Raw genomic sequence first — 62,124 nt, forward strand, 5'->3', positions numbered from 1 at the left:
GGGGAACACTGCCAGTTATCCATCTGGAATTAGTTTGCTGTGGATCTGGAAATCCCACTGAAAGGGTGGCTTTCAGTGAAAAGGAGGCTTTCCACTGAAAGGGTGGCTAAGCATTGAAACAAGTTGCCCAGGGAGGTGGTGGTGTCACCATCCCTGGAGGTGTTCAAGAAGTGACTTGATGTAGCACTTAGGGCTATGGTTGAGCTGAAAAGGTGGTGTTGGTCAAAAGCTGGACTCAGTGACCTCAGAAGTCTTTTCCAGCCTTAATGATTCTTTGATTCTAGGATTAAAATAATGATAGTGGATACACTTTGTTCAGTTTTCCTCTGTTCTAGGAATATTCTGGTTTTTCTCTTAGAACTGGCTAAATTGGAGGACTAGCCAAGGAGGCTCCTAGAAGGAGGTCCACCTTTCTGCTATAAATATATGCACACAGCTCCAAAATTGTACCCTAAAGCAGCTGCAGGTTCCTAAACCAATGTATCAATGCTGTTAGCTAATATCTTACTGCACCATCAAATTCAAAAGGCTATTCTGTGACAAACAGAAATCAATTTAAAAACTCCCCTTTACTAGGAGTTTTTTACCAGCATAATTGCAGAAAAAAAATCTAAATATTCTAAAATATGAATTAAATTTTCTTCCCAGACATTCCTGCCTCTCATTTAGTTACAATAATCAACTATTTATGCATTAAGGCACATGGGGTTTACAAGGGATGGAAGATACTATAACCCATGGAGGAAAAGCCTTAGGTACTCTCAGGGAAATTATAGGGAATTTAGTGGATCTCAGGAGGAACAGCTTTGCCCAAATATACCATCATTTTATCCAATTGCACTGATTGGTGTGGTTGTTACTACAGGAAATTTTCTCCAGAATTTCTTCTTACTCAGTGCATCACTGGTTTTGGTCCCTATTTCCATATTGTTTTAGGGGGCACAGCCTGTAAAAAAAATTACAGGAAATGCACAAGATTATGAAACAAAATAATTGCAGTCCTGGACAGAGATGCATAATTTAGAAGAATCCAGATCTCTGGAGTTAAAGTTCAGAAAGATCTGAGCATAAATCCTAATTGTCATGGACTTGTTTCCTTGAGTGCTAAATGTAGGAGTTTTTTCCTTTGAATTTTGTGAATTAATTTGGCTTTCCTCATAATTCTTCCAGCATATGTACTAGAAGATAAATGTTTCACATGAGCTGATTTACCTGCAAACTAAAATTTCTTCTGTTGGCAGATGAAAGCCATAATGTATAGCAGACTAACATCTGTAACACCAGAACTAGAATTTTCTCTATAAAGTTTACAATGCAAGATAGTAAAGCTATTTCTATGTGTGTTACATTTTTAGAATAGATTTAAATATTAGAAATATGTGTCTTTATGTGATTATCTGTGAGGATTAACTAAAACCAAAATCTAAATTGACTTAGACACCCATGAGAGGCCATTCAAAGAGCATGTAACTAAAGAGATGGGACACCAGTCAATCAAAGACTGACAACACTTTTTGACAGCAAAAATTTTCATTAAATTCTTTTCCAAGGCCTTCCCAGTTATTATCAAAAGCCTACAATACATACTACATTATTAAAAAGTGCCATTTTAACAAGAGAGACAGTAATTAGGTTAATGCTTTACATAGAAACTTCTCCACATCAATTGTCCAGAAATGTGCAAACCACAGTAAAGTACATGTAAAGAGACCTCAAGTTCAAGAAGATTATTAATTTGTCATAAATAAAGCTTTTTTTTCCCTTGAAAATTAAAAATCTCTAACTAATCTCTATGTCACTGTATTTAAGGTAACAATGTGAAATGTTCTCTGTTAAGCCCAAGGATGTGCCTCAGACTGTATTGCACAAATTTTGGCAGAGACCTCCTTAATTCAGGTTTTGAACTGCAAACAAAGTTGTAATCATTGAAACTGCAGTTGCCCATTTTTTGAGTGTGAAAAGATGCTATTTAATGTTTATTTTAAATAAATTCTGCAATAAATTCCCCATTTCCTGGCAAACTTTAGAAGATACCGAGTTTGGCAAAATTTAAAACAAAAAATTCAATCCAAACAAAGCACTTCACAAAGTATTGACTCAGCAAACTATAACTCATTCAACCTTAAATTACCCAGATTTAAAGAAATTAGGAGTAGAAAAGGAGAGAGAAAAAGAAAGGAAAACATGATACAGCTACCACCTTGGATCCTATCAGCTGCCATAAAATTCAAGGGCCATAGGGATACCTGCAGCTCTTGTGCAATGATTTTATCTTCTCTACATTTATGGCTGTACCTGAAAAGATGAGTTCTATAGCCTGGAGTGTGTGTGTGCAACACAGTATTTTGTTATTGTGAATAATAATCTACCTTTAGTCTTTCATATTCTGGGGGAAAACAAGAACATTTCTTATATTTGTGATATACAAATTATGTACACCTTAAAACACATGCAGTTCTAAAACACCTGATACAAAATTCCTATAAAAATTCTGCGCAGGTTCATATTTGCATAGGGGATCCTGCATCATACTGTATTGGTGATATTGTGTAAGAAAGCAATTTATGAGCAGAAACAACTACATTCTGGTAGATTAGTATTTGCTGGCAGATTATTAAGAAAAGAATTATTTTACCTATATATATATATATATGTATATATATATATATATATACACATATGTGGAGATTGCTAATATTTATTTGTCCATGGAGAGGTTCCAAACACTGCAGCACTTTAATAAAACAGGAACAAACTGGCAGTGGGAGCTTTTAATTATCAGAGAAAGCAGCAGTTTAAGAAGCATTCCAAAACCTGCAGAGCTCCATGTTCTTAAATCTAATTTATGTACACATTTAAGTATATACCTTTTTATGTACCCTTGGAGCTCTTAACTGCTTAAAGCACTTTGAACAGGCTGGAGCAGCATTTTGCCAAATATTTTAGCAGTAACTAGTGCTATGTATTTGGACTTCAGCTATTTGAATAAATGAACTAAATAACACTAGAAAGGCAGAAACTGAAACAGGACCTGTGTGTTTTTGCAGACTGTGCTGTTGAGTGCCAGCATGGTAGTGTTCATATTTCTGTTTTCCCTCAATGACAGCAGCAAGAGATATATTGTTAGGAGCAGCTTTTAAAATGTCACCAACAAAAGAATCACCAGTGGCTTTTCTCCTATGTAACAACGCTTTCCTTGAAAAGGAAGTTCAGGGTATATTTAAAACCCATTTAAAACATCCCTCTGAATCTGTCTTGTAGTCCCCTTTAGATGCTGGAAGGTGCTATAATATATCCTGGGAGCTTCCTATCCCTGCATATTAAGTGTACAGATCTCACTGAAAGACCTCTTACATTAAAATCTACCACATTGTGACAAAAAATCTGAGTTTTACTTTACCTTGCTCCTGTAAATTGACTTTGACTCACATTTTACCTGTTATTTACACTCATTTACTTTTTTGAGATGTCTGCAGTGTGCAATTAAAATGAGTGAAAGAGGAATTCTAAAGTACCTGTGATTTATTCACTAATAGATTAAAACATTTAATGCAATATTTAGTCCATTATTTAGAGTATTAGCCAGACTTAACACCTGGAACTAAAATTCTTGGATCAAAATCTACTAGAAATACCATGTGGTTTTATTTTTTTTCCACACCTAATTCAAGAACACTAGTAAAAGGCACCCTCTATTTACTAGATCATTATTTTATCCATTATTATCCAGCAACCATTATTTTATCCTTTAAGAGTGAAAACCATTAATTCTCAACATGAGCTGCAAAGAGGACCAAGGGTGGGGAACCCCAAAAATAGTGAAATTAAAGGGAGCCAGTCAACACAAGTGTAAATCTGTAATTCAGATGACATTTCCTTGCATGGACTTTCCTGTGACAGTTTCTGCAGAGCCAAGGAAAATTCCATGCCAGAGCCTCTGTCAGCCACAAAAGGCAGTGTTCCTCCTCTGGGTTCCAATTGAACCTTGGCTCCATCAAGCTGGTGTGAGCATCAGAACTAATAATCACTTTGGAAATTAAAAGGGGACAGAGCTGAGCAGTGGAAACCCAAATCTGGGTGAAATTCAGATCAGAAAGCATGATTATCCCCATTTATGATTCTTTAGAAAACTCATCTGAGTAGCCCCAGCTGAAATAGGGGAAGGCTGAAGGCTTCATTTCAGAGACAATAAATTGTGGTTTGTAATCCCTAGAGGGATTATGATGATAAGAGAAAAGATGGCAACAAATGCATGTGATAGATGTGAAAAATACGGGATGGTACTCGTGGAAAAATAGAAATCTAGACCAGGATGAGGGCAAGGGCTGACTTTAACCATGTGACAGTGAGGCTGAAAGTGGAAGAGCACTAAATGGAAATTTTTGAGGTTTTCTGTAAAGGGATTCAAATAGCTAACACAAACACTAGCTTTCACTAAGGGTTTCAACACCTTCAAAAGAAGAAGAAAAGATTCAAACCCCCAAACATCAAGCTGGTTTTGAAGTCATTTCACTTCCCTTCTGTGCAGAGTTTTCTTCAAAAATCCATATTTCATACAGAGGTACTGCAGTATTTTCTGTATCCCAGAGGACACAACACAGTGCCCTAGATCAGTAATGTTCTCAGTGTCTGAAAAATAACACATCTCTCTAAAAAGATTAACCTGAGTTGAACCAAGCATGCAGAAACTATGAGGTTTTTTCTCCCACACAATGATTTCTTTCTTCCTCAGGACAGAGTTTTGCTAACTAAATGGAAGTATGTCTCCCAAAGAGCGAGGCTACATTGTTTTCTTGTTTAAATTTTCTTTGTTTTTCATTGAAGATTAAAATAGTACCTCCTTTATAATTTCTTCAAATATTTGTTTCTTCTGCAAAACCCCTGATATATTTTACTGTTTAAAAAAATACATAAGAGTATAATAATTTCATGATTGAAAGCTGTTTTCACATAACAATCCACATTTCATAGCCTAGCAGAATTGGCAGGGTGAATATTATCAAGTGTGATCCACCCCAGTTAACTCAACATAATATGAAATTCCATTAGGGGAGGATGCAGCCTAAAGAGAAGACACCTAAAACATACTCAGAGTCTCCAAGATAAGACTCATTTATGACATTCTGGCTTAGCAAAGGCTCTTTTCAGCACCTGTGAAAAGACTGGAGTTTTTTGTAGGATTTTTTTGAATCAAAGGAACAGATTTAAAGTTTTCAAGACAGGAGGGAAAAGTTGGTAGGTTTTGTAAAGAGCTTTCTGACAGCCAGTTTGCCAATGTAACTGGATTTTCTCTTAATTTTTTTCTTTCATTTTATTTTATTTGAAGCTCCTGAAGGAAGAAGTGCTTATCTTGAGGGGGTCATATACACACTTCTAGAAATCTCTCTCACAGGTAATTATTCTTTCCAAGTGCTATATATTTGTAGAAATACATTAACTTCCCCTATTCTTTTTGCGCTGCAACTTGGACTTGCTTAATAAAAAATCCCTTCTGCTGGGTTTTAACACTTAAAAAACTTCATTTCCACAAACAGTCATCAGCTGATAATTCCTTAGAAAATTTTATAAGTGTAGACTTGCAAACTGCACTGAAGAACAGGAGCTCTACAGAGTCCTTAATCCTCAGTTTCTAAAAATTTAAGGGATCTTCCATTCATCCATACTACGATACTCTAACTGGGCAAGAATGCAGGGAGATTGCAGATGGAGTGTTTGCCTTACAAACACCTTTGGAGGATTCCCACTGACTAAACCACCAGTGCTATTCCTGCTGCACAGCAATGGCAAGTTCAGATAACCCAATATTAATTACAACCCTATTAAAGAAGAAGGCATGGGTAATTTCAGAAGGTTTTGGCATACCAAATAATACATCTTATATGCAGCATACATATTTACATACAGTGCTTCTGTCTGCTTTTCTCTAGGAATGGACTAGACACGCACAGGAATTCAAATTTCAGCACCATTCTTCCTTCAAGACATCCTACCTATTTTTGCATCCACAGGTACACACAAACTACATGCTTTTCTTCTTCTCCAGCAACACTGCTATGGCATCTTTATGTAACAAGAATTTTCTCTCACCTATAGCCCTTTAGAAGGGCTATGGACCAAAGGTTAAAAAGTAGGGTTTTTCCCTTGGAATTCAGAAGCATTGCAGAGTTGCCCCATATAACAAGAACCCTTGAGTCAAAGCATATATCTTATCACCTTTTTGGTGACCAGGGAAATAAAGATAACAAAAATTACCTCACGAGAACAACCCTCAGCAATACTTCACTATGTATGACACATAATTACTTTAAGCAGTCATCTGTACAGAAAAGTAGCTGTCAGTGACTTATAATAAGATTTTTCTTATGTTGGTAAAAGTGTATCAGAGAAGTTTCTGTTAAAGGCTCTTATTTCAACCGAGTCAAACATAGGATCTTCATATACTTTGACAAACACTGAAGCACAAGTATCTGTGCATTGGGTATCAATTTATGACCAGATAAAGGTTGTTTTGCATTTTTGATGTGAAAATTCGATCTTCTCTCTGTGCCACTGTGGCAGATCCTTGCAATAGCCCATGCAAGGGGTGCAGTGGATTTTTTGAGAGCAGCAGTGCTAACTCCTTTCTCTCTCTCTGGTTTGCAGGTACAGACTCTGCTCCCAAAATAGGGTACTTGCCTGACTTTATATGGTGTTGGCAGCTGGGGCTCTTCAGCCTGGAGAGGATGAGGCTCCAGGAAAACCATTTATCAGCCTTTCAATACATGAGAGAGCTCTTAACAAGGCCTGTAGTGACAGGGTAACCACAAACTTTTAAACGGAAAGAGGGTAGATTGAGACTGGCTATGAGGAGGGTATATTTGAGCCAGGTGGGACACAGGTGGAACATGCTGCCAGAGAATCTGTCGATGCCCTATGATTGCAAGTGCTCAAGGGTAGCTGAATGGGGTTTTGAGCAACCTGATGTGGGGATGTGGAGAGGGTTAGAATAGACAGTCTTTGAGGATTCCTTCACCTACCCTGACTCTTCTCAAACAGCTTTGTGATTCTGTGATGCATCCCCACTCTAATGACAGCTGTTATATGAGAAGTGCAATGGTGACATTTTTCCAAAAGCCAGTTAAATCAAAGACTCGATTTTTCCTTTTGGCTGTTGGCTGTGTGCTCTGCTAGTTTATTCTACAGATACTTACAGATTCCTAAAAACATTATTAGTGCAATTAATGAGAACTGGGACATAGAAAAACACTCCTATTATTCAGTTTTGATTGTTGTGGGGTTTCTTTGCCACCATTTAGAAATATGTGCTAAACAAAGCTTGACTTGCATTCAATAGCTTGCTGTACAGTTTCCTGTCAAAAAGATATTTATTACTGCTGATCTCTGATCGATTGGTGGACCTGAGTAGCAAGCCTGTTAACAGAAGCAAAGTTCTGCTAATCTGGGTGGCTTTTAACCTGGATATGTATGTCATCACTTTCTGGTCATTAAATCATCCTTCAAGTAAAAGGTGCTTTTCTACTGGTAAGGGACAAGGCTTTAATTAAAACATTCAGACAGTTACTCTGCACTTTCCTTGTGCTAGAAAGTACTTTAACAAATTAACTCAGGCCACTTAGTCACAACAACACTTCCCCCCCCCCCTCCAGGCTTCCTATTGTTTTTTGCTTTCAAAATCTGTTTTAATAATTTTTCCTGTGTACTTTCTGTTGCTTACTCAAAGGCAGCATCATTTTGATGACTGAAACAGGCCATTTTCTCTTTCTGGCTCTCTGACAATTCAGAGCTGAGTACTCATTCCCACAGTTAGTTTTTTCTCTTTGGAAAGCGATAACATTTAAAGAAAAGACAAACTGTACATTTAACATTATTAAGCAAACATAAACAAAATAAATTAAAGCAAATTACAAACAGCAGATATCTTTCAAGCTTGACTTTTTACCACTGCTGCAAAACAACATACAGAACCCCATCCAACCTGGCCCTGAACACTTCCAGGGATGGGAAGGAAACAGACTAAGTCACCTTGACTAATTTTTCTTTTCTTCTTACCAGCAGGAAACCATACCCAACAAAACCTTTTTCATCTTCAGTGATATTTATGTGCAAGACACAAAAATTAATTATGAGAAGAAATGAAGGAAATAAGGAAGGAAATAAGGAAGGAAGGAAGGAAGGAAGGAAGGAAGGAAGGAAGGAAGGAAGGAAGGAAGGAAGGAATGCAAGCCATTCCTATAGATAAAAATCAGCCAGGGCTTGGTAGCCTGGCTCAGAGGACAGGTAAGGAAATTGTGGGAGATGCAGCTTAGCTGAATCTTCACCCTGTGACGCAACACTTAGTTTCCCAAACTAACCTCAGTTACTGTGTGGTATTGAACATTTATCACTGATCAACAGGTCAAGATTTTCTTTAAACTGAAAATGAAAACCCCTAAGCTCATAACAGCAGTTTTGGTGTGTTCCAAATAGCCAGTGACTATTGTATTGTTGAGTGGAATCCTTATTCTTTATTCCCAGGAGTGCAACTGTAGGGTAGTTGTAACTGAATAAGTATTTTAACAGCTAAGGGTAATGTACATCAGATGATGGCTGGAGGAAAGTCAACTGGAAAGCAACACAAACTACTTGGACCTTAAACCCCAAAATACCTAACTGAACCCTGGAGCTGGTGTATAAGGGATCCTGTTGGAAGATTGTTCAATTTTTCTAGTGTTTACTTAAGGTGCTTTCTGCTGCTTGGAATTATTGTGCTTTTAGAATATGATGGTACACTTCATACAGAGAAGTAAAAACTATGCTTTGTTAAAATATTTGTGTACCAAATTTATCATTTTGAAGATCTGGATAAATTTCAGTCTTTAAATAAATCTTTGCCGAAAAAGTATATGACATTTACATATTTGCCTGCCCAGGTAGTAAATCATCACAACTTGTAAGCACTATCAATTATTCACAGTGGCTGTGGTACAACCATGGATGCATGAAGTTATGAATCTGTGGCATAAATTCACCCAGCTAAGAAGCCTTGAAAGAACAATAAACTCCTGTGTGTTTTGTTGGGACATTGCAGTGGGAGCTTTGAATATCTATTTACTGTCATCTGGATTTCTGAAAAAACACCATCCTTACGAGCTTACAGTCAAACTCAGATCTCTTTGAGAACAGAGTAATCTGCTAAAAATAAGCATTTTCTTGCATCAGACGAGTAATTAAATCACACCAGGTATGTATAAATCAGCTGTCCAATCCTTTCTGCCCTGCTTTGTGGCAAATTCTGACTGCACAGACTCTGATTCACAAGGTACAGACATACATACAGCTTTGATCACCAAAATGGGCTATGGCAGGAACCTTTTGGCCTTCACAATTTAGGCTCTGTATAGGCTCTGAAGATTTTGTTATTCAACAAAAATTCATTGTAGATTCATATAATTATTCAGTTTGGAGAAGACCTCAAAGTTAATGGAGCCCAATATCAAAAGCATCATAGAGAATTAAGCAAAACAGCTGAGAAAACTCCACTAATAAATGACAAACCAACGATTTTTAAACCACTGTACTAAGTACAGCATCCTGTTTGCGCCTTCTCACATATGCCAGCATGCTAAAATTTTAATATCAAAACTTGAATAGCTTTTTGGCTAGTGCTGTACAAAAGAGACAATTGGCATAGTTCTTCATTTTTAACTCCTTTCCAGGAGTATCTCCAGCACAACAAGACAACAGTACAGAGAACCTGTCTAACCAGACTCATTGCTCAGATTTACAGTCATTTATCCCAAAAGGAACATTGCATTTATTTGGTTGTTCCCATTAGAGAGAGGAGTGCACAGCCATGCTAAAGACCTCAAGTGTGACATATTTTTGATGTGTTACTGACTACCAAAGAAATGAGAAATATCTTGATGAGAAAAACCCAGTTTTTCTTTTCCTTCATATGAAAATTTAGATGTTTTGCTAATTGTCTTAAAAAATATCTCCTGATACTTAAAATTAATTTGTGGTGTTGTACTGTTAATCAGTTTTAGTTTATATACTTTATTAATCTTTAACTCTAAAAGTTATTTCGCAGTCAGCATTTTTAAGCATTTCCTATAACCATAGATTTTTCTTTATCCAGAATATTTGATTAATATTTAAATTCTGCATACAGTTTGAAAAAAAAGAATTTACTATGTTTCAGAGTACATAATCCCTAATATGACTTGGAATGCTGTTAATTCATATTGAAGCAAAGTAGAATATATTTAAACAAACATATTTAAATAAATATATTTTGTCTATTAGCTTAAAGGGCAATTCATTTATTAGTTAATTAAAAAGTGTATTGTATAACTCTAAATCTTGAGTTAAGCAGCATTGGTAATGTTGCTTTTCTATGGACTTTACATCACCACTTCCTCACAAAACAGTTTTCATTATAAATTTGGCCCACTTTGGATCCAGTTGCAAGGGAAGGTCCTTATTAATTCCCTAATTTATCTTCATGGAATTGATTATAACCATACAACAAAAGAGAGTGGCATTAATTATGTTTGAAAGTGAAAAAAGGATAAGATCATAAATGCCACTTTTGAAGATATTATCTGTGCAGTCAATGCAATCCTTTGATCTAGGGAAATTTTTGTCTTTGGTTCAAAACACACAGAAAAACTGAACTCTTTTATTTATTATATTCAAAGCAAATGCTGTGTCTCACATGAGCAGGTTGCATGGTCTAGCCTCAAGCACCCAAGCCATCTAAACAAGAATAAAATCACATTTTATAAACATTCCAGAAATGTATTAATTGAAAGACAAGCAATGGAATATCCACATAATTTTTAACATTTAAAAATGCCATGCAGAACCTAGAAGCTCAGAATTGGAACCAGCTCCTTCAAACCCTTATAAACACAACCACAGGCCAGATTATCACAGCCTAAACTTGCAAAAAGTGTTTTGTATATTCTATTGAACATTTCCAGCCTGTAGCATTAATTCAATATGGCTACATTAGGTGATGCTTTAACCTAATTCATTTGCCTCTCTGCTTAGATGTGAGAAGAAATAACAATGGCATTTTAAGAATCATCCCAATGTTATGGATAGATTTACAGTATTGTTTTTTAGTACCTGGTCAATGGAAGGTCCAGCAAGCCATTATTTTCAAGATGACCAAAATGGCACAAGATAGTGCAGTTGTTAAAAAAATACCAGCACAAGGTAGGACATCCTAAGAGTGAAGGAAAGAAAAAAAACTGAGAACTATCATCTTTGAAAAGAAACCTTAAGCTAAATGTGACAGTTCTATTCTTGTTATTGGTGTATTTAATAAAAGAATACCCTGGGAAGCAGAACAGTAGCTTACACAGACTAGGTAGAGACACTGTCAGAGAAAAGCCTGGAGATGAACTTCTCTTGAAGTACCATCAGTCAAAAAAATTGTTTACCTCATGGATAAATGAAAATGTTAAAAATTCCCATCCTTTTTGAGCAATGTTGTTAAATAAGGATGTTTCCTGTTTTCAGCTGTATTTGCTCAAAGCCAAAAGAGATGGCAAACACATTTATAGCCAAATGTCCTGGGTAACACAAAATGATTTTTTATTCCATATCTGTGCCCAAAATTGCTACTGTCTCTCAAAGACCTCTCAGCCAGAAATGGAACCAGGAATGGTTCTGGTCCCTTTTGAGGCCAAAGCTGCTTCAGGCTGAAGCTCTCTTGCTTCCCTTTCATTCTTGCAGGGAACAATGAAGCAGCACAAGACAGAAGCTCCTCTTTATTTTCTTTTGTTTTTTTTTTTCCCCCCGAGGGGATTTTTCAGGCAGGTCTCCCAAGAAGCTTCATCTTACAATCCTAAAACTGCTTCAAGGCACATTCTGCAAATACCTGTGTGCATGGAACAGCCTGACTCCATAGGGTTGCCTGTAACAAAGAACAAGAAAAATCCTTAGATTAGGAGAAATGGCTGTGTTTGACAGCAGTTTAATGTCCTGCTGTGAGTGCCTTTAAATTATTTATAATTATTTTCAGAAAGAGTTTTTGTAATGTTCAACTTAGGGCTCCGTTGTACTGCTGGGAGAGGAACAGATCCACAGCTCCCCTGAGAAAACTGGGAATGGCACAGCTCCTCCCAGGCATCCAAATAGGTGCCAGAAGTAAGCAAATGATGCACCAACTCCTCCCCAGCATCCCTGGTGTTTGCTCTCATGGCTCACAGAGCACATCTCTCCACTGTCCTTGCAACAATATGCTAGCAAAAGGAGGGATGAGAGAAGTAGCTGTACCTTCCACTGGAACTTTTTCCTCGCGCAAGAAAGAATGACTCTCTTTGTCCTTCCAGATCTTTCTACCATGGAAAGACCATGCTGCAGTTTATGTTCATTGCTCACCATCAGGTCAGCTGCTGCTGCTGTCTGGGACTCAGCAGCAACCAGCCAAGGCTGACTTTGCAATGACTTCTGCTTTAGCATCGTCGTCAAGCCCACAGGATGTGTTCAAGAAGCTGAACAGTGCCTTCTGTTTTCACTAGACATGTCCTTAATTTCGTGGGGAAAATACTTCTAAGACACAGCCACACAAAGTCTGTCAGAGATTCTCAACTCTGCAAGCACATCCCCAAGAAAAACAGGGTGTGGGGTGAGACACCCTAGAGCTCCTCAGCAGAACTCCTGTGAGGAGATTCCCTGCCTCACAGGAATGAAAATAAACCGTAAAGAAATTTCTGGTGTGAAAATACTGGGAGCTCATTTCAGTCAAGAAGCTGAACCCTGCAGATTATAAAACCAGCTAGAAACTCTTCTGAAGACCACCAGCAAAGGGGGAAAATACAAAATGAGTCATGAAAGCATCCCTTGGCCTAAACCATTTTCTTGGATACTGTTAGAAGACATTGTGAGGTCTGTGAGGCTGTAAGGCCTGCAGGTGCAAAAATAATTCAAAGTCATTCATTTTTATAAACAAAATATTTCATATCACCTTCGGTTTTTATACTTGCAAGCAATGGAATTGTATATATTTTTTTAATTTCATAAAGGTTTTTTGTTTTATTTTTACTTGAAAATTCTACTGCTCTTTCTGAAATGTCAAAATGGAGCAGTCTAATTTTTTTAATGAAGTTTCTCTTCAGATTGTCACATTCCCACAAATTATTTCATTTTAAACGAATCAGCATTTTCGAACCAAGACACATTCCCTCAGAAAGATTCTGTCCAGCTCTACTCAAAGCAATAAAATCCTTTAACTATTTAACAGGGTTTGCCATGAAGTCAAATCCTGGTGGTGCACTCCATCCAGCAGTTCTGCAGCTGAGCCCACTCACTGTCTGCCTTCCACTCTTCTGCCTTTTCACCAACATTCCCTCCCTTTGCCCAAAAAAAAGGCACTGGAAGAGTCTTGAGATGAAGAGCACCAACCTGAGACAGAGGAGGGCTTGGCAGGGAGAAGCATCTCTGTAAAGATTCAGCACCACTGAAAAGCTTTCCCTGGAATGGGACTTGCCTGCTGGGATGTTGGCTGTCCTGACAACTGAGCTGTCAAGTGTGGAGGAACATTCCACATGGAGCACTATGAAAAAGCAAACAGAAATCAGAAACAACTGCAAGCTGTTGAAATATCAGGTAAAAATATCTAAGAAAGACTAAAGCAACAGCCAGAACAGATACCAAATGGCATGCTGTGATGTCCAAGAAGAGAATATAATCCTGCAGGTTCCAAGCAGAGGTAAGTAGAAGAAAGAAGTCTTTTAAATTTCAAACTTGTTAAATCTTAGGACTACATTTAAATCTGTTTTAAAAGAATATAAATGCATTGATTTAGCCTGATGGTGGCTTTTAATCTCTGCTCTTCCAAGAAGTTGTTAGCCACAAAATTTCCATGAAAAGGAGCTGAGCATTTGCAAACTCATGCTGAGTGCAGGGATTACATCATGACCATATAAGAATGCCCTCAGATCTCAGCAACAACACATTCATTTGCAGTTCTTATTTTAAATTCTTACTTTACACACTGCAAAGAGAACCTTAATTCAGGTTTCACAAATTTATGTTATATTTTGCTTTCTCTGCCTGCGCTACACACTGCAGTGGAGTAAAATACAAAAGGCTTTTAGATGAAATGCAGAATTCAGTGTTCTTAAGACCTAGACTGTTGTCTTCTTCAACCACTTCTCAGGAAAAAACTTTGAAGAACTTAAAACCAGAAGCCCAAAGTCTGTTTTATATCCAAGTACATTTAAGTTAAAAATCACTTAAAATCCTCATTAGGAGCCTGTGCTAACCTAATCTTATGACATATTTTCCCCTTTTTATTACAACCAATCACACAACAACTCAGCAGTCCAGTCTCAATGTGTGATGTATTGTTGACTCACTGGTTTTCATGTTTCTTACAAACTCAGGTACTTTACCCCCCTTAACACAAAATCTTAGAGCAGGGAAGTTTTCATCTTTCTTATATAACCATTCAGGCAATAAAGGACAATTTCTCCAAATCCTTTTTATCTATTTCTCTCCTTTGCTTTGTAATGAAATCTTTCAAATTTTCTGCCTGGGGAAATGGGAGTGAACAAACCCCTCCCTCCCAAAGCCCAACATCCTACCAGTGACCTGAGGTAAGAAACCTTCAGCAGAATCTGAGTCCCAGTTCACAGATGGATCTCTGCCTGCCTAATTAATCTGTGGGCAGCAAACTCTAGGCTATAACTCAGCTCCTCACAGAGCAGCAATTCATCATTTTGCCCTGCAGCTCATGTTAGCAAGACAGGCTTTTGTCATATGGTACGTGCCAGATTTTGTTTTGATAGGTGACTTTTAATTGAACCATAGTGCCATTGCTGACAGAGTTTGGGGGGGTGGAAATTATAAATCATAAATCCATATCTATAGCCCTTATGTTCTTAGAAGTGTGGGAATGTTTAAGCAACCTGATGCTATTTGGTTTTCCAATAAAAATGAGCTACTGTGAAATATGGCATAAAGACACAATAATTATTTATGTAGATTTGTAAAAGTAGAATATATGTAACAGGTGGTGAGATAAGCCTGATGAGCAAGTTATGATGAACCCAATTGGACTAGCTATAACTTCTTTAAACTATTTGAGTTTATATCCTTGCAATCTCATAAATTTAGAAATGCCTCAGTGATTTCAAACAACTGACTATAATGACAGGCAATTTGCACTTAGTAAGAGCTTTTTATGGCTACTGCAATTAGTAAGTGAGACCAAGCAGAAGTCTTGAATAATAGCTCAACTCTTAGATATAAAAAACTGTACAATTAGGGAATATATATAACATTGCTAAAGAAAGGAGTGATGGCACAAAAAGCCATGAAAATCCTGCGTTTAAGAATACAGAAACTTTCCTAGTCCTCATATTACAGTGATGCAGAATAGTATTACACTTAAGGCCCCATCCTACCATAAGCATGGATATCCATGGCCAAATTCCTACAAATGGATAGAAGCTGAGCAAGAGGAGAAAGGTTCCTCTCCTCTACTGCACAAAAGATCCCTATTTTCTTTTCTTAATTCATCTGTTTTCACTGTTAATAAGCAATTTTGCATACAGCCATACTCTTTTCTTCTTTTTTAATACGACACAGGTATGTTAATTGTGAGAGTGCAGTCACTTCCTAATTTTTGTGTGATCATAACCTTATTTTCAGTTTCATGGCATCTTTCACTTGAATAATTTCTGTAGGTATTGTACAGTTACTTTAGTTCTAACAAAGTCCTTAACACACCCAATATGAAGCCACAGTATCCTTCTGCATCTTAGGTTAGACCTCTACAGCCTATCCCTCTCTGTACTGCAAACCTGTTTCTTTATACAGTCACAGAAATTAAACTCCAATTATTCCAGCTAAACATTATGGAAATACTTTGTGTTCAGCAGTCACTGTACAAAACAGTAGTTTCATTGTGTCACTTTTAAATTTGATTGAATGACATGCATTAAAAGTGACAAGGCTTTGGCTTTAAAGATCATTTCTACTTTGAAAAATTTCAGTGAAGAATTGGTTAAAAATCTGAAATTAGCATCAATCAAAGTATCTGTCACATAATTACTAGTTTTTTGTATGCTTTCTTATTTAAAGAAGGTAGCATCTAAAACTATTCTGCATTTCAGTTTTGCAGGTTTCAGGTCACAAAGCCATCCTGCACACAGTTTATTCTGCAATACGATAGCCAATGGAGTATTGCTCTGGTTTTAATCTTCCTGAAACTGCAGTTTTGAAATTAGAGAGATTTATCACTCCATTTAACCAGCTACAAAGACATGAAAAACTGTTCAGACAGTACTAGCAGAACTCAATCACACCACCATGACAAGTTCTTTCCAAGCACCAGCAGACAGCTCACCAGCTCTGTCACCCAGCGCAGCCCAACGCGATTGACACAATGACAAATCTTCTCCCCAGGAGTTTGAGTCACATCAAATTAGTCACACGGCGATGTTGGTAGCATGTAACCTGCAAAGATGTAATGTCTTTCTGATTTTATACTGCCCGTGTTGTTATTCCGTCGCTGCCGCGCAGATACAGATAGAATGTCTTTTTGAATGATTTCAAACTACTCCTGCTACCACTCGTGCAAGGCTTGATGAGTAGTTTTAAGCTTGGGCAAAGAATTCACACAACATCTGAAGTTGAAGATATCAAAATGTACCTTGCAAAAACTGATTTACACAAATAATACACTATTTATTATACATCAAATTCATTATACACAGAATTTTCTCTAGCTTCAATCTACAAGCTCAGACCTCAAAGGCAGGATTTTTGCAAGATATTTTCCAGATGGACTATTATATCCAGATTGCATGAGGATCTTAGTCAAACCTGGCCTTGCAGAGCTACATGGAGCTCTTTGTTGAACTGATAATTTGACTTACGGTACAAGTGGCTTTGCTGCCAAACAAATTCATAAACCAACAAAAGAAAGCATAAAACCCACACTGTGATCCATTTGCCCCAGTTAAAGCACAGTGTCAGTCTCAATGGCATTGCAGCTTACTGGGGAATAAGTGTTTCTGGCTCTGCTGTATGGCCAGGCTTTGATTTTGACATGAAGATACCCACTTAAGGACTGAAAAGAACATTTTTTGTCAGAAGAAAAGGAAGGAGTCTTCCTGAGGTTTGCCATTACTCAAAATGAATGGCCTCAGTTTCAAGTACACAGGCAGTCACCATCAAACAGAAGGAAATGCTAGAATAGGCTAAGAATCAAAACCGCAAATTTAGATTATTGTTCATTGCAATTATGATATCAAAAATGACAAAAGTATTTTTAATTAACTCGCAGACATGCCTGTCATTCTTACAGCACTGCTTTCATTATTTCAGAGCCCTTGCAAATGTTTGTACAATGCGGAACAACCAAAGTTCTTATTTATTCTTTTCAAATACAAGTCCCACCTTTGCTACAGTGTTCAGTTTTAAGAATCCCAAGTATTGCTGTGCAGTATCTTTAGGACAGAGAGCACTTCAGATCCTCAGTGATGCCAAGCACCAGGCTAGAGGTCTGGAATCAACCCTTCATAACATCTCCTACACACCAACCTATGTGACCTTAGTGATTTTGTAGAGTTTTTTGGCAAATTCATACTTCTTTTATGGGACAATAATAATGATTTTTGCTGTAGTCTGTCTCCCTCAGTTGCTCCCATACCTCAGTCATGCACTTTGGAGCAGAGCACCAGAAAATAGCATTACCTTCAGGTTTCAGTGACCGAATTTAAGCTCTGAATTATCATACATATTCCCTTTCTCTGTGAAGTGCAGAGAATATATTCCTGAATATATCACTGCACTTGCTGTCTGGAGAACCAACACTTCACATGGAAAAAAAAAAACAAGTTTATCTTGCAGGCTTTTCCAGACTGTGGACCCTCATTTCTATGTACCTATCATTTCTCATGGAAATTTAAGGAATTGCACATCTTTGAGATCTCTAACTCACTGTTGGCTTTGGCTGAAGACGACAGAGCAAGGAAAAAATAAAGAAGAGGTTCCCACATGCCAGCTGACAAGGAAGGGGCTTTAATCTCACTATTTTGGAAATAAAGGTCTGCCACCAAGTTCTATGCAGGAGGAATATGAAACTTGTTACTGAAATATTCACAACATTTTCTTACTGCTTTTTAATTAGTAAGAAGCTTTAAATGTGACCCACAAGTTGTTTTTTTTCTCTTGAGGTATAAGAATCCAGAAGACCTGGTTATTTTTTCTCAATTGGCCATTGACCTGCACTTACTTCAGAGAGATATCTAAACTTCCCCTTACTCTACCTATGAAGTATTGGATTTTAAAAAACTTTACTTACAGCATTGATTTATTTTCCATTGAGGTTTTCTCGATCCTCCAAGTAGTTTGCTAAACCTTGATGTCAGTTCTTGGACTCTTTAATGCCTCTAAGCTCTGCAGACAATCATAGCTGAACTTTGAGGCTTTACCAAATCCCCCCAAGTTTAAAGCTGAATATATTGCTGCCAATTCAAATTATTTATCTGCTCCTGTAATTCAAACTACAAATCGCTACATGTCAATATCAACAATTACTGTTATTTGTTCACCAAAATGGGTGCCTCCAAAGTTAATCTGTATTTGTACACAAATATGATTTCTATTTGTATGTGGACTTTTGGATAATGCTCTTGATACTCTGCTTTTAAATTATGTATTAACTGTTTAGACAAGTAGTCTCAGTTTATAGATAGAGAGGTGAGACCAGGGATGAAAATAATGAATTTGCCAATAACTTGTATTTGTATTGGCTTAAATGAAAGTGCATTTTATCATTTAGGCTTCCATATGGCATTGTGGATTTGCATAACAATGGATGATGGCTGTTATAAAAAGGACACTCTGTCATCTTAAAGAAATGAAGCCAATTGTTAAAACAGATGTAAACAACTTCAGCAGCACTGAAAACAACTTCTACTGCTTTATGTTTTTATATACCTCAATTTAACAGGTAAATTCCCAAATTAAGTTAAAGTGAGGTTGAAAAACATGCTAGGGGTTTTAATTCATAATACTTACTTTATATTTAAATGTAAGTTCAAAATCCTTTTAACTGTCCACAAAACAATAATGTATACTTGGAACAAAAGAGAATGATTGTTTTTTCTCTTTTTTTTTCCACTTCATAATTTATGCAAGCAGCCTAATTCAAATATTTTGAATCAGATTTCCTTGTGCAACATTTAGTTATCTCACTTTTTCCTCCCCTATATCAGTGAAGATAGCTTGGACTTGCACAGCTGCCCCAAATAAGGGTCTCTGCTTCCCAAATTTCTAATTACTAGTTTCTAATGCTGCACTTGTCCACTCTTAACGTGCCTAAAGAGATTGAAAAAAATTCCTGGGCAATCCAAGCTGATAGCAGCTGCCCATGCTGGAGCTACCGTCCCCGGCTAGCACCAACTCCCTGTGCACACACATACCTCTGACTTTTAACACTGACTTGGGCTTCTCTTCTCCTGTGCTTTTATTCACATTTCATTCCCTTCTTATTTTTTAAATACAGCTAAAAACATAACAGGGTATTTTCAACACAACAACATACCACATTAGAGATCACATGATGATGACTATTCTCCTGGAGAAGCAAATTATTTGCCATTATTGCTGTCCTGTGTCTAAAAGCTCGCCAGTGCCTGCAGGTTGAGCCATGTGCTGTATTCCAGTCACACATTATTTACACAAATTGTTCTTGTTAATTATAAGTGTAGTCTTCCCACTTCTTCTGTTCATCTTCCCATCCATCCAGCCCTCTGTGACGATGCTAATTGTCCTTGTCAGTCCCTTTGGCTGCGTCAGCCTCTTCTTAAACCCTTGCTGTGACTTTGAATACATTTGTCCTTATCCCATCTTATTGCCACAACAATAATAACCCTTTTAGTGGCAAGGTGTAGGGGAATAAAAATGCCATAAAGAAGAAAACAAGGCTAATAATTTGAGAAATAATGCTAAGTTGATCCTCAAGAGCTGCTTTGTCTCTTAGTAACTTAACAGGAATTAAGACAACAGAGCAAATCACTAGGAGCATAATAATATCAATGACAATGAAAGGTTTGTATAATCCCTCGGAAAAAAAAAGTTACCAAAACAAGGCCTTTTTTTTTTCCCAACAATTCTTTTTTTTATTCTGCACATTCTGGTTGCAAACTGCTTCGAGGGGAAAAAAACCCCAAATTTTAGTTCCAAATTTTCAGACACTTACTGAAGAAAGAGAAGCTACGGAAGAAGGAAATCCATTTCAAAATAAAGTCTAAGCCATATTTGTCTGTGTCTAAATAAACATTAAGAGAGAACATTCTATAGAGAAAAAACGCCAAAACCAAAGTTTTAAAAGAAAACAAGAAAATAACATAATGCTTTGAATTTTTATCATATTACTTTACAATCAGTCAGGAAAAGACCCACATTCTTGCAATTTTGTTAATGCGTAGCTTTCATTGCTGCAATGGATTGAACATCACAAAGAACCAGAAGGTTTTTCAATAACAATGAAATTCTGTGTGTATTGTATGTCATGCCACAAGACAGAAATACAACATGACATACTACATTAATCTGCCAAGATACCAGAACTATTATTATGTGTTTCAAATTCTGATTTAAAAACCATGAAGAGTTAACAATTCAAATCCTAACCAGATCAAAAATTACTTTTATATCAGCATTATCTCTAGGGAAATGCTTATAATTGAAATGCTTGGGTTTTGAACACTTTGACATTATTACTCAATGAAATGAGCATGAGAAATTGTTCATCAAAAGCAGAGAGAAAAGAAAAGAAGGATTAGCATTTTAAACCCATCCCAAGAGCTTGACTTAGAATTGAGGTAATTTCATAGCCAGCTAGAATTTAACTCCTTGCAGATTCTAAATGGCAATACTCATACTGCTCACAGAAGAAGAATATTATTTCTGCATTATATTATATTATATTATATTAGTTTCCCTTATTAATATGAAATAATATTTATTCTCTAATGACCTTAACTTCAAATGGAAAGGCTGCTACTCTGATAAAGCTATAAAATTTTTCTTCTGATATTTTCTTGATGCAAGAAGTGGTTCTGACAAGGTTTTACAACTACATTGCCATGCTAGTACAGTTTCTTCTGCTCTTGCTGTCCTTACAGATTCTTTTCTCCCCTCCTAGCTTCCTTTATTTCCTTTCTTATTGCCTGATTTTCTCTCCCTTAGCTCTTTTCCATATTTTTATAACTACAAGTAAATTCTTATAAAACTTAAGAAACCTTCAGATAGATCATTACTAATATAATCACAGTATGGAGAGCATAGTGATGTTTGAATGTAAATTAGAGCGAGGTTTTTACAGTTCATTAGAAAAGATTCGGGGATTGAATTTAGTTTAATCAAAGCTTGAGTGCTCCCAATATACACAGCACATACCCAGTGAAAAAAAACCTTTATACAGACTCAGAGATTAAAGATTAATGTCGTGCTTTGCATCCATTTAAAGGAGTCCACCCAGGGTGCATCACAGATTCTCATACCTAACAGCCTAATGGAGCTGAATTTAAAATAATTGCATGCAATTCAGAAATTTCCAAATTCATATACATCCCACCATTTTTCTTCCTTCCTTCTGCAGTTTTTCTGCAGAATAACTTCTTCCCATGGACAAACATGTACTGATGGAGACACATGCTGGTTGAACACATCTCTCACCTGCTCATTGGAAAAGCACAAATATATATATATATATCACATATATATATACATATGTGATATATATATATATATCCTCAAGATAATCAACCAAAACACTGAGTTCCATTCCTCCTAGAAAACACTGCTGTGGAAATTTCTCTGTGATCTCCCCCTGGCTGCTGGTATCCTGCTTAGATTTGGTTTGCAATATCTAAAAATGTTCAAGGTTCGCTTTTGTCACAGTAGTATTCTCAAATTATCTTCAGATGTAGGAAAAAAAAGAGACAGGTAGAGCCAGAGAAGAGGCCACAGAACATGCAGGAGCTCAGCATATGTTCCTCATTAGCCTCTCTCATGGGACTTTACACATGAAGTTTTGCAAAGATTGGGTAAGTGTGAGTGCCAGAAAAAGAAACCACCAAGAATACATTGAAAGTACCAGGCTTAATTGAATTGTGATTTGTTGGTCTTGTAAGCACTCTCCAGAAAGGAACGCCATGTTAATAAAAAGCTGGCCAACTTCACCTTCTTTTTTTTTTAGCAGGCAAACTTTAAATGAGACAGTTGAGGATTTTGATTTCTGAGGAGTGTTGGATCACATTCACCCACAGGGCATTTAAATATAAAAACCTATTTATATGCAAATTCTTTAGCATTCATGTAAAGTGGATTTTAGAAACTGACCATTCTATCCTTGTTTTTGTGTTGCTAAAACCTCTTCAGTAATGGCAAAATGAAGGAACAAACATAATCAGCACAGTTTGGTTAGGAAGATCTGGGAGTTTTCATGGCATTCCTGTGAGATCTTGAAAGTGGAGGTAAAAGTTATAAAAATCATCTTTCATAGAAGGACCCACGGAGAAAAGAAAAGTTCTCAGAAAAGGCTCTTTTGACTACTCTTGCTTTAATTGGAGAGATAACTAATACTGGGGAAAGTTCAGGATATGTTACTAAAAAGCCAGAGGAAATGAGAACATGGTTTTGCTGTAGAATCAAATCCCTCAATCTCTTTTTCTTGCTTTTTTTTTTTTTTTCCTAGAAAACTCGGGCAAAATACCTAAAATCCAAATGTTACTTTGTCCAGCTTTGCAATACAATAACCTTTAGACATTTTTAAGAAAAATGCTTCATTATCAGAGTACATCTGGCAGCAATGAGGAAACACTTGCTCTCACAAGGTATCCTTTTTGATAGCAGTTTCAATGCAAACATCTAATTTGGGATAGGGTCCATTTCTTTCACTCATCCACTGTGAAATGCATTAGACAAACTAAATATATCTTTGTGCTGTGTCTCAGAGTTTTGCTGGCAGAGTTTGAGCACCAGCACAGAATGCCACCATTCACAGCCATGAACAGTCCCAAACACAGAGCTCCTCACCTCCAGGAACGAATGGCAGCACCTTAACTCTCCTTGCAGCCATCCACTTTTAAGGATTACTGCACAGAATAACTGGAATCCACCCCTAGCCTTCTCCCTGGATTTCAGAACACACCAATTCCACTGAAAGACTGACTGGACCTCTTTGTTTAACATCCCTCGAGTTTTGAAGGTGGCAGAACATCTATCCCAGTTCTGCCTGCTGGAGCTTTGCAATAATCTAAGTGGCCAAGAGGATGAAACTGGTGTAATATGATTGGCAAAATGATGGAGAGCAGCTGAGGTGATTAAGAGACAGAGTTTGGTGATCACAGGTCGCACACTCATCCCCAGAAGATTACAGACGTGACAGGGGATGGCTTTGAAAATGCTTGGAATGTTTGTTTCTTTAAACAAGTTACCTGTACTGGAGCAATTCCTCCTTTTCCCAGACACAAGTTAGTGTTTCTTTCCATCAATAATCCCTCCAAGGCTGAAATCACCTTCTAGCAATAAAGAAGTATTGCAGACAGTGCTGGATTTGGAGCAATACACAGAAGTGACCATTTCATACACCATTTATCTTGTAAGCACATGTTATTACTGAAAATGACATCATTTATCTGAGCACTAGTAGCCTTTCTGGTAGTAATACTGCATGGAAAATCAGGTATTAATTCAAGCATATTTGTGTCACAAACATTCAAAATTTTCTTCCAGATTTACCTAATCCTTTTAAGAGGTTAGAGAGAACAGACAGGTGACTTCACAAGTTTAAGCTCATTGGACAAAAGAGACATTTTTAGTATTTGTTCTGGAATTCAACTGACAAAATGAACAATAAAACTTGTCTTTGCTAAATCTCAATATTGCATGATCATGTGAGATTTAAATTTGCAGTATTTTTAGCATTTAAACTTGGCCATAGTAGCTTCACAACTGACTGCAACATTCTATGCCCTTGTTGCCTCCAAATTGTTCTTACAGTTCACCTCTCACTTTCATTTTGAGATTGCCCTCTAATACATTAAAATAAAATAGATTTTTCAACAGGCATGTATTATCACTGATTGGACTGGTAGGAACTGTGTTTACATTTCAGTGAAGATTAATAATCTTTGGTATCTTTTCCCTTTGGGTTGTACATATCAGTATCAACCAAATCTGCTGCATTATTACTGCTAAGTCAAACAAGGTGATGTGTGGAAACATATTCAATGCAGTTTGTTAAAATTATGAACTCATGTCAGTATTTATAATTTCTGTATATCTGTATTGTATTCATGGATTCCTTCATTTCTTGTAATAATACCCATTCTGTGGAAAAAACCTGCCAAATCATTTGTTTGATGAATGCAATCATTTGGTATCATCTCGTTTTCTACAAATGGTACACAGCTTTTATGAATTAGTTCACAATTCCCAATCATTTACTACTCTGAATAAAGGCATTCCATCCTATCATTTTCTCTTCATCTTTAATGTTATTTTTCCACAATCCTAATTCATTTGATCACTAAAGCAGGAGGGCACTTTGTCCCCTGATAAGCTAACATTTATAGCTTTTAATATAAATACATATTCCAACATTGTTACTGATTTAAGTTTTAATGCAGAAGTTCCTTCCAGCACTCCAGGAAAAAGGAAGATGCCACTTTACCAGACAAAATACATCCCTAATCAATTCTAACCTTATGAAGTAAGTTTACCTCCAAATATTAAAATCAATAAGCAATAGAGGAAGGGCTGAAGCGAAATTGAAACTCAAGATAATTTTTATGATATGTCTCCAACAGACTGAAGATCTGCTAAAATTCTTAAACGATCTGCTCACCAGTTTCATGAGAAGTTCAATCAAATTTCACTCAGTTTCCAATTTAAATTTATGTTCCTTTATCTACAAGAGTAGTCATACTATAATACAGAAAACATACTTGTAAATAACTTCTCATGTGGAACAGCAGAATTTCAAAATTTAAATAAAGTCACTGTTTTCTCTAAAGTTTCATCAGGCAATATCTATTAAAATCATGGTGGAAATGGAATTGGGGAAAAAGGGAATCCCTTTTCCAATGTGTGAAATGGGAACATGCTTTGAAATCAAACAGATTTTCAGAGGTTTGTTATACCAGAAGTAGAAAAAAACCCATTTACAGTCAAAGCCAAAATCAAAACACATACAAGCTCTTAAAAATCTGTAGTTTCCTACCAAACAGTATTCCAACTGCATAAAAGCAGATAAAACCCCCAAAGACCTAGTGCCATCACCCACGTTTTGAAATTCCTTCCTTCTCGTCTTTAACTAAAGAAGGTTGTCATTTGGAATAATTTTCACAAAGGTGTACTGAGACATGACCCATCATTTACAGGTTTAGAAACATTTCCATCTTATTTCCTAGTTTCCACTTCAGATTAATTTTTTTATAATATTTTTTAAAATGCAGAAGAGAGAAGATTCTGATGTCAACTCTACCTGTTTGTCTCTGGAGTGATTTATGGAAGCAAATTGTTACTGTGGACCTTTCCTAAAGGAGCTGGAGTAGAAGGTATCCAAATCTTCACTTTCAGTAGACACTAAGATTTAGGAATTATCATTAGTGAATTACCCATTTGCATCCTTTTAATAATCAGCCTTAATGAGGATAAAAGCTTATCTCCTATCCTCAGATGTAATTACAACATGCCGCTGATCTTTGCTAAGTCTACAAACAGAATACTTTTTAATACTTGACCCTTGGGATCAAAACCAAGTCAAAGATTAAATGAAGTCAAAAATTTTTCATCAGCTCACTATAATACAAAATAAAATACAGGGAGCATCCACAATAATTTTGTATTCAGACTTTGCTTTGTATTGTGTTTAAACACTAATCCTTCCATGCACTATAAAAGATTAATGCAAAAAAGGGTAACTAATTGTAAAAAGGTGCAATAAGGTTCAGGTTAATGCCCTTTTGTATTAGACAAAAATAATATGTTTGAGATGGAGAAATTAAATTTCCTGAAAGAGGTCAGCACAGGAATCAAATAAATCCTTCTGATTCATGCAGAGTCAGGCATTAACCACTTGAGATTTGGGTGGAAAAGACTTAAAGCTTTTTTTCTTCCTGTACAGATAATTTCCTTTAATAACTAAGACACTGTTTTGTCTTCAGAATATCAACTTTACAGATTAGTTGAGTTTTGAAGGTCCTCCAGAGCACAACATCTATGATTAAACACTTTCTAAAGTTCATTGTGCTAGCAAAAGAGGAAATTCCATTATTTTAGCAAGAGCAGGCATGTCAAATTTATCAACGCATGATAGGACTGAGGATGCAATAGACGTAAGGATTCTAAGTTTATAACATATTCATAGGGTGCAGAAGTTATTATAAACCTCATTAATGTGTGATACAGCAATCGAAGGGAAAGTACAGCTATTGTGACTCCGGTGAAGTCTAAATTAACCAATTACCTTCCAAAGCTTTAGAAGATAGCTATATGGAAGCAGCAGAATTCTGCAAGCATGATTCCTGTGGCTTGAGTTACTCAGAAGAAAAGCCTGTGTTTATAATTTAGCCTCCTAAGGATGTCCACGCAGGTGGGAATATATAAAATCCATGTGCAGTGTTGCAGCCTCAGGAGATGCCCCCCTAATGCTTACTCTAGAGAGACCTGGGCAGAAGCACCTGCAGGAGCATCCCAGAGAACCCTCAAATGACTCCTTGAGCCAGGAGGTAATGCTATGGAGAGAATTACCTGATTTTTAACAAATCTTTAACAGTGTAAAACCGTTTCCAGAGGCTAACCAAAAGCTTTATGCCTAGCTGTTCAAATAGCTGAGCAACTGTGGTTAATTCACTCACTCTTTACATCATTCTTAAGCTTTGCTTTTCAAGGAATTAAAAACAAACGTTGCTCTTGTATTTTTAAATGGATATTTTTGTTCTTCAAAAGGTCCTAAAAATAGAAATCTCTTTATAGCTTTGATCAGTAATAAAGGACAAACATGGCCAAGGTGAGTATATAAAAATAGAATAAAATAATTCTACAACATTTTCAAAGTGTTTTAATTATCCAACTGCCTCATAATTTTGGGCCCAATTAAATTCACTAATAGGAAAGCAGTTGAATACCAAAATGTTTCAGATTACTAGTACAATAATATTGTCATTCTCACGCTAATACATGGTGACAGCTCCTGCCTAGAATATATTACTTTAGATCTGAAAGTTTTGATCATAAAAACACCTTTTCCAACAAATAAAACAATAGCACAGTAAGAGAATGAGTAAAGGTCTAAATGCTAATATTGCAGAAGAAGTGAAAATATTTCTCAGTTAATTTAAACATTTGTGTCTTTGTATCTTTGACATTTGGAGCCAGAGGAAGGGGTGTTCAGAAGTAATTGCATTCACTGCCTCCCAGATATCTTTTATTTGCTCTCAAGTGGATCTGAACCCAAGAAATGGCTCTGCATGTTTGTGTGAATGGGAAAATTATTTCATTTGACATTTTGTTCTCTGGTAGCATTTTTATGCTTTTGCACGTACAAATAAAGTCTTTGAAACACAAACTCTTTCAGTACACACATTAATGAAAAGAGGGCAACAATGCAGCACTTCTATTTTCTGTTTATAGCACAAAACATGCCAGCTAAGGGTCTTTGACATATCTGACCTTTTTAAAAGATGCCTTTTTTTAACCAATGAAAATTTTGTATTTGGATCATTGCTGTGAAAAATTAAGCTAATCTCAAAAATCACTGAATAAAGCAGAAGTAGTGTGAGCCATAATGGAGCAACCATTATAATATAAGGGCAGAAACCCCTATAACCATTATAAAGATGGAGTTATGAATGGAAACCAGACTTTTCCAAACTTGCATCCCCTAATGCAATTTTCAAAGGTGCAGAGTATAACATGGTTTTAGTTGTTTGGTTTCAAAAACACAGCTGTGTTGATTAAAATGGATTTAAAAGTACATTGATTAAAAAGTTCCACTCATTTGCAAAAGAAACACTAATGAGCACATGGTGTGGAGGGAAGCTTGGGTGCTCAAATATAGGTGTTTTCTGCCCTTTCCCCAAATGCTGCCTCAGGAAGATAAGCATGTTCTGTCAGGTCTGTCTTTTATCTGCCAGCTCCTAGTAGATGTCTGGGATGCTAGAGGCCATTAAGAAAAAGCTTAAAATATTTAGGTACCTAAATCACCCCAAGGTTTTCTGAAATTGAAAAAAAAACCCAAACCAAACCATCAAACCAAACCAAACCAAGGAAAAAAAAAACTCAAAAAACAAAAGCCAAAACCAACCAACAAAAAAAAAAAAAATACCAAAAAAACCAAACGAAAACAAAACCACAAAAAACAAAAGGAAAAAAAAAGAAAAAAAGTATTCTTTCAACATTGTGAAGACTGGGTTATTCCTCTAAAAGAAAGTCTATACATTTCAGGTTCCAACTTAACTTGCCTTTTAAGTTAGTTTTATAGTCCTTCATCATGATTACTAGCTAAAAGGAGAAAGTGGATTTCCTAAGACAAAATAAGGAATGCACTGGGTGACTTTCCTCTCAACAGCTATTTGCAGTAGTTCCCCAGATGTCAGCATAATTTCTGTACCCTTCATAGACAGGATTAACTCTGGAAAAGATGCTATTTTGTCTTCTTCATGAATTAAATCCATGTGATTGCAATTACTCTGCAAGATTTTGCATCTTAGTTTCATATTCACTGAACACAGTACCTCAAGAAAACCCTTTAAAATTGTCCAAGTGAACAAGGTGACAGAAGCTCCCATGTGAGCATGGCAGTTATGTGACAGCAGAAATCACAAAGGGTCACTTTCTCAGAAAAAAATTGTGCAAGAGCTGCAATGACCTAAATGGGGATGGGAACTGCATGACTTCACCCTGATTGTTCACAGGTTGGGTGCTGCAGTGCACAGTATTTAAAAGGCTGTTGGATTATCTAAATGCTCCAAATTTCTAAGTAATTTCTAAATTTCTTTGATATCAGTAACTACAAATGTTCTTAGGCATATCCCCCGTGATTTTTGTTGATTTTTATGTACCAAAGTGCCTTTTCAAACATGTAATAAAAATCTCCAATTTATCTGTAAAGCAAACTCAAAATACATTAGAGAAAATGGAAATATAGGATGAAAATTAATTATGTTTCAAAAGAAGAAGTAGCCAAATAAGTATGAAGATAGCAGCAGGAAAAAATTACTGAGTCTAATAATCAGTAATTGAATTCTCTTATGAGAAATGTCTCATAAATAAAGTAAATGTGACCAATATCCCAACATCTTTTGTTAAAAAATTTTGCTTGTGCTGTATTTAGTATTCTAGATAAAAAATTATTCCCTCCTTTAAGTCCTAGTCACGATTAAAAAAATTTGGTTGGTCGTCTTCCCTTCTAGTGCAAATACATAAGAGCCAGCATGACATGCCTGGATATTGTTGTATTATCCTGTAAAACAGCAGATGGGAATGGAACACCTTGGCTCCTTCTCCACTGAAGCCACTTTCATTATGTTTGCAAAAGGCAAATACAGACACATCAGTGTACTTTATTATAATGTCATATCCCTGACAGTCTAGTTAGTAAAAGTTGATTTGGTGTTTCCATTAGAAATCTCATTTTCAGAGGCTTATGACTCATCCATCTAAGTTTTTTTCAGGATGAAAAGTCTACTTACAATTCCTCCTCTAAAAATTGGTCAGTATTGGTTATCTGCACGTTTGAAATCCCAAGAACACAAAAAATTGTTTTCTTCATGCTATTGCCTTTTTTTGTTTGTTTGTTTTATGTTCTCAAGTATTTGTGTCCTTCTTTAAGAATAATAAAGCAATTTAATACATATAAAAAATTAAACTAAAATTTCCCTCCTTCCACATGTGTCACATTCTCTTGTGCGTTTTTTCTGTGTTTTGGCCAGAAGGTTGAGAACCCACTTGAGAAAAAGAGTAAAAATCCTTTGAGAATAAAATAGGTGCCAAAAAAATTTTTGTCAGGGATTTCCAAATCACCCTAACAAATAAAAAAAATATCTCTGTTTAATATATAAATATATTGAACACTATCTCTAATTTTTAATTAATGCCATCACATTTCATTCTCTACTCCATTTTTGGGGTGACTGTCACACACACTGTTGTTATTCAGCTGTTCTCTTTCGCATTGTCAAGAGGTTCTCATCTTTTTTGCTGCCTCAAGCTTCACAGCTCTGAAGCTCAGAATGAATTTTAGCAATTCTTAAGCCTATACAAGCAAATTCACTAATGACATAGTTTCTTGTATTGACTATAAAACATCATTTATCTAAGTCTTGGGTTGTATTTTCCTGGTTATGTGTTTTTAGCCCAAAGTTTAACAAATCCTTGCACTAATAGTTTCACAGGGTTGTAATAAAAAACCTAGAACTGATTATTCTCTTTTAAGTGCCTTTGGGTTTTTATCTGAGCTATACAGAAAGACTGCTAGGAATGTCAAAAAAAAAATTCAGCTATTAAATATATTAAGAATATTTGTTTCCAAATCTGACTTAGACATAAAACACTGGATCTTGCAACATATAGATTTCAAGCATCCAGGCCCAGAGTGGAAAACAGAATCCCAGACACTGGGTTATACCTGAATCATAACCTTTCAAGCAAACAGAAAGGCACCTGCATAAAGTGTGGATACTCAGCAAGGAAAACTTGAAAGGCAAGCAGTAGGGGAACTTTGAAAACTTAAATTCCACTTCTTTTTTTTTTAACTTAAAAAGCTACTAGAAATATCTGCTCTTGCTATTCAAAAGGTTAGACACTTAACAGAGTAAGGCCCCTCTAAATGTTATAATTCACTGCACTTAGCAGTCATCAGAATAAAGATAATAATGGTTAATTTTTCATCTTCTGTAGGAGTGCTGTGACAGTCTACACTACTAGAGACAGGAAAGAGTTGAAGCTTTTCCAGTTTTCTAGAAGTTACTTAATAATTCATAATTTTACTTGGCTGTGAGATTTTAACTCTGAGAACTGAACTGTTTTACCACAATTCTGTCCTTGAGCTTTGGTACCACAATCACTGCAACCACTGAAAATCAATCAGCCTTGACCAGCCTGCCTTCTATAATGAAATTATGAAGTCAGTGGATTTCAGCAAAGGTTTCAAGAAAACCTCCCTAAACCTCTTTGCAGAGTCTCTTTGCAGGGACTCTGTGGTATAGGTGGAAAACTAGACAGTAAAAACATATTTTACTGTCAGACAGAGGGTAGTAGGAGATAAAGGTTTTCTATAGCCATCATTTGCAATTGGATCAAAACGAGTCTCCTAGCTGTGGACTACTGAAAAGATCAATAATACATGTTTGTTTTTAGCCTTCACCATAAAGGCATAATCCATACTGATTCCCAGGGTGTATGATCCATTTTAACTGGATAGAGAGTGGTGTAGGAGGGAAGAAACAATGGTGAAAAGAGTATCCCACCAAGATTTCATCTATTTTCTATGCAGCTGGTTCTATGTACCATAACATAACATAACATAACATAACATAACATAAAACATAACATAACATAGCATAGCACAGCAGAGCATAGCATAGCATAGCATAACATACATCTCTTCAGAAAATGAGGTGTTTAAGCATGATCCACATGCCTTCCTATCACAAGGGCATTGCCAGTTTCACTTATTTGATTCAATATCAGACAGCAGGTAAATGAGGTAAGGTAAAATTAGAAAAAGCTCCTCAATTTAGTACAGCCACTCTGTCACAGATTGCCCCATGGTCCAATAATGAAAGTTTTAACATCTTTAACTTGTTAACACAAGATATAAATAAAACAGTGCAGAGCCATTCACTCTCTTGATAAGATGTTGCAGGTAGGACACCATTCAGAAATTAATTAGAAAATGCTTGAAGTGCAAAGGAAGCAACAAACAAGAAATCACAGCTTCGAGACAACTCTCTGCTTCAAGTTAGCAACACCAACACCAACGTGCCTTAAAGAATGGTGAGCAAGTTGAGGTTTTTTATCTTGCCATGTCTGTCTATCCTGTGCTAACAGATTGTCTCTCTTGTGTTAACAGAAACATTGAAATATCACACACCACAATGACTGTTCCCATTGCCCCAGTTTTCCAGTTTTCCTGCTGTATTTGATCTGCTATAGATGGAGGGACACCTCCAAGTGTCATGTCTTCTACTGTGCTGTGTTTTCATTGTTTAAAAAAAAAAAATCAAAACAAAACAAAAACTGAACCTCCCCAGTGATATATTTTCTTAACTCCTGCAAGCATCCAGCTAGCTCCAGTGCTCAGGCTGTTTAGAAGTGTCAGTCAAGGAAATGAAAAGGAAATTATAAAACTGGTTTGCAAATCACTTTTTAGTATGTAATTTCTTTTCACATGGTGCAACTGACGACAGTAGCAAAATCACATTGCAGAGAGTGCAATGAAAGTTTTTGTATTCTTTCTTTCACTTATTAATCTTGGGGATTTATCAAAGGCTTAAACATCTTAACCTAGAAAAATAGTAGGGAAGCAGTGGCTTGTGCTTCTCCTAGTCAGAGATGAATGGCATTCTGCATTTACATTACTTAATTCTGCTCTTTCTTGAGAGACTGACAAAAGCTTAGCCTTACTGGTTAGCAACACACTGCATAAAGCCCCCAAATTAATTGTGATCCTACCTATGCTCAACATTAGAAAATAAAAATAGGCAAGCTATGCATCAGTACAAGGCTGTGCTAAAACTAATTCTAAAAACTCAGGTATGGAATTAGAAACAAATCTTTCTTATTGTCATGAAGCTATTTTTACTGACCACAGGATCAGGTCTTAATAATTTAGGTATTCTTAAACATTATTAGGATTTTATTGCTCAAGAGAGAAACCATGGCAGAGATGGTTTTCTTATCAAAATGCAGTCTTGACAAATGCTTTTGATTCCCTTGTATTTGAAATGGAAATGGTATTGAGTCACAAAGCGTCAGTTAACTGAGCGATTTTACTTATTTATGTATTTGGTTGTAAAAGAATTCAGATTTACTGTTTTGCTCCTTCTCAGTTTCCACACGTGAAAAATAAACAGATTTATACATTCTCCAGCATGTAAAGAGAAACACATTTCAGTGAGTTTGATGTCTCCATTAATGTGGTATTTTCTTGTCTCTTCCACTCTTATGTATTTTGCTGAAGGAACAATAGCTCTGTTTATTTAACAAGATAGAAGAATACATCTTTCTTATCATGCTTAACATGTTAGCACTTGACAGTGAAACGCTAGCTACTGAAGTAAGAATGGGAAAATTCTCATTTGATGAGGTCTCTGTGGCTATTTTAGTTCTGTGTGCTTAAACACAGCCTCATTGGGAGCTCATGTTACTAGTTAAAACCCTTATTCCCATGTGTGCAGAGGGACATTATGCACCATACGACTTTTGGGAAACAAACACAGATAGAAGAAACATATTTGTTCTCCAGCTGTAGCAGAGAACCAAGCCTTTCCTTCTTCTCAAAAATATGATTGGGCTACAAGGGCATCAAGCAATGTACTGAAATTCCAGTTATTATGTTTTCACCTGATATCTCCCTCTTCTATCAACAGACGTTGAGTAGTTTAGGATATTTTTGCTACATTTCATTACAAAGCAATTATTCTTTAGTTGGAATCACTGGTTTATCACTATGTTAAAATGAGGTTTCAAAAAAAAATAAAAGCCAAAATGAAATATATAGAAAACCCAAGGCTTTTGTTTATACCAGTAAGGTATGCTCAAAAACCAATACCACTTCATATAGTGAAATCTAAGAAAAAAAAAGGATTCATATAGTGAAATCTAAGGAAAAAAAGGATTCAGATAGAAGATCTTTCCATAGACTCCTGAGCTGTAATTTTAACTTCAGTTATGCAAGAGCATTCCATCTGAAACAAGTTAGTCAGGTCAAAAGCACAGGCATAAAAACCCACTGCTCATCATTCAATAACTATTATAAAATCGTTTAACGAGAACAGAGTAACAATTAGCTTTCAAAAGGAATAAGAACTTTCTCAGTTTCAGATTCATGATATTCCAGTATGAACACGTTCTCACTTTGAAAAATCCCAAACTGTTCTGAAAACTGCTACAAAAATGAAAAACAGGGAAATTATTTTGTTATTCTGAATTTCCTTTTAAACATCAAAGTGAGGTAGCCAATGGACAGCAAAAATAATAAATATCTCACATAATATGAGAGAATAACAAAAAAAATTTACAAAAGAAAAAGAAAAAACATTCAATGTAAAGGACTAAATAACTCCTTTGAGCACACACTTACAATAGTATATCTAAAATCTCATTACAACTCTCAACTTAGAAACCAAAACCACCTGTGCAAAATATGAGCATGCTTAGATCTAATGAAAGGCAAATAATAAAGTTTCACTGCCCAGTAATGAATACAAGAAATATATCCAAAGAACCTAAATTGATGACTTCATCAGCTCCCTCCTTGTGGAGAATCACCATCATACGCTGCTGGCTCTGATTTTCTTTTCTTAGAGTACCTTGAACTGTGAAACTCCCTCTCCCTACATGAAAAAATGGTCACAACCAGAAATCCCACTTCCAAAAGTCATTCTGCTGTAGCAGAATTTAGAAATGCAAGGAATGCAAAATTGTCTTGGGACCATCCCTTCTTATATCTTCTCGTTCCACCTGCTGTCATTCCATTTGGGCTTTGTGCAACATTGCGCTGCTATTACATGATTAGCTCACTTCAATCTCAGCTGCTCAAGGCACTACAGAGGACTTTTTTCCCCTCAGTTCACTATATTGAGAAACCTAATTGTTCTTCAAGATCTTTTTTTCCAAGTCTGTGCTCCTTCACCTCTCATGTCCATTCATATTTTAATTCAATTAAAAGACTCTATTCCAATCCTCTCAGATCCTTGCTCTGAGACCACACTTGGCTGAGCCCTAGACAAATTTTCTTGCCCTTGATGTCAGAGATTTTTTTAATTGAAATAGCAATTAATTAGCAAATGTCATATAGCAATCCATCAATCTGTGATAGGAATTATAACATTCAACCTCAAAAGCCTTTCCAGCACCTGAGTGTTTCTTGGGTATAACAGAGCATTCCAGTGTTTGATCTTGTACTAATGACACTGAGTTCCCTCCAGACAAACATCCAGGAGTTATTGGACACCTGGATTACTTCATTTCACAGCCACATGGACAGAAAAGACCATAAGCAGATTTTTTTCCAATATTGGAGGAAACTTCAGTCCTCTCTCAGTGCTACCATTCACATTTATGCTGTGAGCCATTTTTTTCCCAGCATTGATCTGCACCAAATATCTCTTGTGTGTTACTTCAGTATTGCAGGCTCCCCTTGCTAAATTAAAATCTTACTAAGAAGCCTCCTTATACTTTATGTCCCATCTCTCAGATGCCAAAGCATGTCAGGCAGCCCCTGATAAATTTGTCTCAAAAAGATTTTCTGTTTCCAAAAATAGGTAATACATTCGAACACCGGACATCAAATATTTTCTGAAGCTCAGGGCAGAAAGGAATGTGAAAAAGTGTGAGGGCTTCCAGTGAGGGATTGTTGTGAATGAGCAAGGAAGATCAGAACAACTGAGTCATCTCTCTTAACCAGATGATTCTACACTGTGCATTCCTGACTTATTTTATCTGGATATTATGACCCAACAATCCCCTTTCAACCTCATAAAACATTACAATTTTTGAGAAGGGAAGCTGTACCACAGAACTGAATCAATGAAGGTCTTCCTTTAAAAAATATCAAAATATATACAGGAACACTACTGACATTGCTTTCAGTGAACTGCTTATAGGAGTTCAGAAGGCTGTACCAACAGCAAACAATCCCATTAATGTGAAGTTTTCCACATGAGGTACCTTCTCAACTTACTCTTTCCTAGGAGATCTATTAAGATTGTAGCCTATGGCTTCAGATTTGCACACTCCCTAGAGCTACATACACCAAACCATACTGAAGGGAATCCAATTTCTGTCTAAGAAGGCCATGAGCAGCCATTGTTAAATACTGGCATTTTTGGTCACTCACACACAGACTGTATTAATGTGATAAAGTCACTACTTTGACAATAAAATTTATGTTTAACAAATATGTTTGTGCTTATTGTGTACTCACAGATATTCTGAATCCAGCTTCTGTTCCGTATGATATTAAGGAACATTGATATAAATTGTTCTATTTTAGCCCTTTTGTCATTCATGCTCCTCTCCACAGCAGTTCAGATTATACAGAAATATAAATAATGAACAGCCATTCATCCTAGAAAATAAAATTTGTTTCTCAGGAACTCTAAGCTTAAGCTAGGTTTCACTGCTGGTTAAAATCAGAACTGCTTTGCATTTGGCATTCTTGTGAAATGAACATATAACTGAAGGAAAGGCTGGTTTTTTCCACTTTTTGCAATTTTACAAGAAATCCCCTTGGCTTAAAGGTTGAAAGTAAATAATTTCAGGTCTTTAGTAATGATTAATATATTATAGTAAGTGATAATGAGATGAATCCCAGTCATGTAAGAATATATTACACATTAATGGATCTGCTATCCTCATTCCTCTGAGGACCATATTTTTGAGAGTTACTAATTCAAGATGATTCAGACAAAACAAATCAAACTTCTCCTTAAGGAAATAGTTAATAACTCACCTTTCCTCGTGTCTCATCCAAATTTAAGCTTTAAGATATGTGTATAGGTGACAATAACTACGGATTCTTCTTTATTGTGGATCTGGGTAGTCTGGACTGACAGCTACACTCTTCTTGTTGGCCTGAGTGTTTCTGAGCTATTTCAGACCATCTCCCCAGTTCTTCTGACAGCATTAACAGTTTGTCTACATGAAGTATTTTCCTTTAAAGCCCAGCTTTTTTTTTTTCTTCTCCCAGTTTTACATGGCAGCCAAATAATGTATTAAATGAGAGACTTAGGGCCCACTCTTCCTCTCTCTTATGCCTCAGAAAGATCATTACCAATTTCTTTCCGGTGATGTAGTCAAAGCTGGCAAAAAAAAGGTTTTAACAAGGGTGTATTAGTTGTCAGTGTAGCTTTCTCTTAGGGGATCTACACCTTAATTTTTTAGAAGCAGAACAACTGAAAATTCTCTCCACTACTTTGAACTGCCTGTAAAATTCAGAAGGTAAGAACACTGAACAGACCAAACACTGGAACTGAAGCAGTGACTTACTGAAGCTTTCAATGACAGTGTAAGGTTACTGTAAGCAAAAAACAATACAGAAATTCAATGAAACAATAAAGCTGGAACTAGGATTACTTGGTGACTAAAAGTTATTTAATTGTGAGTTTTTAATTTCAAGACCAGCACTGCAAAACAGTAACAAAAAGCAAACTTTACTAATTTTCCTTTCATACATTGACATAGAACTTCTGCCATTTAGTTCTTCAGAAATATCCTCATCTTAGTGGTCCAGAAAGAAAGATTACCACATTTCCACAAAGCTTGTGGGCTTACATTGTCAGAATTGAATTTCTGATGTTTTTCTGCTGTTACCCAAACTCACTTTGTTTTGCATCTGTCTGACTTGGTTGACTAAGTATCCAGCATCACTGTTTACACCTGTTGTTCCTGATGCCATTCCTTGGGAGCATATTTTGCCTGTATCCAAAAGCCAGTTGCCTTTGGAAAAAGAGCAAAAATTTTCTGGTTTTAACCCTTTCCGCCCAACATTTTTATCAGCTGAGATTTTTTTTTTTGAAGGACAAAATAATCCTTAGATTACTCTCAATTTGCATCAGTTAATTGCTAAATGATGATCAAGCATTGTAACTTTTTTTTTTTTCTGATATTTCAGTCTCTAATAGTACTAGATTTTTATTATCTTAAAATTCCATGTCTGAGACCTGTATCTGCTAACCATTTGCTGAGTGAAGATTCATCATTTCCAGTCTTGGTAGTATATTTATCTTCCTTTCTTCCTGCATTCATTTGCACTTACATCAAGATAGTTTTGTTAATGATACACTAAATGTTTTCTCATACTATCAAGACTATGAGCAAACTCAAGTCATGTTAAACACCTGACCTTTAAAGCTGAGACAATACGAATGTGATAAAGTATATTATGGAAATATTGTTGCTACAAAGTATTCCATGAAGTGGAAATGTCAGAGTAAGGAAAAAATTTCTTCTGTTTGAAATGTCACTTAGATTTATTTATGCAGATTTTCTTATTTAAAACCAGATTTTTTCCAATTAATTCTCTGAATAAATGTTTTTAGCCATAAATACTTTTAGTTACAGCAGTTTCATTCAGAACACCAGGTAACATAGCGTCAAGATACACTGGAATAATGTTAGGATCCCACTTCTGAAATAATATTAGGGTCCCATTCCTATAAGATTCCTCTACCCAAATTAAGGTGCAAACAGGACCATAAACCCAAGTCAATAGTACAGATTTCATTTAACAGCAAATATGAGGCAGAGACGCATAGGAGTGGGGAGAGACAGAAAGACTTTTTGCTAGAAGAGCAAATTCTCATATTCTCCAACAGAAGAGAGATAGTTCAAGTTTTTTCCCATAGCCCAAACCTTCATTTCAAGGAGGCTGTAAGGATTTAGAGGGTGTCATGTGTGAGCTAACCAATCTTACATATTTTCTTCTTCATGTAAAAAATCCAATCCAAACCAAACCGAAGAAACCAGGAAAAAAACTGATAGGATAAGTACAGCCAGTTTACCATTAGGATCTTGAGAAAAGCAGCCATAGGATTCAAGAACTAAATACCAATCCCATAAAACAAACAAAAATCAAAGTCCCAGTTGAAGGAAAACTTGAAAACTGCAACAATCTTCTAAATCTCATCATCAGCCCACTGATTATTTGCTCTCAAATAATTTCTTTTCCCCCAAAACTCAGAAATGCTCTGAACCATTTTTTGAGGAGGGCTGCAAAGTTTGACTAGTATAAAAGGCTTTTGCTTAGGTATTATTAGGTTTGTTTGTGCCTTGAATAAGTTTCCCAAATATTGTAAGAACAAAAACTGATTTGATATTAATCTTTGCAAACAAGCACCACAAAGAATAGAAGACACTCTTTATTTTGACCAAAATATTGATAGCAACTTACCTAAACTTGTTTTAACTTCTTTGATGTTAAAATATTCCAGACACCCACAAATTTAATCGATGCATGAATTTAGTCCTATAAAGTAAATCATTATCTCAGCTGTTTCATATAGCTCATGACACACTTCAATTGTCACATATGCTAAAGTTGATTGAAATCCTGACTGTACTTGCCTGCAGAGAGACACAGAAATCCTAACTCTTTCAATACAGAAAAACAAATGCTGGGTGCTTTTTTTCCAAGCACAAGTTTCATTTTAACAGTGAATTTCTAATCAATGTAATATGATATAATCTCATTTCTTACTCTGAAACAGAAAAACATGCAATATCTAGCAACCTCTTTTAAGGGCAAGTACAATTCATAATGAAAATTAATTTCATATTTCTATTTCCTGTCTCCTACAAATAACAAATACTTGTAACACAAGGACAGATGTTTTAATATACTCTGTTATCAGATTGGAAAGACAACCACAATGCATGGAACAAAACACACCAAGATAAAGGACATGATGCATAATGCCACATTCCTCTTAGCATAACAAAAATGTGTAAATTATGCTGCTGCTGAGAAAATTGGGAATACTCCTTAAACAGCATCCAGAAGATATTTGAGAATGTTATGAAACCTGATCTCCACACTCTGTTAGCAGAACAAGAAATCACTTACTTGTAAACCGTTGCTCGGAATCAAAACTCATTGAAGAGTATTGTAAGAAGGAAAGTAAGGAGTAGCTTTCAAAATTGTCTGCCTTAAAAATACATGTTGTAACTTAGTTCTGCTTTTTAAGTATGAAATTAGAGCTCTGGGAATTCTGCAATACCAACATCTGGCATTACAAAAAAGCAAATTTAAAAAATAACATGTTTTAAAATAACATGATGGATAGGAGGGAACAAATATGTGTTATTATACAAATTGGACTGGACTTCTTAATGTTATAGCTGATAAAAACTGTAAAGGTTTAGGAACTGTTATGAAAGGCAAGTAGAGCAAAGCCTCATAAGATGGATATAAAGTTACACTCATTACATTTATATAAGTCTGGAACTTCATACACAATATTAAAATTCAATTTTGTAATGAAGTATCACCTTAGTGCTGCAATTTGATGAATTTTTTTCCCCCATCGGATTCTATTAGTACTTAGAAGATGCATGGGTTTCCAAGGCACCTCTGAAATTAGTTGAGGTAAAGCTGGAGAAAATCCAAAGTAAACCTGAAATTAATATGGAAGTTGGGTCAGACTCCAGGTCTTGAAAATAATATTTTCAATATATTTCTCAAGTGAAGAAGTTCATCTCATTTCTGCTATCTAGAAACTTAAGCATATTCTTTTCATTTCTCTTCTTATAGAAAAGAGCACCTCACAGAAACAATTTCTCCCACCCTAAAATAAAGGTGTAAAAGGCCAGAGCACTGTCTAAGAAGGAATCTGTCTCCTGAGGTATTATCTAAATAAAGTACATCATCTTACACTTAGACTAGACTCATAATTTCAAGGCAACTGAAGTCAGTAAAGTCTAAATTCACTGAGTCATAATGAGCACATTATCTAATCAATGAGTTTAAAATAAAATGTAAAGGAGCTCTTTGAAGATCATCCACCAAATGAATCCCTCATCAGAAATGCTGACCTCTCAGGTCCTCTCTGTGCACTCTTATCCCCAGTTAGTAGGGATAGACATTCAGAGCTTTCCCTATAGACTGAAGGCAACTTACTTGATGGCAATGATAACATTGAACATTTCAACAGAAATACTGAGAAGAGATGCCTCTTTTTCAATTTTTCTTTCTCTTTTCATTCAAATGTGAAATGTAATATAGGGTAGTTTTCAGTTTACACTTGCAATGTTCATGTTGCAGTTGCAAAATTTAAAAGTAATCTTGATGCCTTAAAAAAGGCAGAGGAAATAGTAAAACTAGCTCCAGAGGATCTCTTACGTTTGCAAATAAAGTATCCTTCATGGTTTTCCATTGGTATGTTAAAAGGAGACAAACAAATCAAATACTTTCATCACAAAAGAATAAAAATCTGGACAAAGCCTAATTTTTCAGTATTTGAAATAAAAGACAAAACCACCATGTTGCTTGGGCTAGATGAGATACAAATAAACAAAGGAACCAAGGGAAAAATATTGGGAGGAACAAACTGGCACACAATTTTGAGGTCTGTGCCTCTATTTTTTTCAAAGAAAGTATTCATAGGAATTTAAATATACTGAATAGAAAACATTTTTTAACCCATAAAAACTGTATTTCACTCACATCTGAATTCCAATTGCCTAGCAATAACGGTTCAAGAAAATGGTTAATGCTTTAATTTAAAAACTCCTCACTATGAAATTAACAAATACAATTTAATTGCAATTTCTTGCATGATTAATAGGCAAGATTTTCATTCTTAATGCCACCATGCAGTCAGTTAAATATGGACTTTTTGCTAAATTAATTTCCTGAGAGATCCAGCTGCTATTGCATGCAGATTGTGTTATCTAACGCCTCATATTATTATTTCTAATTTGCATATCTGTTTGATTAATGGTTTACTTTGCTTAATCTTATGCACTAGGAAGACACAAGCCGATCACCTTTATCCCTCAAATAGAACTGCTTGGAGTGAGGGAGCATGAGGATGTGATTCAGAATATAGAACAGTGCTGATGCAAAGTTTAGTGTATTATAAAATCCCAGCTACTACTGAAAGCTATCCTGCTTTTAATTTCAATTGGGGAATAAAAGCCACAGGCAGACAATCAGGCACAGGCACACACAGCTGTTAGGTGTATTGTAAAGAGATAATGTATTTTGGGGATTTAATGATCTGATTTTGGCTTTTTTAGGCATGGAATTACCAGCATTCAAATGGATTTTCTTTGAAGATCCAAAGCATGGGGAAGAACTTGTAACCATATTGTGCTGGCCCTGACTCATGCCTGTTACCACCCAACATCTCCATGCATGCCTTGGGTACTCCAGACAGTTCTAAATTTATTTACAACCCAGCATTACTCACAGCTGTGCCTAACTACCTCAGTTTGCTGTCACAGGATTTACAGTGTGTCCTCCAAAGCCACAGTGTTGTGCTCCACCTTCTCAAAGGATTCTCATTGTTTGGGAATGAGAGATGCAGGGTGACAGCTGATCAGGAAATTCTTTTGAATTTTCACACAGGCAGACAGGAGGGCTGTACCTCTCACTGCTGTTGAAGTCTCTGTCACAGAAGCCACTGGAACCTCATAAAAGAACTGGATATTGCCATAGATGAAAAAAAATGCACCTAGAAAAGAGAGAGGAAAGCTGCACTTTCAATGGAGCTGCTCCGTTCAGTTTTTCCTCTTGTCTTTACTGATTCACCAATTGCCTAAAAATCACCTATGAAAGAGAGACTGCGTAAAAATCTTTACAGATGTTCATTTTTATTCTTCTAAATATTTTACATGAGTGAATATTTGTCTTTTTTAGGTTCATTTTAAAGTGCATACATTCTAATTCATATTTTGAATGCACATATATGTATATGGCCTCTCTCATTTTACTGTAGTGTATTTTAGTTAAGATTATTGTTTAACAGAAACTCTTTCAGCTCTATCAAAAATTTAGAAATTCACATTCTTATTGAAAAGATTTCAAATATTTACCTTTTTTTCTAAAATATCCTTCAATATCTCATTATTAAATGATTACCTTAGTGATTTAAGGCTCTAAAAAACATTTTCCATCAAAATGTCAAATAGTATTAACAGAGACTAGTAACAAACAGTGCTAATCCATCTTTACACACTTCAATATACTGGATACAATCTAAACAATACTCTTTTCATTTCACTTTTCATTTACTTAAGTCTTTTCCCCATAAACTTATACAGCTTCCAACTTTCATTACTGCCAGACACATGCAAGCAGCTGCACCGGATCATCTAGGCTGAGAAAATGTCTAATTTTCTTACAAATATCCAAAAGTAAGCTCAGTGTTAAACTGGATGAGCTTGAATCTCATTCCATTAGCAATTTTTTTTAAATGTATACTTGTACACATTCCTAAAAAACAGCTGAAAATTACACTTCATAGGCAAAGAAATAAACGGTAGGTGCACTGAACTGTAATCTTCTAAAAGGATAACTATGACGAGTGCATCTTGTAGGTGGATTTCTACTCTCTCTGATTTCAAATTATAAGATACTCAATACTTTATGCTTATATTGTGCATCAGCTAAACAATAAAAGCCTCATAAACCAGGATGCCCTTGGGGCAGAAATTGGTAGTGTGGCATCATGACAGTCCCTCAATATTACCTCACTATTTGATACCAGTGTTCTCAAGATAAATAAGTAATATGGGAACCAACATGTATTTTGTGAGCTAAATAAGATTTCCACTTTTTATACAAAAGCAAAAGAAAGGCAAGGGCAGTCATACAGAGACTGCATACACATTTTTTCCTTGCTACTATTTTTCATACAAAAAAATACTATAATATATATAGCAATACTATAACTTTTACAATTTTGGTAGGTATTAAGATAGGGAATCTAATTCTAAAAGTCCAAGATTTTTCGAGCTTCAGATATGCACTGCACTGTAATTATACACTTAGTTTCAGTTCACTCTCTTCTGCACTGAAATTTTTTGCTTGGTTCTTCCCTGTGACTTGATCAAGCAGGGCTGATTTTCCTTTCTATGATTGGTTTGGGTTTTTTTTTTCATTTTAATAAATAAGCTATTTTGGACCCCAATTCTTCATGATAATTAAAAACTCTGAGTCCACGCCAAGAAAAGCTTAAAAAGGACAACAAGTAAAGTCCTGACAATGCAAAATCTTCTGTGCTTTTGACATTGGATGCATGCGTTGTGGATAAGAGGTGTCAGAATAAAAGGACCAGGAAGCCTTAGAAATGAAGCCCTAAAACTCCTCAAGATCCTGCCATTGTATGATCCCACACTTCAGCTTTTACATGAAAAAGAACATTTATTGTCTTAAAATATAGCCATGTTTTTCCCTGACCAGAAGCCATGACCACCTTCCTCTCAAAGCAAGAATTCCTCACTTCCACTCTGTGTGGTGACCAAGGTGGTATAGAATCACAACCTAGACACACCTTCAGCCTCCTCCCTCTCATGGCTACAGCAAAAGGATTAACTCTGTCCTGGCTGGAAACCAAGAGGCTTGCTAGGAAAAAAAATAAGTTTCCTCAGGACTTGTGCCTTTCAAAGATTTCTCACATGTATGAAGTAAGGTATCTGTGCTCAAGGCTGAATTTCTACTCTTTTAAAATTTCTTTTTCTATCCAAAGAAGTGAAGTGAAGACCTGAAGTTTCTAGCTTCTCGGGGTCCCGACGTAGCATCTGTACATGGGAACAAGTATTGAAAAGAGCCAGCAGTGAAATGTGTGGAGAACCATGCTCCAAGAAAGGGCTGCACCCAGGAGGATATCACTCCTGCAGTTTCAGGGATCTGACCAGACACAGCCAGTGACACAAAGCCTGGCTCCGTTTTAGGCTGACTGATCCATCAGTCCTGCGCAGGAAAGGACCAACTTAGGAGCAGTTTATAAAGAAAAGAAGCTCTGTTGGACCTTTGAGGTGAAAATTACCTTCCTGCCTTAATTCACTCCTTCTCAGTGTTTGCATTTCCTCCGATCTCTGGAACCTTGCAGCATCTGATTTATTCTGCTGCTTAACAGATGGGCTCTGCTGGCACCTCTCATGGTCTGCGTGCCACTCTTGTGCCTTGTGCCAAAAGAAAGGCAAATCTCTCCTCACCTGCTATTGTGCTTTTAATTTTTCCTCCAGGTTGGTCTATTGCTGCTATTACATAAATAAAATATAACCCAAAAGTTATATTAAAAATATTTTGATGGTCTAAAATGACAATTTGTTTTCAAACACAGTATCAAAGGAAAAAAAAACAAACTTCTTTTCATTCTTTGTATTTGATCACTAAAAGTTAGAAGAAGGAGGAAAACATCTTCATCCTTGCCCCCAACAGTGGCAAAGTGGGTTCCTAAAGTAGAGAGTGCTTAAGGCACTGCTAAAATTGAGTTGGGAGAATTAATTAAGATGCCCCAGGTTTTGCTCTGCCCATGCAAACTGGCTGGAGCTTCAACTGACTGTTTACTACAGCTGGTCTTCGTTAAGATAATAAAGCACATGTTGCAATTAAAAAACACATCCAGTTCACCACAAAGTGGAAAAACGGACTTTAGTTCTTCTTCAGTTTAGTCTATACCTAGACTCTAGTCTTAGATTCGTAAACAAATTAAAGATAATCGCATCCATCATTAGAAGTATTCCCATTATATCCTGATAGGTTTATCACATCCATTTAAACCCAAGCTATTATCATGTCTGTGTTTCAGTAGAATTTATACAATTGGTGAAAACATACATTTAGTCTTAGATATATATATTACAACATTCTCCATCATTTTACTTTTGGTTTCCTAGCTCCCTTCTCTCATCTCCCCAGATAAATTTACAGGGAGATCAAGAGCAGATCAAATCCATCTGCTTTACATGTCTTAAGGTCAAACATCTGCCTGAATGGGATGCAAAATATGTTGGAAGATTGTCGCTTGTTTCTCATGACTTCAGGGTTTTTTTTTGTTTTTTCCCCCCTTCTTCAGATGCCTGTGATACATTTCATTTGTAGTGACTAAAATGAATTTTAAAGGATGCATCTCACAGACATTAAGCATGCTGCTTCATTTTGACTCAATTCTCTTAGGACTCAGTAAGTGCAAAAAACCACTGGAAGCACAAACCAGCTTCTCTGAATGAAAGGGCACAGAAGTGTACAAAACCTCTCATTTTCAAAACACAGAAGATGATAATAAATACAGTATCTTGTGGTCATGGAAGGTTATTGTAAAGAAGCAAAAAGTCTCTTTCTTTTTTTTTTTAAATTCAGCCTTCAGTTATGAATAACCTGGTATGGCACACATAAGAAGATAACAGATGGATGAGTTACAGCTAGATCTTAATAATAGCACACATCATCTGTGCCACAGCCTTTGGGGGAAAAAAAGTGCTTGTTGTCATTGTCTGTGGTTTTTCTGACAATTAAAAGTTTCTTTAGCATATGTGAAAAGTGAACCACGAGTAGTACTGGGTGTTTGAGCTGTTTTGCTTGGTTTTCACCCAAAAATAAAATGGTAAATCTTCCTATAGACTTAACTTTCAAGTACACTTTTGCTTTGTTCTGGACATTACACACATAAAAACTCCAAAAGGAAAGAAGGGGAAATATATAAAAGAGAAAAAAAACATCCACTGTGAGCAGTGGTGAGCAGAGCAGCTTTTAAGTTTACTTCCTTCTTTGCCCACTCTTGCCTGGCTCTCTGCGAGGGACGACTTGTCCGTCACCCCGAATAACCAAACACTCCATCTCTCCTTCAGCCCCAGTCAGATCAGCTTAACTTCACTGCAAGGCAAGAATTCCTAAACACTTCAGACAAGGATGAAAATGTCCTTTGTTTTATGGTCAAAATGGAGTGATATTTTCAGCTCTGCAAAAATTAACTGGGAGATCAGACTTTAAAAAGAACTTCTGTTCATTTCCACTTCCCTGAAATGTGCAAACTTTTTGAAACAGATCAGGTTTTTTAAAGACTGTAAACAGCCTTACCACTAAAATACAGAAAAACATCATAAGCATAGTAAGAATTATGATTATTAGACTCTCTTTAGCGGTAGTTTTCCTCAGCATTGAAGCAGATCTTATCTAAAAGAAGGTAACTGTAGAAAAATGGGTCAAATGAGGAGAGAAAAAGCGTAAGTTTAATGAGTAACTTTTCAGAATGTGCATATAGTGAAGCAATTAAAATGTAGAAAGAATGTATTCACCATAATATATGAAAGAGTGAAAACACACTCAAGTCTTTGTCTAGTAAAAAAACCTGAAAAATCTTTTTTTTTCAGTAGTGAAGTGTAACTTAGGCTGAATTCTGTCACAATATTTCTTTCTGTCTATTCCTTTTTGACTGGACTGTTCAAGGGGTTTTTTCTGCTGCTGATGAGCTAGCTAGCAAAAATACCATAATGTTATGTACATGTTTTACAACCATAGTTTTGCTTTCCTTTTGTGCTTCATACACCATGCTCGTGAAACAGCAGAATGAGATGAGATGACAAAGTAGCTTGGAGGACTCTCACAGGACAGCAAAGGAGAAGGAATAGATATATTCCACCTATCTGTGGTTTGTGCTGATGCCAAACACTGCAGCAGCTCAGTGTGAACTCCTGATCCTTTTACTGTAAATTCTCTTTCTGGAAAGTGATGTAGAAATTCGAATTAAAAGGGAGTTTTCCTTCATAGTGAGCATCAATATAAACATCTGCAAACTAAGCAGATGAAACACATAATGCAGCCTTTTTAGACTTCAGTCAGAAATAGGCCTTATTCTTCAGTACTGCTATTCCTTTTCATTATCAGCTTCTCAGTCTTATTTCACTGCTTTTCTAAAGAGACTATTGGTTCAATTGATTCTATTGGCTATTTCATGCCAACCTGTATTTAGATGATACGAGATGGGTATGTCAGAGTTAATTTCATTTTCCACACACTACCTTCGTGGCTTAGCAGTAGCAAGGGAAAAGAACAGACATCATTACAAAAAAAAGAATCTTTCTGATTTTGGGCTTCATTTTCTGCCTTTGAAAAATGATATTTTTTCTTTATAATATATTATTTCTACCTTTCTGAGCTTTCCTCTTAGACTGACTTCTGCCTATTAAAGACATTTAATGTTTTTATCATATTCCTGATGTGATTCAATGTGATTTCACATTGTTATTTCTGAAAAATATTAAAATTAGTGAATCAAGCAATGAAATTACATGTTTCTATTTTTTGTGCTTAGGTTATGCATTTCCCTAACACATTTAAGTGCTGTATACTTCAGCATGAGAATCACATAGAACTCCACCAAAGAAGAATACTCTTTTTTTCTTTTTAATATTCTAATGCTTCTTTATACAAGTTATTATTTTTCTCCTCATTCCTCTGCTATTCATCATCCTCCAACATGAATTAGGCCATGAAATAAACACAGGAAGTAAGAATGTTAGGCAGCACTGAGATTGCAGATTCGTCATAGGATTCCATATGACTTAAGAAAAGTGAAATTTCTTTTTTTATCATTTTTCTAAGAAAAAAAATTCTCTATAAAAGCTGGTAAAAATACTGATATTGAGTTTTCTGGTTTGTTAAAATGATGAATCAAAAGTTTTCAGAAGCAGCACTAACCACATCCTGTTGCTGTTAGACAAATGCAAATTGGAGTGAATGGGGCAGACAGCTGTACAAAGAATTGGTGGTCTTCTGGTGAATGCTCTGTGACAAATACTGACTAATCAGATCTGTTTAAAAAACCTGCCATGATTTTATTCAAAGACAGAAATACTTAGAAATCCAAAGAAAAGGAAAGAAGTCAATGACCCAAAGTACAGTGCTGCACTGTCAGTAACAAGATGAAGAAAAGCAGCAGATGCTGTAAGAAGCTGTGACAAACTGCCTCTGGTCCAGGTTAACTCAGACAGAAATAGTTCAAGATCTACTAAAATACCTTTTATTTTAGTCCCCTGCACTTCATGAAGCCAAGCCACTTTTACCAGTAAGATGAAATAGTGTGGACGGCAAGACAGTTTTATCTCTCATATAAGCCTCCAAATGGAGAAAGTGTAGCTCTTTTTTGCTAAAAAATATTATTATCACTTTCAAAGAGAAGCACTTATGCTCTGATGTGCTTGAAATTGTTGAGGAAGAGCTGTCTAAATTATTTTAACTTTGACTAGAATAACATAGACGTACCAAATAATTCCAAGGCTTTTTAAAAATAATTTTACTTAGTACATTAGTATAATACATGTACATTTAACCTGACTTTAATTAACATCTTTTAATTTCAAGTAGAAAATGTTGACATTTTAAATATATTTCATGTTCAGGTTACTTTATTATTGTATTTGGAAGCATCTAATTCACTCATTTGATCCTAAACCATCACACTTTGTCCCAAGTGGGGTTTGAGCATTTGTAACTAAGTAAAATGAAAGGGATAAAGTAAAATACTTTGAATGAACCAATTAGCATGGTGTGTAAAATTAAACTGAGACACACATGGAAAAATTATCCATGTCTTTTCATCATGTAAAAAACATGGTTTGTATAGTAAAGTTTCTAAAGCAAGGAAGTTTAAAATTGCAAACAGTTTTTATAGGTAAACAGTGATCAAAGTAATTCCATAATGTGGCTTTAAACCAACTGTTTGGCTCAATCATGATATACAAGGAAAAAAAAGATGCTAAGAGAATAAACAGCCCCATTCCCATTATGGAAAGGAAATTGAAAACACAAATATGAGCAGTTGACTTGGATCTTGGCAAATTGTAAATACAATCAAGTAGATAATTATGGATGTAGCCAATATGACATGAATTATGAACTACAGAGTTTGACTGAACACAGGGACCATGAAAAGGACTCAGAGCTAAAAGATCCCATCAGACACAGCCCTGTACTTTTAAAATGTGCAATAATTCTGTTTAGGAAAAAAAATGGTTATAAGCAGTTTGAAATACCGCTCTCAAAAGTTTATTTTTATTTAAAAGAACCAAAAAAATAAAACAAAAAAAACCCCACATTACTAAGAATGCTTGAACAAAGACTATGGAGAATAAAAAAAAAAACATCACTTTCTATTTGCCCTGAGTGCCTTCAGCATGTAATACAGTATATTGGACACAATTCTAATATAAATTCATTTCAAGATAACCACAGGCACTTTTTAGCTATCTCGTTTGCAACATCAGTCTGGTTATGGGAGACTCATACATGTCTTACCTCAAATCACCTGCTAATTTGGGTCCAGAAAGAATATAAATTGTATAATTATTGCCTTTATATCTCACACACTGCATAGCAGCCACAGAGTAAGGGAGAACAATGGCAATAGTTTCCATCCTTGAAATGTTGTTTTCTTTACTTGAAAATAGCAATTTAAGTGTAAGCAGAAAAAGGTGAATAAGGTCAATGACCAGTAACAGAAATTTTGTCACAGCAGATACCTTTTTATTAAGCAACTTTAAGAGTCAAACAAGGTAACTTTTAAATCTCTGGTGCTGCTGATGTAACAGTGATTAATTGTGTTAATTACCTTTTTTCTGTTCCAAGTGTCTGTCACAGGGCCTCAGAGTCCTGGAGGGACACTTTTTGGTGTGGAGCTCTTAAACCTAAAAAATTAATAAATAAATAAGACCAGCAACCATTCCTCTAGAAAAGCTAGATGACTTACAGAAATAAGAGTTAACAATGACTAAACTCTGCCTTCTCAGTGTTAAAACACACAAAAACATTAGATAATTCAGAAATACCTCTGTAACAAACAATGGGATAGCCTTCTCATCTGTTTAGTCAAAGATAAGGAGAAAACCATTATGATTCTGTCACTTTCGGGGTTTCTGTACTTGATTGTAGTTGTGGACCTTTTAGGAACCCAAATATGCTTCCATCACATCAGAGAGTGTGCTACCTGAAAAAAACCAAAAAAAAGCATGAAACCCTCCACTTTCCTGGAAAGCATACTGTGGACAAACTAATTCCCATTACCAGATGAGTCTCAAGTCTCATCAAAGGTCCTGAAGTGAAAGAGATGCTTAACTGAACTTAGGTTTTGATGATGTAACTTACTGCTTACAGGCATTTTACCAGATCAAAGGATTTAAATTCATCAGATTAAAATCACAGTCTTCACAAAATCACACCTTTGTGCAAAGTTAACTTTCAAAATCATGCTTCTTTCTTGACACAGTTATTGCTTGGACACAAAAAAAAAAAAATTAAGTGCACACATTCATGCTATGCATTCAATTGCACCTGTGTATTTGGTATTTAGATTGCACACATTGGTATAAATAATGTTTAACCCACTAATGAACAGATTAAAAATATGTTCCTGAGAAGGCAAAATACAACCTGAAATGCCATATTTAGTAGCGTAAATAATCAGAATCTTTCTGGAACTTATGGATTTATTTGCCAAGAAACATTAAATAAGAGAAGATCTCTTACTAATCAGATCACAATTATTTATTTTATTGGAAATTTATATGGACAGAGTTACTATTCTCTTCTTACGATCTAAAACAATTGCATGTGGATTTGATTACTATAATCCTGAAATTTGCTGAAATATTCCTTACTAACAAAGCATCATGACTTGTTCATTGTTTTTTGTTTACCTAGCAATGTACCATATAATTTTCTCATTTTCCATAGAAATCGACCTTTTAAAATATGTCCCATAGTTTTGTCTTCTGTAAGAACATTGTGAATTATTCCTACTCTTGCATCCCTCCAGTCTCAATTCTCTGAAACATTTATGGCACAGAGGTGATGCAAAAGGTATCAGAGGTGTGTGGGGTAGAGGCAAATCTTCAGTTAGCATGAGCTTTTACAGGTCTGTGGGGCATGGGAATAAGAGTGGTGAATCTGTGTTCCTGCAAGGCTGCTGGAAATTCTGGGGTAGGTTTGAGAACACCATGTAAAATATCAGGCTGTGTGAACTATCCTAGGTCCAAAGAAATCAAATGGAGGTTACAGCATCATGATTTTAATCTTGGCCTTTTGTAGCCTGGCGTGCTGCTGTAGCCTCATACAATTCTTCATATATAATTTAACACTTTAAAGTGCCCTTTTCCCCCTGTATTTTGACTGGCAAAAAACAACTTTGTTGCTTCATGCTATTTTGTAAGCTGGAATTTTGCCCCTTTCTGCTGTGTGGATAAAAACACATTTTTTATGCATAAGCACTGTGCTGTTACCTCCATTTTCATTATACTACACTATTTTCTTCTTCTTTTTTCTTGGACTGTGAGCAAACATGTCCACCCTCATGCCCACTGTGGCTCAGTATCTTGCTTGCAAATGAACTGTGACAAGCTATATTAATAATTTCCTCTGATATCAGATTGTCCTTTGGACCTTAATGACAATTCCTTATCAACAGTTTCAATTACCATTGCACCCCTAATTAATTCTTTTATGTTTGCCCACACTTCATAACACTTAGAACTTAGATGTTCACAACGTCCTAAAAAAACCCTTTATTGATCATTCCCTTTCTTGGTACATAATCTCCTCACGTCTCTGTTTTCACAGCAGAATGTGATCAAGGTGGTCACCGATTTGTCTGTCTGTTTGTCACTGTCCCTGGTACCTTTGCAAGCAACAACAAACTGCAAACCAAAATAAAACTTTCAGAAACTGAAACATCAGAAACTGAAACATTTCTGAAACTTTCAGAAACACCATCTACAACTGAGATTTTGCTGCTAAGGAAATTTTCCTTTTCTTTTAGGTAGGAAAGTGATCATTAGTGCAATAAGTTTAACAGCTTTTTTGGCTACTCTCTTCATTGTCATATCCCATCACTCACACCTGATGTTTGAATTGAGCCTAAAAATCCACTCAAGCTGTATTTCCAAATAGATGTGTTAGCCTCAGGGGCTGAGTCAATGAAAAAACAGAAAAGTATTCCTCAGAGGAGATATCCATTCTGAAGTAAGGTAAGAAAGGTTTTAGATGGGAATATCTCCTTCTAGGAAAAGCTAGAAGAATAATCAATTCTTACTAAAAGAAAAAATCCTAGGAGTCCACAGTGCCAGAGAGAAATCCCATCAATGCAACTACATTGCAGATTAAAATTTTAATTAATGGCAAAACGTTATATGTCCATCAGAGCTACAGGAGGACAAATGGCCATGCCACAAATGAGATGCCTGTCAGCTGAAATTTAACTGCTTTAACAAGACATTCAGGATGCTTTATGGGCAGGACACCACAGCAGCAGAATGGCATCATCTACCACTGTAAATAAATAGTGATATTCCCTTCTGTTATCTCCTGGAACAAGAGCCCTGTGTGTTCAATCCAAGACACAGAGCACAGTTTGGGTCACCACGAATGTTTTTCTCCCTAATCTAGCACATTTCTTCCAATTTTCCCCTGCACACTGCTTCTACATACCATTGAAACTATATGTTTTTTCCTGCATATTACTCAGTGTAAATGGCTATCAACCTCTCAGACAAGAGCCAGTGTTCCTGACACCTCTGTTCCAGTAAGAACTAGTAATTTTAAAACTGTAATTTCAATGCTGAGGAGTACATTGTATTGTTCTGTGTCTGGCCACACAGATTTCTGGCTCACTAGTAATAATAATAATAATAATTTCAAATATACCCTGTATGGCATGGATTACTCAGGCCCTTCAGATAAAACTGTGAACAGCATGAGAATCTGATGATCAGAATGCAAGGCATTCAAAATTTCTTTCTCATTTTCTTCACAGGGCCTAGAATACTTCACTGAAACATTATTCAGGTTAGGCCTGAAGAAGAATTTAGGCACTTAAGTACTATGTAGGACTTCTGAAACAGAATGCCTATTTGCCACCCAACACCAGAAGTGCCTTGGGTTTTCCCAGTGAAATTACTATGGTTGTGTTCACAGCACAGAGTTCCTGAGTGACCTGAGCACCAGGCAGCAGTTAAGGCATTCCTCTGCCTGCTTCAGCATGCAAACTCTGGAAAAGGTACTGGTGTGAGAGCTACAGAAATTGCTACGTGCTTCAGTGGCTGCAGCTCACATCTCTCACCTTAAGGTCATGGTTCTCCTGGGAAACTTAAGTCTTTCCCACTGCTGGTTTGGGCAGTGTGAAAAAAACCCAGTGGGTCACTGAATACAAATGCAGGTCAAGGATATCTAACCACAAGAGCAACTGCATTTCAGTCCTGGTTTTCTATTTCCATGTGCAATGTGTTTCTGGTTGTTGTGGTGCATGGAATGGAATAAAAATATGCAGAAAAGTGTATCTATGGGCCATTTTAACAGACACTTTGCCTGTACTTTGTGCTAAAGCCTATATTCCAAGCCTATGTATTCCCTACATTAATAGTTAATATGAACAGAGGTATAATTTTAACAAAATTTCTCTGTTTGAAAAAATATTTCAATGCTAACTTCATATTTCTTAAACTAAAAGCTGTTTTTCATTTTTTTCTTTATATCTTATTCATAAGATCCCCTTTTGCTTTCTCAGTTTAAATAAAGAACTGTGATTAACTGTAAAACTGATTGCTCAAAGTAGTTAATCTTTTTTCACATGAAATTTCTAGGGTAAATTAAGGATCTTTTAATTGAAGGAGTTTCTCTTGTGTAAATGAAATACATTGAGAGCCTTGACTGAGAAATAGATGTATTGCCCAAACATCTATAGGTGTTTCTTTTTTATTCTTTTACTAGAATTAATACCTGTCTGGCAGAAGTGCAAGAGAACATTGTTTTTAATGAATAAAAATATATTGATATCTTCTTAATAATACTAATTTTCTAAAAAAGGAAATGTTTAGCTAACTTTTTTAAAAAATTATTATAATAACACTATTACTCTTGTACTCAGAGCTTACATTCAGCAAACATAAAGAATAAAGTGCTATTTTCTTACAGGTATCTCAGCAAACCAAAGCTGCAGTTGCAGTGGCTTGCTCAGACTTACATCAACCTGGTCATTTAACCAAAATTAATCCCATTGTTTTCCTAGGCTAAGGCCAATACACACCAATTAACCACGTGGAAGAGAAACTTGTCTGCTCTTTGAGGTCACTAGGAAACAGCATTCCTTCTGGGATTCTCAATGAAAAACAGGAATGAGCAACATTAGGTACTGAAAAATATGGACATGGATAAGAAGACTTTGAAAACAATAAGAAGAAATTGGAGGAAGTTGAGTAGTGAGAGCTTGGCATGGGTACAGTTGTAATAATGAATTGTTTGTACTGATGTTTGAGACTAATTCAATCCCACCATAAATGAAAAAAAATCTCATTCTTTTATATTTACTTCTTGCAGGGTGAACTGCTGCTCAGTGAATTTTCTCAGAGTGCATGCTCTGTTTATCTCTTATTTACATTTACAGCGCCATCAGAAAAGCAATAACATGGCAGTGAAATATTGTGCCTACCAGTTCATCAGAAAAACCTGCAATTAGCACAGTATTATTTGATTTAGATTTTGAAGCCAAATTCATGCCAAGCTACACTACAGATAACACAGGTTAAAAGGACTCTAGAAATTCACAGTGAGCTCTGAGATACCTTTACAAACAAGGCATTTCCAAGAAGGCAAACATATCTGTGTCCTTGGTCTATGTGAGTTTCTCCTACTCTTACTCTTACTACTTCTCCTACTCTCAGAAATTCAAATACCATTATTAATTTCTGCACAGGGTACCATAATCTGTCATCAGTTATAGTGTGGCCAGCAGGATGAAAACACACTTAGTGGAATACAGAATTTACAACCAGAAAAATCTCCTAAATCTCATAGGACTTGATGATCTCACAGGTATTTTCCAAACTAGTTGATTCTCTGATTCTGTGATTCTGTAATCTATTCCTTTATATGCAAGGAGATCCTTTATCCAGATTGTATACCAACAGAATGCATAATGCATTTTCTGTAGGAAGTGTTATGACTAAAAAACAGCTACATCAGAATTAAGGTAACTTCCAAGGCTAAGTAATAAAAGAGCTGGATAAAGCAGTCAAATTAAAACAAGAACTAATTAAAGCCCTTGTCATAACACCATTTGCATTTTACAGAATTATGAAACAATGTAGAAAATTAATTTTTATTATTCACAGTCTATGGCGCTTCCTTGGCCAGGGCTAAATGCAGAAACACCAAAATATTGAGCTACTTTAAAGGCTACTTTCTTATGATGCTGAATATGAGTGAGAATTAGACAGGTGATATCAAGTTAGGATTAAACAAATGAACATGAAAATGCAGCATATCACAGCCACTTTGCTGGTAAATTCTGTTCCTCATCTCAGAAGAGCTAATTAAGTTAGGCAAAGTTTAAGGTTAATGAACTTGTGCAGCTCCTACAACTTGAGAAGGAAAGATTGAGAAATATTTCCTGTGGCAACAAAAGTGGCACAAATAGCTGTGACTGCTCCAGCTTGCTTCCTTCAGAGAAAGGAGAAAGTATTCAGACCCACACAGAAATTAATTTGCATTTTCTATTCTGCCTCTCAGCAGCCTTATTTCTTTTGGTGAAATATTTAAAGGCTTATTAGAGATCTAATTTCTATTAATTGGAATGCGAATTGCATTCCTATGAGTGTTCTGAGTTTTGGCACACTTGTAAAACTGTAAAACAGGTACACCTTACTTTGGTTGTACAGGAATTTTGAGTTTTAAATATTTGCAAAATTCTCAGCTGGAGACACAGAAGTATATGGATGTTTATAGACAGATTACTTGAAAATGCGTAAATGTAAAGAAGAAAACTAACTGTTACTGAAATAGTACGAAGGAAAAACATTTACTACTTTATGTTTTTATCTTGATCATTCTTTTGATAAAGGACCAAAAAGTTTTCCCTATTAAAGAAAAAGCTATTGAAAGTTTATACACAAGAGTAAAGGCTGGTTGAGATACTGAAATATAGGCTCAGCATTTTGACCACCATTCTTCTGTTCTATTTGCATAATAGAGATTTCCACAATTTACATGGAAAACTAGGCACAGGAGGTTACCCTTTAAGTTTGCATTATGCTGAAATACTTTTTGGTTGTTTGAGACTTAAGCCTTTGTTCATACTACAAGCATTGAAACAACTTTATTAAGTGCACAGCATTATACAAGGCTGCATGCCAAAACTTGTAAAATGTCAATGCTGTGTTTTTCTTGGAATCTTATAATTAATTCATCATTAGAATAGCTCTGGGGCCTTATTCTGATCCATTTTCTAAACAGTGTTACCAGGAAATTATGTTCCGTGCCTCTGTTTATTTAAAGAATATCACTGCTGAATTTACAACAAGCAAACTAGTTAAAGGAAAGCCTTTGGGGGATGTAGTAAATTAAAAATGAAAACACACTCAGAGGAATATGGAATTTACAACCAGAAAAATCTCATAAAAAAGTGTACATTTGAAGGTTTATATAAATCAGATCCAGCTTCTGTAAATACTTAGAGCATAATAAATAAATGATTGGTGAACTCAAAGACTAGTCATTTATGTCACTGCGTCCTGCCTGGCTGCTCCATCCTGTTATAATAAAAGGCTCTTAAGTGGTAAGGGAGAAAATTTTCTTTGTTACTGCGTGGAGTAATGTGAAAAGTCAGAAATAAGCTTACCTTCACTTACTGAAAAAGGATGTGGCCTAAACACACTGAAGGTGATCACAGTCTTTCCAAATACCACAAGGGCTTTGAATTCAGAGATACATTACATTTCAGAGTAGATTGATGGCAAGTTTCAGTGATGTTGCTTTCAAACATCTTGATGGCAAGTTTCAGTGATGTTTCTTTCAACTGTATTTGGGAAAAATATGTTTTTAAAGTGATCTCAACATTAAGAGGAAAATGTACATGAATTAAAAAACTCAGCAGAATTACAGCAAATATGAGTCCTTCTCTTTCAATAACATTAGAAAGGTTATTTTAGCAATCATCCTTAAATAAAAAAAATATAAATTATGGATATTATCTTTGACTTCCAATAGTAAAAATTCTGTTTGAAAAGAAGCAAGATTATAAGCAAAAGAAAGAAAGCAACTAGGGGGGAAATATGGTTCTCTCTGTAATGTATTCTTGTAGAAAATCTGATTCTACTCACGAGCTTACAAGCTGCCCTGCTCCTAGCATTTAAATTAAGACTAGGAGCTTCCTTACACTTCCACAGCACTCTTGAAAACCTCGAGCTGTAGTTCTAGTCAGGACTTCAATGAAGATAACATAGTAGAGTGGTCAGCTGCAGGACACTCAGTGCTTCAAAGGCATGGTGGATTAAAGGAACATCACTGCTAGGAGGAGACAGAGACAACAGAGCAGCAGTAGCTCACCACTTACACACAATTTGAATGTTTGGATGGCTCTCTCATGCATTGTACCGATCTCTCTGAAGTGCTCTTCCTACAATATTCCCCTCCTCTCTCCCACATGTCTTGTGACTTCAAGTGCACAGTGTGCTTCCCATTCTCTGCTTGCTCTGCTGAACTTAAGAAGCAACAAAAGAAAACCCTGTTGAGACTAAGGCAAATTGAAAGGATGTCAGTAGTCGCTTGAATCTTCTCACAATTCTTCAGCTGGAAAAAAAAAAAAGAAATTATATGTGAAGCTCATTCAGATGACAGCCAGAAAGCAGTAGACTCTAGCAGTAGACTCAAGCAGTAAAAGAGCAAATTTAAGAAAGATCAATTGTCAAAGCTTTGCTCCTCCTAAATTCACAAAAAATGCCATTTAACAGGATGATTCAGGCTATTTGTGTCAAATTAACACATCAAATTAGTATTTAAAAAAAGAAAACCTTTTTTATTAGGAAAATTGGAGCCAGTTCTTAGTGGAGAACTTTTAAACAGATTTTCTTCACGTTTTCTTCCAATCCAAGGCATTGTATGATTCTATGAAAATACTATTCTTAGATCCACAGGCAAAATTGTGCCTTGTTTCTCACAGCTTCTGCTTGAAGTCTCTTAGGCTTCTAGCTGTTCCTTTCCCTGAGAAGCATTTGGTCCACACACGGAGGGCACTGACAAATGCAGAGCAGTTTTCTGGTTAAGGAAAAATTTTTTGACAGTTGCTGACTTCAGGGCAATGGTGATGTCGGATTTATGACGTCTATCGTCTTGTTTTATTTGGACACTTCTCATCGTTGAGGGTTTTTTTTTTTTTTTCTCTTCTTCTTTTTCTCTACCTTCATGTTTGACCTTCCACTCACTTTGTGCAATCTTGGATGAGCTGGCAGCCCATCAAAAATTAGCCATTTCTCACCAAAGTGACAAAACACCCTGCCAAAAGCCCAAGCAGTATTCTTAGAACACTTTCATTTCCAGGATACAAACTACTGGGATAAGAAATTATTTACATCAACAAATCTTTCAGGGTCAAATCCTGCAATGTTAAACTAGCTTGGTGCTACAGAACTTATGCTTGTGGGATGCTCCAAACTGTTTGGACATGGGACTAAGTTTTCATGAAAAAGACCAAATTTACAACTGTATGCACCCAGAGAATTCTGGATCGACTGTCTTTTGAATTCCATGGGAATAGAACTTAATCTGTAAGCAAATTAACAAAATCAAATGTCAGCCATAGTGAGTATTCCAGACCTAAGTGGAAAATACCAGGCAGTTTTTCCTCCAAGTAAGTAAAGCATCCAAAATCTTATAATGGATTTGCTATTTTAATTTTGTATTCTTTGTTATGGGGATTCTGTGACCTTGCAATTTTATTTACTAAGTGGATAAACTAGAAGACTATAACCAGACTGAACAGATACTCAATTCTTTAAACAAGAAACAGTAAAATCTGACCAGTCTGCTGCAGTTTATGCATCTTAAAGTGTATGTATTTTTGGCTGCAGAATTACAGATTTCAAGGATGGAATAGTACCAAGGAAAAGAAGGAAGAACATGAGCAACTTTTTTGCCAGACAATCTTTGGGGAAGAATAATGTAGCTATCTCTCTTACCAGTATGTGCATGTAAGTGAAACAACAGCAGAGTCAGTTACTCTGTGAAGTTTTCAGCTTCTAAACTAGTTGGAAAATGTTAAAATGATGTGTGACATCCAGCTAGTCTGTCCATACTATTTGACAGTACAGGTAACTTTCAACACTGCAAGCTCTGGTCAGAAGCATATCCTCAGAGCTGCTCATGTAATGAAAATTGCTAACTTAGCAACTGCATTTGAACTATTTGGGAATTGTATGCAAGCTTTAACCTTGCATGAGGTATTTTAGGTCTTCTGCTCCTGCAATGGTTGATTACAGCAGGGACACCTTATCAATGATGTCTCAATTCTAGAACACTAAAAGCCTGTGCTAGTGTAAATACATTTCTTTCTAGGAAGCTTGTCCTTCCTGACACCACTGCTGGTTCTTCCTGAGAGCTGACTCAGGAATACACATCCTTTTTCAACATTAAACTATGTATGCTCTTACACAGTAAAAACTTTTTAAGTTCTTGCTGTAGATTGCAACATCTTCTACTATAGCCTTAAGTAGATTATGCCTGAAAATCTATTTCACTCCTGATGCAAAAGGTTGAAGCTACAAAACAAAATTTGGTTTGTGATATAAGTGGAAAATTAAAAGGAAAAGTAGCTTTCCTTTGGGCTGAAGAAAATATTTTCTAGATTCATTTTATTTCTCATTGATGTTGAGAACACAGTGCCATTATATTATCAGCTATTGGATCCAATTGGACCCAATGAAAAAAAAATGAAACAACCCTGCAATGAGAAAGAAGAAAGAAAAACAACAAGAAAACACACCTTTGAGGTATTCCTTCCCCAAACTTTTACTAGTCTATTTCTCTGTGATGGCTCTGAAAGCACAGGTCTCTCACTCATTGATAAAACCTGCCTAAGATGCTAAGGTAGGACAACAAAGGGGGTTTTACTGTGCTGCTAAATCTATTCCATGCTGTAGGGAAATATGTGAATGCACACTTAAATTTAAGCAAGACAGAAAATTCATCTAAGTCTTGTCATGTTAAAAGAGGGTATTTTAGAAACCAATACCCTTGTAAAGAATTGTTACCAATTTCAGCTATGACCCTGTGACCCTAATATTTTCCAGATACACAAGGAGAATGCTGTGCTCTGAGGAGTCAGCTGTGTGCAGCCCTGATGAGAAAATTGCTGGGTCCATTTCTTCTACCTGCACTTCAGAGAGAGCAAAAGAAAGCTGAAGAGCTTTCAGAAGCATGCTTCAACAATGAGCTGAACTCTGAAAATCCTGTTTGTCCCCAAGGTAAAAGGACACCTTTTCTGTAAAGCCCTGTTAAGGAAGCTCCATCAATCTAGCAAAGTGGAGCATGAGAAAACAGTAATATATGGAATCTAAGAAAATGCAATATAAAACTGGAATCAGAGCTCTAGTTTTAGATAATCCTAACTTGAATTCAATGAATTCTAAGATAAGAATGCAACATTTCATTGCATGGAAAAGCTCCTCAGAAAACTTGAAGTTTAACTCCTAGGGCATTTTGTTCAGCCTGTTTGTTCCTTATGTTCTTGTGTTTTAAAATAAAGTTATTTTAACACATGTCAAAATTACTTTTAGGTATCTAGCAGTGTCCCACATAGAAAAATCGTAAGACCCAAAAATATTGTGGGATGTTTTCACTCCACATCAAGTTCTGATACAGGAATCAATAATAGTATATTTGTTGAACACAAAGTTCCCCATTCAGTTAAGGACTTATTTATAAGCACAGAATTGGGATTCACAGGTTGGGAAAATGAGCCAGAAAATTCTTAAGCTTGTTTATGAAAAAGGATGAAAAGGGCAAGATTTGAAAGTGTCTTTTGTTGTGAAATCCTCAATCCTTAATTTCTAGGAATGCCTTATTTTCCAAGTTCAAAACTTGCCTTGTTATGAGGAATTTGTTAAAAGGAACAGGAATATATATGAACAATATATTAGAAATAGGTTCTAAATATGAGCTACTTACACTTTTGATCTCTTTCTAGCAGAAATCAGAATTTGTATTATTCCCTTAAACCTCTTTCATTACTGAATCTCTTCAATAGAGGATATTTTCCATGGGCTTTTGAGGCTTGTTTTGGCTCTGTGATCTACATTACTACATTGCAGATTTGGTTTGTCACCAACAGGGTAATATTTCAATGGTAAAAAAGTCAAATATTAGGATTCAGCTTCCTAAATTAATATGAGCATATTGATAGACAAAAATTACAGCAAAATAGCTGAACAGACTAAGGGAAAATAATGGTAATGTATAAATAAATGTAATGTACTATTAAAAATTTAAATGTTAATCTTTAAAGTTGTTGTTTAAATTTAGTAGTGTCTTTAGAGGGCAAACTGATTTAGGTAAAATCAGCTGCTAGTCTTTTTGAAATACAATTTTTTTTAAATCCACAGTAAACTTCTCTTTTA

At 35.9% G+C, this 62,124-nt stretch overlaps 2 long non-coding RNA genes across 3 annotated transcripts; both read right to left on the reverse strand.

Annotated features, from left to right (window-relative positions):
* Nucleotides 1-11,797: 11,797 nt before the first annotated feature.
* On the reverse strand, nt 11,798-37,043 carry LOC146437738 (uncharacterized). 2 transcript variants are annotated; one of them, XR_014851968.1, is made up of 4 exons: nt 36,701-37,043; nt 36,173-36,316; nt 13,396-13,546; nt 11,798-11,905 (listed from the first exon to the last, which is right to left on the reverse strand). It is a non-coding gene; the product is annotated as an uncharacterized LOC146437738 (long non-coding RNA). The 2 variants fall into 2 exon arrangements; XR_014851967.1 differs by lacking the exons at nt 36,173-36,316; nt 36,701-37,043 and adding an exon at nt 16,346-16,594.
* An 8,789-nt stretch (nt 37,044-45,832) lies between these two features.
* LOC146437739 (uncharacterized) lies at nt 45,833-55,372 on the reverse strand. Its single transcript, XR_014851969.1, has 5 exons — nt 55,300-55,372; nt 50,518-50,675; nt 50,301-50,376; nt 47,334-47,480; nt 45,833-45,914 (listed from the first exon to the last, which is right to left on the reverse strand). It is a non-coding gene; the product is annotated as an uncharacterized LOC146437739 (long non-coding RNA).
* Nucleotides 55,373-62,124: the final 6,752 nt, after the last annotated feature.

This window comes from Lichenostomus cassidix, chromosome 4, assembly GCF_008360975.1.
Source record: "Lichenostomus cassidix isolate B80296 chromosome 4, HeHo_3.0, whole genome shotgun sequence".
Taxonomy (NCBI): domain Eukaryota; kingdom Metazoa; phylum Chordata; class Aves; order Passeriformes; family Meliphagidae; genus Lichenostomus; species Lichenostomus cassidix.